The 72,089-nt window shown below is 41.8% G+C and overlaps 1 long non-coding RNA gene and 1 other non-coding gene across 2 annotated transcripts; both read right to left on the reverse strand.

The window, feature by feature from the left end:
- Positions 1 to 7,884: 7,884 nt before the first annotated feature.
- Positions 7,885 to 7,993, reverse strand: LOC113604261 (U6 spliceosomal RNA). The gene has a single exon (XR_003426139.1). It is a non-coding gene; the product is annotated as a U6 spliceosomal RNA (small nuclear RNA).
- Positions 7,994 to 15,890: 7,897 nt separating this feature from the next.
- Positions 15,891 to 47,944, reverse strand: LOC113604063 (uncharacterized). Its single transcript, XR_003425869.2, has 5 exons — positions 47,845 to 47,944; positions 46,160 to 46,289; positions 32,707 to 32,857; positions 31,957 to 32,122; positions 15,891 to 19,666 (listed from the first exon to the last, which is right to left on the reverse strand). It is a non-coding gene; the product is annotated as an uncharacterized LOC113604063 (long non-coding RNA).
- Between the last annotated feature and the right edge of the window lie 24,145 nt (positions 47,945 to 72,089).

Consider the following 72,089-nt stretch of genomic DNA (forward strand, 5'->3'; position numbering starts at 1 on the left):
TTCTCAACCATTAATAAAATTTCCAGAAATAAGGTCAAGAGACCCATTTATTTAGAATGTACTATGTTTTTTCATTGTACACAAGTTTTTACCACAATAACTTGAGAATTATCTCACTATAGGAAGACTAGAACGTGGGGTTTTGCTGTTCTCAACATCCTGAGGACTTGAAAACTTCAACTCCACTCAATGTGAAACCATATTCTTCTGAAAGAATTTTGAACATAAACTGGCATTTTCGGGTAATGAGGGGCTGGAGTTATTTCAATGATTTTTAACATGAAGAAACAGCACTGGTTTGTGATTGAAAGAAATATAAGCTATTGTCACTGCTTGGACTTCCAGAAAACCAAACCCCCGTAAACTAAAATTTGGCCTCCAGACTGGTCTGTGATCTCTTACAGAGTAGGCCCTTGCACCAGATAATCATATTCATTTCTTTGCAGAACCTTTCACGTGGAATCTTAGATTTGGAAAGAATCTTAATGATGATGTAGTCTTAACTTCACCTGTCCCAAATCTAATATTTATGTTTCTTGAAGGATTAATGTAGCTACAAATAAATCACTGTTTGTGATACATGAAAAAGGAATAGCACAGATATATGCAATGAGATTCATACAGAGAATCCATGGAGGAACAAAAAGATGCAAAAAGCAAACATTTCAAGTGGCCAGCTGCATATCAGTACCCCATAGTGTGGGAGGTACATACCCAAACTGGCTATTTATGGCTTCACCATGACAATTAGAAGAATGAACACACCTTCTTTTTAACAAGAAGTTCCCAGCCCAGCACATTGATGTTACTTGCCTCCATTTTTCTTTAATCTGTATTTCTTTAAAAAATTTTTTTTCTTAATGTTTATTTACTTTTGAGAAAGAGAGAGAGAGAGAGAGAGAGAGAGAGCAAGCAAGGGGTAGAGAGAGGGAGACACAGAATCTGAATGAGGCTCCAGGCTCTGAGCTGTCAGCACAGAGCCTGATGCAGGGGCTCAAACTCATTAACTGTGAGATCATGACCTGAGCTGAAGTCGGACGCTTAACCGACTGAGCCACCCAGGCACCCCATTTAACATATATATCTGAAAGGCATCTATACAGTTCATTGTTTCCGAAATCAATACTTCGGAGCCGTTATTTTGGAAGTATTTCCTTTTGTTTCCTTAGCATTTAACCAAACCTATAAGATACTTAGAAGCAATCAAAGTGAAATCTACAAAATGGCTTCCAGTCTGGTAAGGAATACAAGAATTTTTTTTGCCAATAGTTTCCAAAATTTGTAAAAATGTACATATCCTTTGACCCTGTGAATCTACTTCTAGGAATTTATCCTAACACTGCAGATTAAAATAATAAAAATGAGAAGTAATCCAAATGCCCACTACTAGGTATTAAAGGAATTAACACTAGCTTGCTCCAACAAATAATCCCAAATCTCAGTGGCTTTACGCAATCAAGGTTATTTTTTGCTCATGATACAGTTGATGGCCTTCCGTGTAGTGATTTAGGTATCCTGATTCTTTCTATCTTGTAGTTCTACCATCTTCCAGAACCTCAAAGTACTCATCTATACCCCTGCATTCATCCAACAGATAAATGAAGACAGAAAAGATAAGGAGGAATGCCTGGATTTGTTATGGGCTGGATATGGCTTACATCATTCTGACCACATTTTATTGGCCAGAAGCTGGTCATGTGGCCACAACTAACTGCAAGGGATTCTGGGAATCTTAATCTTCCCCTTCTTGGGCATCATAGATTGGTGAGTGTCTAGCTGATCTCTGGCATGTTAACAGATTGGCTTAATGAAGTATGGTACATCCATAAACGGGACACTTATGTAGCCATTAAAAATGAAGATTCAATGAAGTAGAAGAGATTTACATTATAGTGAATGAAAAAGGCAGGCAACAAAACATTTAGGTTATGACATTGACTTTGTCAAAAAATATATTTTACCAAAAAATATATATTTATAAATAAAAATCCTAGAACATATACATTAGCGTTTCTTCCTGAGTGGTGGGTTACCACCTTTTCCACCCTGTGCTTTTCTGCATTTCCTCAGCTTCATACCATGAATATGAACTACATCTTCTAGTCAGATCAGTTGTTAAAAATAACTGTACTTTAGAATAGTGCTCTCCAAAGCAATATAATGGAAATCATACATGCAATTTTAATTACAAAGAAAAAGGATCAGGTGAGATTAATTTCAATAATACGTTTTATTTAACCTAATCTGTTCAACATTATCATTTCAACATATAGTCAATAAAATTAAAATACTAAAAATTAAAATACCAATGAAACTTTTAATACTTCTTTTACTTATACAGAGTTTTGGGATATGGGTATATCATACACTTACAGCAGATCTTACTTTGGATCAGCCTCATTTCAAGTACAGTAGCCACATGTGGCCGGCAGCTACTGTATGGGTCAGCATAGCCTGAGAGTGTGCTGAGTGGCAGGTAGGGCAACAGACAGGTAGTTCAGAAGAGGACAACACCCCATGTGAGGGCTGGAAAATGTCTCATGAAAGAGGCGAGTTTGGAATTGGGCCTTGAGGGATATTATTAATAGTACCATCAATTACCATAATACTGGTAACGCCTAACATTTATTACATGCTTGCCATATGCCCATCACTGTGCTAACCACTAGGGTTTGGTAGAGAGGAGGAACAGACTTGCTGAAGAGGGAGAAAACCAGAAGCAGCAAAAGCAGAGATCTAGGGGGGAAGGTCAATACACCTGCAAGTATGGGGGGCGGGGTGGGGTTGGAGAGGGATTGGAACGATTCGGCATTGGGCTCTTTGGAAAGTAGTAGAAGAAAAAACAGGAAATCCAGTTGGAACCAAGTTTAGAAGCACTTTGAATGCTAAGGGGGGGATCTTCATGCCTACTCAGTGAGAAAATGTGGTGACAATAACACAAAACCCTCACTAAGCACCCATTTTACTGATAAGGAAACAGGCATAGAGAGGTTAGAAAATTTCCAAAGGTCACACAGTGTGTAACCATGTTTGGCAGAGCCTGGACTCCAACCCAAGCATTTCTGGCTCCAAAGTAGACACCTTAACTGCTCACAAATACCACGAATTTTGGAACCAGAGACCTGGATTTGCATCCCAGGCTCTTCGCTGTCTCACTGGGACTTGAATCAGTTCCCTGAACCCCCAAGAGCTTCAGACTCCCCCCCCACCCCAGGTGCCACCCTCATGAAAATGGGCATGTCCCACCAATCTGAAGTATCATTGCATGGATGTGATGACACTGGCGGGAAAGCACCAATTATACTGTCTGGCACAGAATAGATGCCGATTAAGGCTGGTTGCCCTGCAAAATGCCATGGGGAGCCATTTCAGGCCTTTAGGCAGGGGAATGGGATGACTGGACTTACACTTTAGGGAGATTTATGCTGGAAATACCCATCTTCCTTGATTACTCTGCCGGATGGATTGGAGCTAGGAGAGATGTGTTAGGAAGATATTGCATTAGTCCAGATAAGAGGTAATGACGATCTATGCTGGGACAGAGACAGGGAAATTGCAATCATATTATCTAACTGTAGGATATCAGAGCCAGAACAGGCCCTATGGAGTAGAGAGTCCAGACGTAAATGACTTATCAAAGGATAGATCATGTGACTAGTAAAGTTCATCTCGTTCTTTGGTGCACTGTTCTTACCTTCACTCAGGCAGTGCTGGTATTAGACATCAACGCCAACATTTTTAAACTCTTAATACAAATAACAAAGTATCTCAGTTTTGTCTGAATCATATACTTTCTACTTTTAACTAGCATCTAGGGACAATCTCATGTAATCCTATCACTGTCAACTCTCCCTCACTCCTAAAGGAAGGTAGGGAGACTGGAATCAGAACAATTTCCCCACTACAGACGGGTAAACCAAGGCACAGAGGAAGATGAACCTTATTTCTGGGATCAAACTCTCTCACATTTACTTATAAATTATTATTATTTTTTAAATCAAAGTTTGTTTTGGCTTTGAAATGTTACTAAAATGTTGGTACAGGGATGGTGTTTGTAAAATTTCACGCTGAACAATATGTCATGGGAATAGAAGGGCTGACATCTTTTAAGATTATTCAGATTTTAAAGGTTAATGAGTACAGTTCTCTTGAAATCATGTCTATAGGAAGACTTGTGTGATCAACCAGAAATTGGATCTCTGTAGTTGTTTTGTCTTAAATATAGTGAATGAAGGTACATCTTGCTAAGAATATGTATTGAAATGCAATCTCTTTCTGTCTCCCATCCAGAGCGGAGGAAAGAAACCAAAGGATGTGTTTCAAGAATTAGTTTTCCTGCCAATGACAAATGGTGAATTCTACCACTGGAGGGCGCAGGAAAGAGCAGATGCTTTTCAGGTTATCGACACTAGGTGGCGCCGCTCTGCTAGTTTTCTTTATGTCTGTTTTTAATTTCTTATTTCTTAAAATTCCTTTGTTTAGCAGCGTTGTTAATGGAGTAGCTTAAGTCATGTAAAGAAGCTTTTTTATTTTTCTTTTCTCTTCTTAATATGTCTGTCTGTCATATATAAGTATATGCTTATATAATATACTGATACAAGTATGCTAGGGGAAGTAGAGCTAGCAACTCCTTACAGCATACAGTTTAGTTCTATTTCGCTCTTGAATTAATTTTGAGGACATTCAAGTATGGCTCCAAATTGAGTTTTCCTTTTGGACTGTCACTGTCTCAGATTCTTTAGAATTTTGTTAGAGATTTCACTTCAGTTTGATTTTAAAAGCGACAAAATTGTGAATCACATCAGAGCTACCAAAATGTGACATAACTCAAATACTGGAATTAAAAGTAGGTATCAGTACAAGAATTGAAAATGAACTCTCTCATTTGGGTTTATGTAGAGAGGAATTCTCTAGCATCATTTAGTTTATCAGTTGTGTTTCTGAGTTGTACCTGTCTTTGGAGTTCAAATTCCTAACTATAAAAATAAGGAAGTTCCTCTAAATGCCCTCAAAGATCTCTTTCAATTTGGAACAAATATGACCTTGTGAGTTCGTACACATAGTTGTGGCCCCTGCCTGCCCCAAACATGATTCTTGAAGCTATCTGCATAAGCTACGATTTTTAAAATCTGGGTGATTCTCTGTGGCACCACAATGTATGTAGTTATGAGCCCCAGCTATCTTTCAATCAATGTTGAATCACAGTGAGAATGAAGTGGGCCCGTGGAGGAGCAAGCTGAGTGCTCTGGAGAATCACACTCATGGGACAGAACTGGTTCAGAGTGACAGATCTGCCCATTAAGAGACTCTGAGTCCAAGCAGAACTAAAAGGCAACCAACAGAATGGGAGAAGATATTTGCAAATGGCATATCAGATAAAGGGTTAGTATCCAAAATCTATAAAGAACGTATCAAACTCAACACCCAAAAAACAAATAATCCAGCGAAGAAATGGGCAAAAGACATGAATAGACACTTCTCCAAAGAAGACATCCAGATGACCAACCATCACATGAAAAAATGCTCCACATCACTCATCATCAGGAAAATACAAATAAAAACCCCAATGAGACACCATCTTACACCTGTCAGAATGGCTAACATTAACAACTCAGGCAACAACAGATGTTGGTGAAGATGCGGAGAAAGAGGATCTCTTTTGCCTTGTTGATGGGAACGCAAGCTGGTGCAGCCACTCTGGAAAACAGTATGGAGGTTCCTCAAAAAACTAAAAATAGAACTACCCTAGGACCCAGTAATTGCACTACTAGGTATTTATCCAAGGGATGCAGGTGTGCTGTTTCGAAGGGACACGTGCACCCCCATGTTTATAGCAGCACTATTGACAATAGCCAAAGGATGGAAAGAGCCCAAATGTCCATCGATGGATGAATGGATAAAGAAGATGTGGTATATATATGTGTGTGTGTGTGTGTGTGTGTGTGTGTGTGTGTGTATGCATACACACACACACACACACACACACACACACACATATACATACACACACACAATGGAGTATTACTCGGCAATCAAAAAGAATGAAATCTTGCCATTTGCAACTACGTGAATGGAACTGGAGGGTATTATGCTAAGTGAAATGAGTCAGTCAGAGAAAGACAAAAATCATATGACTTCACTCATATGAGGACTGTAAGAGACAAACCAGATGAACATAAGGGAAGGGAAATAAAAATATAAAAATAGGGAGGGGGACAAAACATAAGAGACTCATAAATATAGAGAACAAACAGAGAGTTATTAGAGGGGTTGTGGGAGGGGGATGAGCTAAATGGGTAAGGGGCACTAAGGAATCTACTCCTGAAATCACTGTTGCATTATAAGCTAACTAACTTGGATGTAAATTTAAAAAAAAAAAGAGAGAGAGACTTTGAGTCCAACTCTGGCTCCATCCCTTATGGGTTGGGAGATGCTAAACCAGTAGTCAGTAAGTAGGCATTGAGCTTGGTGCTGGGTACCATGGTGGATATGTGGAGAAGTGAAAAGCCAGGCACTGTGTGGCTCACAATCTAGCAGGGCATAAGTTGTCTGTTACTGGGAAGTTGGTAATTATGGGGAGTAAGTACCAAATAAGATCAGGTCTCTGCTCTGATCCCTGCCCAAACTCAGGTCCCTGCCCAAACTTTTGCCCACAGTTGTCACCCTGAGAAGTGATATGGAGTCACCACTGGGTGGTGGGTGTGGGGCACTCAGCCAAGTTGGGATAGGCAAGAGCAGGGAAGGGCTAGAGAGAGATAATAACGAAGTTGCTTAACATTCTCTGCCACCTAGTAGCAAATGTTAGACATCATGAACAAAGGGGTATATTTTCTATGAAATAAAGGAAAGTGACATAGACATAAATATATTAGGTCCCCATAGACATTTACTAGCCTGGAAATGAGTGATATCTGGAGACCTGCAAGGAAGTGGGCAGAAATAAAGTAAAAATCCTTGAGTCACACCATCCTTGATGATGTCCACTGTAGTTGGTAAAACCTCCAGTGTGAGCTCATTAAATCAAATGCTGCATATGGAACCCCTTCAAATGCCATTATTGGCGATATGGGGCCATTTTCTAAGCCCTTATAAACATAGACAGAGACACTTGTGCATCATTAGGCATGCTATGCCAACCACTCATCAAGACAGAATGACTAAATGGGTTGCTAAACACCATGAAACATATTAATGTTACAAAAAATTTGGAATCATCTTATACTTGATGTCATATAGGCTTTGGAGCACACTGAACAAATTTTCTCACTTGTGCAGAGCTAACTTACTCAATTGAGGAAATGCCTGAACATAGCAAAAACAGAGTAGGCATGGGCCTCCCTGAATCCTGCTACACCTAAGAGTGAGGAGCCTGGCATTTCTCCTGGGGCAGGGTTGAGGGGGCGGTAGGGAGACTGGAAATTGGGAGTGAATGGGATAGAACCTGAGTCTGGAGGCTGAGGCAGTAAAATAGGGAAAGGAAGAGGAATGAAGCCACAAACATTTAGGTGAAAAAAGTTCATGAACCAACCTTTGTAAATCAGGAATGGCTCCTTTAGGTTCAACATGGCGGCCACACTGGCAGTCAACAAAGGTGTAGGACTTCCTAGGAATGAGCTGGCCTTCCCTCTTCCAGCACTGTCTTAAAGCAGAAATTCCCAAACGGTGTTCCTTAGCACATTAGCACCCAGAGATATTAATGGTTGGGGAAAACAAACACTTCTGCACCACTTTGGTTTAGAAAATGCTGGATTAAACAAAGTCAAGCAAATTTATTTCATGCTTGGATCCTTTAATATACTACCATATATTGTAATGCTTTCAAAGTAGGACTTACCATGTAGGGTTTCCCAGACCTTTTGAGTTTACAATCTATTTTATTTATATAAAAATATGGAACACTTCACGAATTTGCATGTTGTCCTAGCACAAGGTCCATGCTAATCTTCTCTGCATCGTTTCAATTGTATTATATGTGCGGCCAAAGGAGGAGCACTGGACCTGTTCTGGTTTTTTTTTTTTTTTTAATTATAGATTATCTCAAGACACATGTTCTGAGAAACACCTCTTGGGAAGCAATATCTTAATTTATTTCAGATTAAATTCTCCTCTAGCAATTTCAGTGTGAAATTTCCAGATAAAAGAAAATTGCCAGAGAAGTGAAAGATTCATCAAACCAATGTTTTGGTGACATGCAAGGAAATCCAAGTGTTCTTTTGATTCACTTATTTAAATTGTTTGTGTGGGTAGATCCACATTTGAAAGGTACAGTGACCCCATGTTTAGATTATTTTTCTCTCAGGCAACTACACTAAATTAGCTTTGCACCCCAACAATTAGGCCTTGCCTAAATGGTGCCACCACCTTGGAACCTGATGTCAATGTGGCTGTCAGTCTAAGCATGGCTATGCTATGAGAATAAGAAGAATAAATACAGTTCCTAATTTCCAAGTCAAAGACAGTGTGAATTGATATTACACAGTAAAATGCAATGAGATTAAATCAATAACATCTGCAATAAGGCATAATGAAGGTAAAATTATATCTCTGGCTTCCTGAACAGCTGTGAATCTATTTTTAATGATCCTCATTTTTGGCAGTCAGCTAACAACTTCTAAAATGTCCTAGAAATTGGATTGTTAAGCAGATGAGCACTGCAGTGGCTCAGAATGTCATTAATTTCAGCTGCCTTATCCATCTGCATGGGCGCAATGGAGGCATCGTGAATTCAGCCCCCACCCACCCCACTGAGCACCCCACTAATCGGGCTTGGGTGGCCCCAGTGAATGCCTGGAAATAGTAAGGCAGGAGAGCTGGGGGGAGAGGGGCTCCTGGAAGGATCACGGGCTGTTGAAATATGGACAAAAAGGAAAAGTCCTTGCTTCTGTAATGCCAATTGTAGTACATAATTGACTTTCAAGCCCACATTGTGCTATTGGAAACTTATAACCGCCACAGGAACAAGATATTCTAATGGTTCCCTGTTTACCAATGGGGCACTTGGCTTCCATGAGATTACTCTGCCCAGGACTTGGTCAAGATCATGCCACCAGCAAATGCAGGAGCCAGCACTCGACCCCGGTCTTCTCATTCCAAAGCCAGGACCCTTTCCAAGTCCTCTGCTTGTTGGAATAGCAGCCGTGGGAAAGACACCATGAAAATTTTGAAATTCGGGAAATGTGAACATTTGGGATGATCCATGTTTTTCTTAGCTGCCTGGCACCTTAGTATTTTACTGCAGCTTTTGCCAGAAGCCATGTCTGGGAAACAGTTGATCGCTTTGGCTGATTGTTTTGAGCTCACGTTCCTTCTCCTGCTGGCAGGGGCAGGGAAGTGGGGAGGTGGGGGTGGGTGGTGGGGGTGGCACCCCACGCTTTGCACACAATTGTATTTCCTCCACCCTACCAGCAGATCTCAGATTCCCAGGTAAGGTTTACTAGTTACAAGGCTCAGGAGGCCCCAGGCTAAACTGTGTTCCAGAAGATTAAAGCTAAGAGTAGAAATCCACTGCTCAGATCCCCTCTTGGCCTGGGTGAGAGGTGACAGGAGGCTGGATTCCTGACTCTCTTCCCTGCCCTGGGAAGCCTACAACATTGAGAGAGAAGGTTTTTGTGTCGACGATGAGGCTGCAGCTAAGTTAAGCCATTAGTTTATGGGACTGACCTCACTGCCTAGCTTGCTTGCAGCAGTTGGGGCTATCCTTTGCTCCCTGAGATATCGGACAATCAAGAAGCTTATGGTGCAGGGGTGGGGGCTGTGCTGTGGCATGGTTTTAGGCTGCAGAGAAGAGCTTGGCTCCAGGAGAGACATCTATGACACAGAGGGTTATTCGGTATAAAAGTATAAAATGAGTACCTCTGTTAAGCAAGGGGATTATCTCTATGAAGCCAGGGAACACTGTCCAATGGCCGACATGATGGTCAGGAAAGCTGTGAGGAGAGAAGCAAACAGTGGAGGGAAGGGAGATTTTGTAATGATGAAACATCATACACCACTGATTATTAAAACAATGCCTGGCGTGCTAGAAAACACTTGCTCTCAAAAATAGTGGGGAGATGGGAGGGATCACGGTTCATGTGAAGGTGGGAAAATGATGTTCAGAGGAGAAGGCAGGGGAGGTCTAGGGAAAATGGAAGAGCTGGCACCCCTAGACCGATGGGGCTGGGCTGGGCCAACACCACGGGCCAGGAGGCAGTGCACTGAATGACAGGGACAGAGGGGCTGTTCTGTGCCAGGACCTGCTTGACATGCCAGGGGAACAGTGTACATGCCATGCAAAGGGGATTGACACATCTCATCTCCCAGCAAGCCTCTCCCATTAGGCTCTCCCACATAGATTAGTGGACAAGGTGGCTATTTTGTTGTGGTTTAAAAGAAGCTCTCAAACACGAGCACCTAACTTGCTTAAGAAACACACACATTGTCTTTAAATCCTTAGCTGGGGGTCACGGTCTTTCACTGCACAGAGACCTAGTTATCAGTTATGCAAACCTCATGCCTTCACTGTCATTGATGCGGGTCAATGTAAGGTTGGTGAGATTTCCCCTTGTGTGTCGACTTCTGTCGTTGGCTCACTGTGCTCAGATATACTCTGAGGCCATACCCTTGTGTGTCGACTTCTGTCGTTGGCTCACTGTGCTCAGATATACTCTGAGGCCAGACTCAGGTTCACAGGAAATAGTATCGTGTTCCATTAGTGATGTCTGCCCTGGATGAGAGAGAAAGGAGGGAAGCTCCTGTATCTCCACCCTCCTACTGCATCCCAGAAGGTGTTCTCACTTTACGTGAAGCTGGTTGAAGGGTCAAAAATCAAAGGAACCTCAGACTCACAAGTGAGGGAGATGAATGGATGGAGGAGAGCTTTCCTGCTAATCTCAAAACACACTAACAGTTCAGGCTTTGGAAGCATCAGGAGTCAAATTCACCGCTAATAAGTTTATTTGGAAGGATAGAATCTCTGAAGAATTGTTGAGTAGACGCTGGAGGGCCAAACTAAGTCGTCCAGTCAACCTGATTAAAGTTAAGGGGCAGGGAATTGAGATGACTACTCACCAGCTGGCTGGATGTTCTTTTGTTTCTCATCCTGAACAATGAGGGGAAAGCAGTTCCAAAGAGAGAAGGACAATGGAGATCTGTATGTACACACACACACAAATATATATATATATATATATATATATATATATACACACACACACACAAATCAAACACATCACATTTGCATACATACACATGCATCATGTATACCTCATCTGTGTGGTATACCGAGGAGAACTTAGAGAATCAAGTTCCAGAAGCCATGTTTCCTTGCAGGCCTCAGTTGAGTAGTTGGTATCTTCACTAACTAAAGGAATAGAACCAAAGGCAGTGGACCAACACCCGAGATGAGAGGGTGGCCTCCTGTCGGTCAGATACCCAGAAACCTACCGCATGATAAGTTGTGACTCAGCTGGGAGGGGAAGTCACAGGGCTGGGGAGACACTTGACTTTGGGGCTCTGCAGATCCAAACCTTGGCTGTTGGTGGTGCCTGGAAGCTTCCCTGTGAGTTTCACTTCATTCTGCGAGGACCTACCTGCAGGGCTTGAGTAAATTAAAAAGCAGAGCTTAACAGTATTTTAAACAGGAAGTATCATGTTTCCGAAGTAACTCGACATGTTAATATTGTTCTCCAAATGATAGCTTCTTAATAAGCTTCATTTCACTGGTAGCATATTGTCATGCTAATAAACAATGGGATTTGTTTTTAAAAAGAAAAGCCACCCCGAATGTCTGCATGGCTAATTTCCCTGATGTGTTAACATCACACATTTGGTGTAGAATTGCTAAGGACTGAATTGCTAAAGCCAAGGCTCCTGGTGGCACAAAAGGCATGAAGAGAGAGGCTGCAGGTTTAGGAAGAAGGTGCTCAGCATTGAGGGCTGGGAGTTAATAGGATCAGGGGGTCCCCTCTCCTTCTGGACATGGAACAGACATTAAGCAATCGCACTGATCTATAGCAGAAGTTACCAATAGCCCCAGCAGGAAACAGAACTTCAGAATCCTTCTCCAGACGGCACACTAGCATTCCCTACAACCTGGTAGTTGACACAAACACAATGAAGCCTATTTGCATTTAGGGGGCTTATCTGCCTACTACATCAGGTAGTTTATTATGCACTCTTCAAAGAATGGCAGGAAGTGTCCTCAGATGCTGCTTTTGCTATTTGCTAGCTATTGAGATGGGAAACCATCCTCCCTAAGTAATTAAATGACAGTGGCTTATTAAACATTTTGAGTCCTTTGCACTTCTTCCTAGATACCATCCAAAGTGGTGCAATGTTGGGATTCTAAACTTGGGGTCTATGAACCCCCAAGTGGCCCATAATATAATTTGAGGGTCGATGATCTCGGATGTGAAAAAAATACAGGTATTTCTTTTTTCACTACTGTCTAACTGAAATTCAGCATTTCATTCAATTATGAGTGTGAGCAACAAACCGGCATTAGTATCTGTGATCTTCTCATCGACAGAAATCACAGATTTCCCCGCCCACTGAGGTTGTTGCAGGGATCGTGTGATATCACGTGCGTTCACCACAACTTTGAAATGACAATAGTTGTCAGACCTGCTGCCAGTAACTATTCTTTAGTGTGCCATTCTAGAAGCACATGCATTACTAGTTCACAAATCTGTGTTTTGAAGAATATTTTGATAACTTCATTTTGATATAATTTATGGTTTTCTTTGTTGTTTCATATATGATATTTTATACCCTGAAAGCACGATTCCAGAAGAGGGTCTATGAACAGAAAGGACCCTCCCTTCAGATGAGGAGGCCAGGGTTCCTGTCTTTGTTAAACATCCTTGTCAAGTCCCCTCCTCCTCTTTTCTTTTTGCCTTTTTTTCTCAATTTAAAAAATTGAGATAAAAGTCACATAACATACAAGTCACTCTATTCAAGTGTACAATTCAGTGGATTTTTAAAAAATATTTTTATTTATTTATTTATTTATTTATTTATTTATTTAGAATCCCAAGCAGGCTCTGCACTGTCAGTGGGGAGCCTGATGTGGGGCTTGAATAAACCTGAGCCAAAACCAAGATTCAGATGCTTAACTGAGTGGGCCACCGAGGTGCCCCACAATTCAGTGGATTTTTAACATATTAACAAGTTTATGCGACCACTACCACTATATAATTCCAGAACATTTACATCACCCCAAACAGCAGCCCCATCTCTGTTAGTGGTCAACCTCTGTGTTCTCTCCCTCCAGCCGCTGGCAATCACCAATCTGCTTTCTGTCTCTATGGATTTTTCTAGTCTGGTCATTGCTTAGAGATTGAGCCATAAAATATGAGGCCTTTTATGTCTGCTTTATTTGCCTAGCAGGATGTTGGGGGAGTTCATTGTGCTGTGGCACATGTCAGGGCCTCATTCCTTTCTGTGACTGAATAATATTCCATTGTATGGATGTACCACACACTGTTTATCCATTGGGCTACGTTCTTTATCAGTCTTCACATCTACACTTTCAAAATGAAGAGCTGAGGGCAGATCATGGCTAAAGATTCTTCCAGCTCCCAAACCTTGACTCTGTCTACCTCCACGTAGCCTCTGCTGTGTTGTTTTGCATGAAGCTCTGTTAGATTGGCTCTAGGTCTCCTGTCCTCAGACATTGGCCTATCAAATTCCTGAGAGCACATTTTTAAATTCCATCTGTTCACATCCACCAAAAAAAAAAAAAAAATTATTTCAATTGGTCTAGAAATCTTCCTGAAATTAAGGCTTGTTGGTAGACAATCCCAAATGGACGACTACTCTCTCTCCTCCAACTATGTGTGCAACACCGTGGCAATTGACAAACTGTAATGGGCTGGGCCCATGAGTGGGGGACTAAATGCTCTGAAGCACAATCAACAGAAAACTCCTTCGAAAAAATCCATGGCATGTTGTACGCCCTAGGGAACAATTCAAGGTCTTATCCTAAGGGTCTCACTCTGCCACTCTCAATGCTTAATTCTGGAAAAAAGAAATTTCACCTGTCACTTGAAAATTTCAGCAGATGTCTGCAGCTTATTTCCACAAGCTTGTAAAGGATCAGAAAGATAAAGGAGGGAAGGGCTCACGGAGATAAGGGACTAGCAATAAATCCTCAAATTGTGTAAGTATAGAGTACTGTTAACAGAGTTTATTTGAGGATCTGAGACACCTTCCTAACTCATTGACTTTCACTCTTTACTAGATTATAAAACAGCGTATACTAACTACAGTCAGAAATAACACAAAGGCTTCTCATGCAGCACAACAAATACATATTTAATGTGAGAAAAGATTATAAATTACATATTATTCAATTTTGTGCTACCTCCCATCCCCCACATGCATAATAGAAAAGGAACCAGCTATGTTTTATCCCCCTACCTTTCTTGACATCAGCCAAGCCCTGTTTTGCTTTCAGCCTGTTCCTTTGTTACATAACCACACTCTCAATCCATTCTTTTATTTCCTTCCAAGTGCTTTCCATCACGCCCGTGGTGTCTGAACCTCATTACACCTACTGGCGCGTGATGCTGAAGCATTTACTGTTCTCAGCCCAGCACATTCTTTGCTTGCAAATGCTTTAGATTCTTTTCCTTCAGAGATAAACCAAGAAATCTGCAAATTCATACCTAATCTGTCATAGCCCTGTCACCCAATTCAATCCTCTCCAAACAAAATCCTTTTGGTGAGAGGAAGACAATACCCCGGTTTCATAAATAATTTTTTCCACCAACCTTAATCTGCTGTCTATGAATATTAATGAGTCCCATCGATTCATGTCTCCATTTTATGTCCAATATTAGACACCTTGCCAGAAAGCTAGCTGTCAAGGTTGCAAAGGACCCTATTTCACTTTCACGTTAAATTAGCAAAATAAAAAAGGGCAACCTCTTTGGCTTGTGGATTTCAAGAGGTACCCCCTCTTTATCCCTGCACTCGAATTGCTTTTACATCGTTCCCAAATTATAGGTCAGTCCTGGCAGGAAGGAGAGCTGGGTTGTGTCACTTCTTTTTCGTCTATTCCAAGCAAGGGTTGACCTGCTACCATGGACACATTTCAGAGACGCAGTAAATGTGTCTCTTTTACCAATCTCAATTCCTTTGCTTGCTTGTTCTTTTTTCTTTTCTTTTTTTTTAATGACTTCCTTGTTGGGTCTAGGTCTGAATTTTTGTGACATTCTGCTTCCTCTGGCTATTCTTGCTTTAAAAAATTTTTTTTATGTTTTATTTATTTTTGAGAGAAAGAGAGAGAGAGAGCACGAGAGGGACAGAGAGAGAGGGAGACACAGAATCTGAAGACAGGCTCCAAGCTAGCTGTCAGCACAGAGCCCAACGCGGGGCTCAAACTCACAATCCGGGAGATCATGACATGAGCCGAAGTCGGACGCTTAACTGACTGAGCCACCCAGGTGCCTTGGCTATTCTTGCTTTTAAATTTTCTGCATACAGACCACAGAATAAGTGGGTTTGGTTCCAGGGTTGCCCCTGGCCTGTGAGAAATCTTTGCGAAAATTAGGACATTTTAGAAAAAGGAGCTCCCTTTGGGCGAACATGACTGTGTACTGGGATCCAGGGTCTGCTGAGGGCAGTGTGGGCTGCATTTCAACACCTACTTCCTCTCCTCAGGGCACCTTGGCTGGTTTCTCTATTAAATCTTTCACTTATCCCCCTTCGCCGGTTTCTTGGACCCCAACTGTTTTTTGGGGGATGCCAGAGATTTGCCTTTTATGCTTAGATCCTTCTTAACTGCAATTCACCTTTTTCTTCTTTACTCATTTTCAGGGCGTTACTGTTAAACTCCTTGTTTATCTGCCAGGTTTTACAGAAGCACCTTTAATTCATCTTTCTATCTTTGAGCAATTTGAGTAGGAATTCAAGTTATATCCTTGGGTTTTACATTTATTTGGTCGGTTGATTTTTTAATACATGCTTTCATATGTTCAAAGACTTGCTTGCTGATAGCATTATTTGTTGCTTAAATGACAAACATATGGCCAACTGCCAGAGGAGCTGTGTTATTTGAGGAGGTCCAGGAAGCCTGCTCTAGGTCTAACTAGACCCCTCCTTGATTGCCATTCGTGCCTCAAATTCTATCTTAAAGCCACATTCTTTTGGACTAAGCAAATGCAGCCTTGTTGCAATATACTACACTTGGAAAGAACTAAGGAGACTGCACCAGTCATTGACACTTTAGTGAGAATTAGTTTATCAAATCCTGTTCCAAGGGCAGCTATGTGACAGAAGAAAGGTGGTTTGGGTCATGGAATATACTAATCCCCTAGTGGGCAGGCCTGATTAGGCTGGCAGAAATACCCTTGAACATATTGGTCATTTTGAGGGATTCTGAAGAGAACAAGGGACTGAAGAGAACAAAGAGAACAAACCCTCTTTGAGGGTTCTGAAGAGAACAAAGGCAAATTGACCTTTGTCATGTTTTGCCCAGAGCAATCCCAGGGCAGCTCTAAGAGATCTAACTTGGTATAAACTATTCAACAGTATTGATGTTTCCCGATGTGACTAAGGGTGAGACTCTTCTGTTAACTTGCTGGAGCAGCTGAGAATTCAGATTCCTTCCCTGGGCCTACACCAATCACTCCCTGTTTTGACCTTGATCTTTAGTCATTGAACTTCCTTGAAGGCCCAGGGTTGGTGATGTTAGCAGGGCAGGACACATACATCTAAGGAATTCATTTCTCACATGAATATGGCCACCTGTGGAGAGATCTGCGCAAGACAGGCCACAGGCCCAAAGAATATTGAAGCAATAAAGGTCCTTAAAGACCATAACCAGTCTAGTCCTAGGCCTGTCAAAGTGGGCTGCACACACATCTGAGGGTGCAAAGCCATGACTTATACACAAATTAAATATGGTGCATCTTCCTGCAGTGTCCTTTTACTAGATAGTAATAAATTTAAAATGTTAGCTTTAAATTAAAACAAGCATACCCGTATTACAGAATGGAATATAGCAGTCACAGGAATTCAAACAGATACCAAGGAAAATGAATACACGAGCACAGAAAACAGAGCTTAGATTACCCAGGATTATGTTTTCAAAAACAATTTTGCATCAGAATCACCTGCAGAATTTCAAAAAAAACTTCAGAACAATTCTGCTGCCAGTGCCCTTTCCAAATGGATTCTAGTACATTGATATTCCTCCAGAGCTCCTCTGGTGATTCAGAGGTACGGCCAGAGTTGAGAGCCTCCAAATTTGAGCCCAGCTGAGGCTCGGCAGGGTGAAGTGACTGACCCAAGATCACACAACTCATTTCTATTTGGTGTTTTTAGCCATTGTTCTATCTATGATCTGCTTCTCAATAGGATCAGCTGCCTAATTATGGGTCCTAGTGCTAAACGGAGAGTGCAGATCCCTTGTTGTATATAAATCGTTAAGAATTTTAAGACAGCAACAGCACAGCATTGGCAAGTGCAGAGTCCTACCGCATGTGCTGGCCCATGTACACACCCATGGAGTCAGCCCTGCGCCTCCAAAGCCTGAAGAGTGTATTCAGCCCTGCAGCCAACTTAGAGCAGTGAAAGCACATCTACAGGACGGGGAGGAACAGTGCCCTCGTCTACATTCCCTAGTTTATGCGGTGAGATGACACATGCATGCAAGCATACCCACACGCACCCCTGCTCAGGTATTTCAGAGACACCTTCTGGCAGAAGTGGTTAGCAAAGATTAAATGAGATTGTTCTGCTGTAAAAGCATGTTTGCTTCTTCATCTAAACTGAGAATGAAACTGTCAGCTCTTGGCTCTAACCTGTGCTGGGTGGCTTATAAATTCCAGTTTACACTTTCGCCCCAAACCACAACCCCCCCCCCCCCATCCCTGTACAAGTTTTCATACTCCTAAATCTTCATCTGGAATTATAGGCTCAGATTACGGAAAGGCGTTTTGTTGTATTTTGAACACAACTGAGTTAGGTCCCTCTCTGAAATAAATGAGGGCGTCTGTTGTGTTGGGTTGAGGGGGAGAACCATGGACTGTGCGCATGCACACGCGCGCGCTCACACACACACACACACACACACACACACCAATATCAGAGACGGGAAGCCCAGCAGAGCCTGATAGGATTGCAGAACTTAGGAGAAGCCCTCACTCTAAGGAGGCTGTCTTCTCCTGGAGAGCGAGAATAACACACTCCGTGCCTGGATAAAGACCTCTGTTAGGGGCGGGAGCAGATGTATGTGTGAGGGCCTGGGGGAAATGCAGGGAGGAGAGGACCAGGCAAACTGCTGGAGGAAACGAGAGTGCATCCATTCTTTTGAGATTCAGCAGCCGGGCAAGGTACGGAGAGTTAATGAACCAAGGGGAGGATGGGGGAACACCAGGGAATTCAAAGTAAGTGAATGAAATTCTCATTACGTCGCCACTGGAATTAATATGCAAGCTTTCCTCTCTCTCAGGGCTTCTTTTTGGCATTGCTGCTATGAAATATTTGGAGCCAGGGATGGAGCAAAACCCTAGAGAAAAGCAGGTGATTCATGTTCCTGGGAATTTGCATCCAACTCAGTAGATGGGGCAGACAGAGCCTGCACAGCTGGGGAAGCTTTCTCAAAACCTTCGAAATCAGCAGCCATCCAGTCCTGAGAGCAAGGGTGATTTAGTCAGATAGGTCTGGGAGAGACCCAGTGTGGCCCGTTCTGTGAGGACCATTGCTTTCTTGATGGCCAGTCCCTGTCTGTATCTGACTGACTCAGGCTTACCCCTGAACGATGTCTGGAGACATGTATAAAAATGACAAAGGATTCACTGAAACTTAGAAAGGCCCTATGAGGGAATGCGCTATAATCAGCGTATTAAATCTATAACTTTGGGCCATGCACACGTGTGGTAGACAATCACACAAAGCAAGCACAAATACTCTAGGGAAGCTCTTGCTGCAGCAGCTAGAGTGGGCTCCCAGGTCAGGCAAGTGAGTTCTGCTCCCACCTCAGTGTAATCAGAGGCCAAGAACTTAACCTCTCTTAGTCTTGTCTTCTCCAGCTAAAAATGAGCTACATCGGACAGCTATTTTATAAACTTGTCTTGAGGCTTGCATAACGTGGTGTAATTGTGAAGGTTTTCACCTGGAGCATAGTAGGTATTCAGCATACATACATACATAGTACACAGCGAGCACATAGTAGGTATTCAGTAATAACTATTATCAACCATCAATCCTTTCTTTCTCTCTGCCCCCAGGCTGGGGATTAATGAAAACCTTCAGCCAAGAGTAACTTAAGAAGGAGATGCTTTTGGCCAGGTTCTGTTCCACCCTTTTGACGCACTCTTGTGTGCTTGGCTGGCCTTCTATGCACAACCAGCCCTTGTCCACAAGAAGCCCAACAGAATGGGCATCTCTCCATAATAGGAATGATACATTAACTGAGAAGACAGACGTCTTAGACTCTGTCTCGTGCTGTTTTCAAACATCACCTCATGAGTTGACAAAGCAGTCCCGATTTGCTTCCTGATGAATCTGGACAATGCTGGAAAGTGAGGCTGTCCCTTTCCTTTCTTCCAACATGTGTCCAGTGAAGTGACCTCAGAACCGCCTCTCTGAGTTATCTTCTAGCAGCGGGAGAGAGGGTTCACACAGGTCAGAACTTCTCCGGGGCTCCATGCCCTTCAAAGATGCATCTTTGAGCATTCTGTTACAAAATGAGAAAAGTAAGGACAATGAAGAAAGCTTTCTTCAGTAAAGCTTTCAATCAAAAGGACTGTCCTCTATGTGGAGATTGTGGTTTGCTGGTGTTTTGTGTATCAAGATGTGTTTTGTGTGTGTGTGAAACAATAGAGAAAGGAGATGAAAGCAGTTATATTTTATACCCTGACTTGGCAAAATGAAAAGGAGGCAAACCCATGTTTCCCTCCGTTACCACCCAATTAAAAAAAAATAATTTTACTGGCTCATGAAATAAGAAAGCTGGAAACCACTGATATGGACCACCCTGGTGGTTTAGGGAAAGAAAATAACTTCCAGATTAGCAGCTACCCAGAACATTTTCCCCAGACTGTAGACCCCTGGGCTTTTGCTGCATGAATTATTTCATGTCTCCTATCTATGACGAATATGGCAAATGAGGGTGAAAGGGGCTGTATGAGAGGTCATGGGTTTCCCCCAATAAACCAACCACATAGTAGTAAGGAGGGATGCAAAGTCAACGTGCCATCCCCATTCCTACCACAGATACAACTCTTCCCTCGTGTAAATGGGTCTGAGAACATTTGGTGTTGATGCTGATCCAGTACTTCCAAAATACTATGTTTGTATTTAAAACATTTCTAAGTGAAACATCTTCTGTTAGAGATTCAACTACAACCTGGTTTTGTTTGGGCTTGAAAAGACCACTTTTTTGGGTGAGAGTCCAATATTGTAAAATTACTCTTTTCATTATGATAACTAGCAGGTACCAAACACCTAACCATGAGGTCACATTTCCAATAACATATCTCAAATTATGTGATGTTTTGTCCTATTGTTTTGTGTTTGCTAATGCTGCTTCAGCAAGTATTTCTAGACCTCTCTGAGAAGAACTCGAATGGTCCCCCAAAGCTTCCTTGGGGGTTACCTGATACTCTAGCCAGCCATTGGACTTCAGGCTGCTGGCCTTCACACCATCCCAGGCTCCAGGTCATTCCACCCTTCCAGGCCTCTCCTGTCAGGCCTTGATCTCCTCCATCCTTTCTTCCCCTACCAGGCCTTTGTGATTAATTTCTGCTGTCCCCTCCTGGAATGACTACTTGTTCAAGTCCTTGCCCTTGGCCAAGGTTCAGTTCAAGACATTTCCTCTAGAAATTCTAAGATCCCTAGTGTATAAATAGCCTCTTTTGTCATTCTCCTGCTGCACTTTGTACCCCAATAATCCAAGGTATGTGTAGTGAGTGCTGAAATGATTATTTGTATGTCTGTGTTCCTACCACTTTCAGCCACCCTGTGAGCTCCAGGATGCAAGGACTAGATCATAATCATTTTTTTTAACTCACCAAAGCATTGGCACAATATATTGAACATAGTAAGTCTGGTAAATACTGTTTAAGACTGAATTGCCTTAAATTCTCACTAAGGTGTAAAGGACTGATTGTCATACCTCCCAGGATGCATAAGAAAAAACTTTCTTTCCCCCAGTAGGAACATTGGCTCTCACTGGTCCATGGAGGGAAAAGACAATTCTTGAACCTTCCAGAAAATCCTACAGGATGGATAGCCTGAACAGCATTCAGGTAGGTGAAATGTCAAAGAAGCACATAAATTCATGACAAGAATCCCCACCGTGTCCCCTACCAATCACTCCAAACAACAACACTGACAGATTTTGTACACTATCAGCCTTATTTAACCAGCCATCATTTCCTTTTAAAAAAAAAAATAAGAAGAAGAGTTAAGGTCAAGTAGAAAAAAAAATGCCTTTGAATTAAAATCTTAGCTTTTCTTTGAACATCCAGATGATTAAATGAGATCCAGACGAAAGCAGGCAATTTCCAAAAAATAAAACCCAGCCGGGGGTACTGCATTCCCTCATGCTTCTACCAGAAACCCCATGGTAAAGTAAAGTAATGATTGATTCGGAGAGAATTATGGCTATTATAAACTGTAATCAGTGGTGGATGAGAATAATTACACAGGGAAAGGAGGGAAAAGCTGAAACATGGCTGAGCAGTGTTCTGATGGATGGGGAAGTCATTTCCTGGCCGTTAATGACTGATTTTTCAACAGTCAGCACACAAGCTTTAATCCCAGAGGGGAGAAGGAGAAAGAAATGGCCACATTATAAAGGATGCTACTGACTTAACCTTACCACTTTTAATCTGAATATAGCTGATGCCTGTCCCCCTATCTGTCCTTGCTTTTTTGTTCTTGCTTTTGCAGATATACCCTCTGGTGGGGTGAGGTTAGGTCTGGCCTTTATCTGAGAGACACCAGAAAGAGTTATGGTTATATAGAACTCCCGTAAATCACGGTGGTGGGAAATGGCATTGGGGCGTCAGAACTGCGAGGGCCACAGAAATCACCTGGTCTAGTCTGCTCGTTTCACAGGGGATCCCAAAGAGGTGAAGTGATTTGTTCAAGTCACACAGGTAATGGACTTTCAACCTGAGGGGAGCCTGCCCACCCAGGACCACAAGGGAGACTGGCCTTGTCACAGAGGCACGATCAGAGCCCTGAGGGAGACAGCTTTGCTAAACTCTTTTCGATATTGTTACCAGCTCAGTGTCTTGCCCTCTGAGACAGGCTCCGGGGTCCCCTGTTCTGCCTGCAGAAATTGTTACTGGGTGAGGTCACAAGAAGTCTGAGAGAGCATAGGCCTGTGGAATGATCCATTTTCATTTATAGATGAGCAGTGAGTCTTTTAATCTGTGACCCTAATGGCGGGAGGGAGGGACAGAATGATAGAGACTGAGACAGGGAGAGGGAGAGAACCGAATGTATCTTATTTGCATCCATACAACAGGATAACTGATGGAAACAGACTAGAAGTCATAAAACTGTGTAAAGCAGGACAACCAGAATTGTTGGTGACACTTTTCTTTGGAGCCCTATGAATTTGAAGAGCCTTTCTAATACCTTCATGAAGTACTAGGTTTCTCTCTCACCTCCTCCTTACCTCTCTCAGAGCCCCTAAAGCAGAGAAGATGTGTGATGGTGGATAATGTGGGACAAATTCCAGCAACCCCTCTCCTCTCTGCCTCCAGGACAAAGCCCATCAGAAGGAAAGGAAGGATCATCTTCTAAGAAAATATGACTGCCTCTGAAGCCAAATTATGTCAAGATATAAGATCAGGAATGTCCAGATGCTGTTTATCCCATCTTAATTAAATTTGGACTTCTTTGGGGGAAAAAAGTACCTCAGTTCCAGGAAAAGTTGTTTGGACTCTGAGGCTGTTTGGATTCTGTTTTATGAAAATAAACATTTTAATCAAGATACCATCATTCCTAGATTTTCACTGCGAAGGTATTTTCTGAAGCAAACCCTCTTGAGCCAATATATGTTCTTAATAATATTCTATTCAATGCTGCCCAATGGTCTTTGTTTTTTCTCTGTTCTCATTTTCAGTTTCTTAAAAGTATTTCAAACAGGATCAATGCATTTTCAAAGGCACATTTTACAGTGATGCCGGGAGAAATCATTTGTCCATCTGGTATTCCTTTCCCCTCCTTCAGGTAAGCACACCTCAGATTTCCTTTAGGGAACCATGCTTCCCCTAGTCCCTGGAATCCTGATAGATCTACAAATCCCAGAGTCATGTCCCACCACATAGCACCCTTACCCCACTGGCACTCCATGTGCCCCCAGATGCAGAAGGGGGCATGCAGTTTTGATGGGCCAGTCTAAGTCCTCTCTTCCCAAGCCAGAGTGATTGGCTTTAAATGGCCATCTTTCTTGAGACTTTCTACACAGATGCTGAAAGAGTGTATATACCTTGTCGATTTGGAATAATAGCTGTAGGATATGGTCTTTGAGCTGCCTGGACTAATTTTCCATCTGTAGAGAAAGAGCCACAGGTGGGGGGGGGGGGAGAGAAAGAGAGAGAGAGAGAGAGGCTAACCTTATATATCATCCAAGCCCATGAATCCAGCAGAACCTGACTTTTAAATCCCATAACCCTGAACTCCACAACTATGGGAAATAATGTACTCCCTTGCTGTAAGCTACATGAAATTGGGTTACTCTCTCTTATTACCCAGAGTCCTGACAAGATTAAGACTTTTCATTGGGCCTGCTTTGATTTAACCTTGGCTAGAGGGTCCAGTACGTTCTTTCTTTTCCTTCCTTCCTTCCTTCCTTCCTTCCTTCCTTCCTTCCTTCCTCTTTCTTTCTTTCTTTCTTTCTTTCTTTCTTTCAGAAAGTACAAGCAGGGAAGAGGGACAAAGGAAGAGAGAGACTCTTAAGCAGGCTCCACACTCAGCACAGAGTCTGACAAGGGGCTCAGTCCCACACCCCTGGGATCATGACCTGAGTCGAAATCCAGAGTTTGATGCTCAACCGACTGAGCCACTCAGGCACCCCCAGTACTTATTTTTTTAATTGAAATATTTATAATGAATTATTGTGCTAGTAATGAAGGGCTATAGTACTTTATATAGCAAAAAATAAACTTATCTTTTGACTATAACTTGGATTACCAGGCTCACTATGTATCTAGTTACAACCAATCTTTGAATCACATGTTTTGAATAAATGAACAAACAACTGAACAGACAGATGGGCTAAAAGTCTTCCAGAAATCACCCAGCACCTGCTGGAAGCCTCCATTCTGCCAATGAGCTGTTGGAATGAACAACTCTTTTAACCGTGTACACACACACACACACACACACGCACACATGCACAACTAAAATTATCCTACAAGGACTAACAAGAAAAATGCAAAAGATCTCTAAAGAAAATATTTGCAATTATTGTTTACCATGTGATTTAGGGAAGTGTGCCATTCTCCCCACAGGTAATACCAAAGGTGAGAGCACATTTTAAGGACTCCAAAGGGATGCAGAAACTCCAGAGAGAAAATTCAGACATCTAGAATTTTCCTTTCCCTCTGGGACCCAACCTCCGTGTTTCTGAGGACTAGGTCATGCGCAATGAAGCCCTTCATCTCTTATAGGCTCTGCCCTGCTCTACACAAAGCCATCAGTGCGAGAGCAGGACATGCCTTGAGTGTCAGTCCTGAGAACTCTCAGGTGCAGAGGACTAGCGGTCAAGCCTGCCAGCCAAGGCATTCCAAAGACTCGTCCCCATGGAGGACCCTCGGGGGCCACACAACTTGAGGGGTGCTGTCAGAGGTAACACTGGCCAGTGCCTGGCAGAATAGAGAGAGGAAGTCAACCACCCCAGCAGGGCACACACGGTCTCTTGTATCTGGCCTGGGCTTGCCCTGTCCCAAGAGGAAACTTTCTACCCTGCCCTGTTCCGTTCCTGTGAAGTGCAGTCTCTCACTTGGGAGGGGAAAGAGAGAAGCTCCCTCTGGGCACAAATATCAATTAAGGTCCCTGTCACCATAGAGGCACACAGTTTCTGCTCCAGGCAGCGCCTTCCCCATTTTATCCTGTCAAGGTGGCCACCTTCATGAAGAATAAATGGATTATTTCGCTATAGTCACTTAACCCCAGAAAATGAAAACAAATCCTATTATGGCTAGTGGGTGTCTCTTTGTCTTATTTTTGTTGACCTCCAGGTATGTCATATTTCTGTGGGTTTCCCAATAGGTCAATTGTCTGTATTCGTGGGTCTTTGACATTAACAGTGGTATGTTACGTTTTCTAAGTATGTTAAAACACAATATTTCATATGTATACACACACAGGGTCACAGATATACATGGGCATATACATTTATTCACATTTATTTATATATGTGCATGTTGTGTATATGTATATAACCACACACATGCACATACCTGTCCTATCCATAATTGTCACTCTGTTAAGAGGTATTTGCCAGATTTTTGAACAAATGGCTTAGGGCCATTTTCTGTTGTTAAAAGTGAGAATGCTCATTGTAGAAAAATTAGAAGATGGGGAAACGTGTGAAGGGAAAAAGAAATACCGCTGATAATCCCACTAAACAGAGGAAACCATTTTATGCTTTATCCATTCCTGCCCTTTCGCATGCATATTGGAGGGGTATCCTTTTTATACAGTCAAAATTGTGCTATGGACAATTCTGTAAACTGGTCTTCTGCTCAGTCCTATGAGAGGCATTTTCCCTACGTTTGTCAGGATAATTTTAAGCCTACCTCATGCATTTCATTCCAGGAGTAAATATGAGTGTGTGATGTCCAGGCGGGACCAGGAACGGACTGTACCCTATGCCCTCTGTCTTTTCAATCGTTGCCCAGTCTACCTGAAGGAGGTGAGAAGCAGACATGGCATTGCTCGCTGGCATGCGCCCCCTCCGACCGCCCCCTCCCCTGGCTCCCTGGCTCACCACCTGCCCTGACCCAGAAGGGGCCTCTTGCCCAGCACTGGGAAAGTGCAGATCCCTTACCTAAGAGGCAGGCGGGCAGGCTCGGTTCCAGACTGCCGCTGGCACTTTCCCTGCAGAGAAAGCACCTGTGAGGTTAGGCTTGGAACCTGAGCATGCACCCCCCTTCCTCCCTCTCTAGGGCATCTGACTCCTACTGACTGAACCGCAGTCTGAAGGTGCTCAGGGCTCTTTATGTAAGTGGTGGCTCCCTGCCTGGTGTGTGTATTATTCAGAGAGGCCGGGGATGGGCTGCCTGGGGGAAGAGTCTTGCTGAGTGGCTGAGAGAGTAATAGACCTTAGCAAGGGGTAGTAGTCTTGGCGCAGTCACCCCAGGGCCTGGCTGTCCCCACCCCACCTGCACTCCAGGCTCTACCAGATCTACTTCCGTTTAGTTGGGCCCAGAAGCACTGAATTGAGAAAGGGGGCGCGGGGGACAAAAAAACCCAGGATAGAGAACAAACATTGTAAAGAAGCCTGTTAAAGAAAGATTTAGGCACAAAGACATTTTTATATTTTTTTAAAGCACCAATAAATTCCTTCTCATAAAAATGACAGGAAACCAATTTGGAATGAAAGGAAGAAACTTACAGAGTCACCAGATATACTTGAAAGCAAAGGAACAAAAGAAAGAGCCTGGCCCCACAGCAGTGATGGAAGTGAGAAGATGGGTTTGGCCTTTGCCGGCCCAGCTTGAACTCAGTGCCCTGGATGGAGTAGGCCGGGCCCTAGGCCAGCAGAAGCCACCCTCCTGGAGGCCGTGCGGGTTGAAGTGAAGAAAGGGTCGGGGTATGCTGGGGTCTCAATAACAACCGAGCTCTTTCTTGAAGATCTGCCCAGTGAGGTGTCTGCTGAGACTCGGCCCTCCCCTCCCCAGGTCCACAAGCCAACAGGAGGGGCTTCCTGAGCAGGAGGGCCCGGGTAGGTTCACATGCGTCTGTGGTGTCTCTGAGCAAAAGCCTCTGAGGCCACTGTTTTGGGATTGTCAGTGACTCCTCAGTCATTTACTAGACCCTTCTGTCTTTCTGTTAGTTCATAAGGCATAGGCAATTTCTCCTCCTAAAACTGTGAAGCACACACACACACACAAACGAAAAACAACTTCTGATTCATTTTCTGCTCTCAAGTCTTAGCTAAGTCTTAAATTTGACTAAATCGTTTTAAGACAAATGTTATCTGTTCTTTAATTATGAAATTAACACACTTTTGCACATTTAGGAAAATTGAGAAAAGTACAGAATATTTACCCATACTATTATCTGGAGGTTGTATGTTCTTTTCTCTGTCTTCCTTCTCTTCCTTTCCCCCCAGTTGAACGGGAATGGTAAATGCTAGATCCTTGGACTTTCCTTAAATTGGGGCATTTTCGGGGCGCTTGGGTGACTCAGTTGGTTGAGAGTCCGACTTTGGCTCCAGTCATGATCTTGCAGTCCGTGAGTTTGAGCCCTGCATCAGGCTCTGTACTGACAGCTTGGAGCCTGGAGCCTGCTTCAGATTCTGTGTCCCTCTCTCTCTGCCCCCCCCCCCCCACTCGCACTCTGTCTCTGTCTCTGTCTCAAAAATAAATAAACATTAAAAAAAATTTTTAAATAAAAATAAAAATTGGGGCATTTTTGAAAAGTCTCAAGAGATGACCTGAAAAATAGGATGTTAGGGTTAAAAATGTTGGGCAAACCCTACTATCCCCTTCTCAGAGATGCCCAGAGAAGCCTTGCAGAAAATACCATCGTTGGGCTTGGTTTACAAAAATCTCATGATCCTATTTGATTCCAGAACAGTTCATTCCATGTAACATACATTGCCGTGCTATGGAACCATTCTGAATACGTGGTTTTGAGATTGCTGTTCAATCATGAGATATTTGAACAGCCTGCTGTCTTTTCTTGCTGCTGGCTCATATACTGTAAAGAGCAGCTGGTTGGCACCCCCAAGCCCTCACGTGATGCTTTCGATTTGGGGCTGGCTTTTGAAATACCATTGATTGCAATTCCAGTCTGATACATCAGATAGTTTTATTTTTCGGCCTCCTCTTACTGTTCCGTTAAAGACATTTGGTGTCTTGTTTCCTAATGATTATCATCATCGTTATCACTAACGACATTTATTGAACATTTACTGCTTCCAGGCACTGTGCTGAGCCCTTTTTGTAATTATCCTATTTAACCTCATACCAGCTTTATCAGGGAAACAATATTCTTCTTCTCATTTACTAGATAAGGAAACTGAGGTTCAAATTGGTTAAGTAATGTGCTTTTAAGTGGTTCCACTGGGATTGAAATACACATGGCCTATCTGTTGTTAACCATCTGATGCTATTTGCTTCAAATATGTCAGCTCCAAGGTTTGCAAACATCCACAGACAGAGGCTTAGTGTGCACAATCTTAAGATCTTAGGTACTTTTCTCTCAACATATGTATAGCCTTAATCAATCTAATTACCCACCTGACTTCCCTCTATCCCCTGTTCCTCTCCTCTTGCAATTATTTATTAAATTTCTACTAGATGTGAAACACTGAGTCAAATGTTAAAGTGAATACTCAGTCTAAGACATGGGCTATTTCTTAGGAGGTTAACAGTGTAATATAAGATCCCAATGAGTAAACCACTGGCTCAAACAAAACTAATGTTGCTCTAAGAACTCAGAGGAATAGCACCTAGATCACTGGGAGCCAGTGAGAACTTTCCAGAGAAGGTGGCAAGAGAGGTGAGTTTTCAAGAGTAGGTGCCCATTAAGTAGGCCAAGGATTGACATTCCAAGAACACAGATGGGCATGTTCAAGGCAAGGAGGCAAGAGGCAGCCCAGGAGTCCGGAAAGCCACTAGTGCTAGAGTTGGGTTGGGCTGGAATGAAGGGCAATGGGCCCCTGAAGGAGGAAGGCTAGAGAGACAGGCAGGGTCAGGTCCAGAAGGGGCGTTGTGTGCTAAGCTGGGGGTTTTAGACATATGGAGAATGGGATGATTAGGTTTGTGTTTTAGAAAAGCCCCTCCAGCAGCAGTGGGGAGGCTGCCTGAGGAGGAGGGATGAGGTGTAGGGAGTTAAATACAGCACTGCCCTGAGGCAATCAGAATGTGGATGGACCAGAAGAGAGAGATCAGAAAGATGCAGGAGGAGAAACTGAGAGGATCTGATTGACTTTTGGATGTGGGAGGTGAGGGAGGAATAACAAGGACTCCTGGATATTTGTGGTGACAGTGGTGGCGGGAATGGAAAGCAGGGAGGACAGCTCTAGGGGACAGTCAGTGCTGGTGACTGGGAGCCCAGGGCGAGACACAGCTGGTGGCAAGGAGTCCACTTGGCTTCGGCAGCTCTGTGGGTGACCGTGCCATTGACACAATTTGGGCCTTCCTCTCAAGAACCCTTCCTTCTCTGACTTGTCCATTCTCCTAAGCTGTGAGACGTTAATTTTTAAAGAAGCCCCATTCATATCTGTTTTCTAGTCTCAAATCTTAGCTGCATTTTAAAGTTGACAAAGTTGTTTTGAGATAAACTTTAACTATTTTTATTACAGAAATAATACATCTATATTTTATGCATTCAGGAAAACTGAGAAAAGTATCAAATGGTCACCCGTACTATTACGTTAGAGAGATGTATTTGGAGGTTGTGTATTCTCTCTTTCTCTGCACTCTCCCATAGCTTCCTGTACTTTCTTTCCTATGTATTCATTTGATTTATTTATTCATTCATTCATCCGTGTATTCAACTGATATTTACTGAACATCAGCTATATGCTAGGCATAATTGTGGGCATTGAGGATACAGCAATAAACAAAACAGGACCTTAAGGAGTGTAAGTTTTAATGGTAGAAACTTTTGATAAGAAATAAGCAAATAAAGGTGTGTTGTGTGCTATACATGCTGTGGACAAAAATAAAGAAACCTGGGCAAGAGAGCTATGGAGTACTGGACAGAGATTTGCCATGTTATGCAAAGTGGCCTGGAGAGACTTCTCTGATGACTTGAGGCCTTCAATGGAGCCTTGAAAGAAAATCCAGAGGAAGAATGTTCTGGACACAGGGAGCATGAATTGTCAAGACCCTGAAGGTGAGGGAATGTTTCAGGACTAGCTCATGGCTGGATGGGTGAAGCGGAGAACAGTAGGTGAAGTCACGGAGATAGTGGGAAGCCAGATCAGACTTAATAGGGAAGAAATCCTCAGAAAGCAACAGAGAGACCAGTTTAGGAGGCTATTTAGATATTCTGCAGAGGAGATGATAGTGGCTTGGACTGGTAGGGTAACAGCGAGGTGGTGAGAGGCAACTGGAACTGGATCCATTTTTTAAGTTTATTTATTTTGAGACAGACAGAGACACAAGAGGAAGGGGCAGAGAAAGAGGGCAAGAGAGAATCTCACGCAGGCTCTGTACTATCAGCACAGAGCCCGACACATGGGGCTCGAACTCATGAACCATGAGATCGTGACCTGAGCTGCAATCAAGAGTCAGACACTTAACCGACTGAGCCACCCAGGCAGCCCGAATCTGGATCCATTTTGAAAGCAGTCTAGGGGGATGTGTGACCCAGGGGTCAAAGATAATGCCAAGGGTTTTGACCTGCACTGGAAGAATGGAGCTTTTGTTCATTGACAGGTATCGTCTTTGTTTATTTATATACGTGCATATGTTTTTATATGGTTGAAACATAATTTTGCAATCTGCTCTGCCCTCCTCTCCCACTTATTTCCTCTAAAAGCAGAAAATTAAAGGAAACCAAACAGAAGACATTCTTCCTGTTCATCTGCTTACTTTTTCTATCCTTATCCCCTCTCTTCTCTGTTTTCTTGTCAGGAAAACAAAAATATACGTGAATTTAACCATGCATTCTGAATTTTGCTTGTGAAGGAACTTGGCTAGAGGCTGCACTTTATTTGAACTGTGTGGCCCGTGGCCAAAGGAAATAAAGTTTAATTAATGCTAATTTTTCTAACCCCTTTCTTTGCCTTTTCAGCAAAATAAAACTACCTTTGGGAGAACTGGCAAAAAAAAGTTAAAGCAGACACCACACTACTAACTCTAGCCATCGATATAGCAAAAATATTTTCCTACATGGTTGTGTTTAGTCAGAAGGAACAAAATATTTTATCTTGCTCTTTCTCCTACTTACTGCTTTTTTTTTTTTCAGTTTGAACATCAGTTTACGTTCATTCCTCTTTATTTCTTTAGAATGTTTTGACAGTCTGTGAGCTTTGGGCTGCGACCTGAGTGCCAAGCTTGGTTGGCCATTGTTACAGCTGCTGGATTGTAGGGTGCAGCTGACAGGGTGGGCCACCTGCTGATGTACTCAATTAGGGATCGATTTGTTGGCTTTTTTGGTCTGTGAAGTTACATTAGACCAGCTACTGGGGCTCCAGTTATTAGGAAGAAATAAGTGCTCATGTCTATAGGTAACAGGTTTTGTTAACTATGCTTAGAACCAAAGCATGCCCTCATTGGTCCACTGGTGAAGATCATCAGCGGTTGGAGTTTAAGGAGTTGCTTTCTTCCCTTGGGCCTATTTGCTGCACATGTTTCAGGTTATGTTTACAAATCAGTTGAAGTATAGATTATACAGTGGTCTCTGGGTCTTACAGCATTCCCATGAGAAAAATGCTGTGATGTAAGGCCTTAGAATCCTGTGGCTGGATAATCAGTTGAGGAAATCTGATCTGGTCCCATCCTCCCCCCAGGCCCAGATCAAAAAACAAGGCAAACAAAACAAACACGTGAAAAGAAAAAAAATCCTCCATTCCCCCTCCCCCCCATTATTACCTCCATCCTATTTTTAAAATGAGGAGGCCCAGGCCAAGTTTGTGAGGGGGCTTACCCAGGGTTACCCAGTATGTGAATGGCAGAGCTCGAGGCTTGACTTGGGAGATTGGTGCAAAGGACCCTCCAATGGCTGTTGTGAAGCTTTGTTTGGCCTGTTGTGAACCTGTTTGGTTCCTCTTTGGCTATGGCCTTGGATGAGGTCATGAATGAGGGCAGTGCCATATCATACCTGGACCACTGCAGTAACTTTCAAAGTAAGATCCTTTTACAGTCCTTTTCTTCTCCAGCTCCCACAGGAAAGACTTGGCGCATCAAGAGCTGGGGGAGATTGGGCCAAAAGACCAGAAGCTCAGTGTATCTCAGAGATAAGACCAAGAGTTGTGACATGGAGGTACCTTCAATGGAGAGACATATTTGCTTATGAGGCTCCATTCCTGCTGGTGGTGGAAAATATTCAATCTTCTCAATTCAATCTATATCATTCTCTTCTGATAATAATCATGGCCTCTTTGGGATGCCTTCTCTCCTCTCAAGGGCTTTCCTTACCTTTCCTCACACTAAGAGTGATCTTGGAGAGTTACAGGGGAAACCCATGCATCCTCCTGGCATTGGGGTATTCTCTTGGACTTGCTGAATCTGTCACTGATGACTGAGACTGGTGCGTCTACCTGTGACCAGGTGTCCTTCAGAGCCTGATGGTTCCCTCATCTACCTCTCCTCGTTCCCTGAGACCTGCTGGTGATTCCTACTTAGAATCCAGCTGGCAAGGTCTATTCTGGAAGAAAAGTAAGAAAATAGCTTCCTACTCTAGAAGGACCTTAAGCCTACCCTAGTGTCTGTCCCCTGCTGAAGTTCTGGTCCTCCAGGCACGGGAAGAGAGAAGGGAGGACACCAATCTGACCTCCTGGCTGTCTTCTTTTCTCAGAGGCTGCCCTTCCCCGACTCTGGCAATGCTATGACCCCTTCCCTTTCTCCTTACCTGACAGGTATGATTCTCCTTTCACAGTCCATGATTTAGATAAGCAAACTTGATGATCAGATGCCACCATGCTTGGCCCCTGATATGCAAAGACCCAGCTTTGGGAGTTAGGACAACATTCTTTGCTCCTTCTCATGACAAAGTCTGGCTCCTGAAAAAAAATAAAAGGGGCATCCATTGACTTTTCTTTTCTTTTTTTTTTTTTTTTTTTTTTGCCTTGCTGCTTAGCATCAGTGTCTCCTTCCCCTTTCTTGACAGGGGCTCTGTGCGACCAGACACAAGGTTCTGCCATGGTGTGAGTTTGATGACAGATGAAAGATCAGATATCCAATTTGATCTTACAGACTCTTGTCTCCCAGATCATGGAAAAATGTGAAGCTCCTGGCAAACTCTGATTCTTGCCTAATTTATGAATCTGTTATGAGCTCCCAAATATCCCTCCTCTAAGTATTTTTTACTTAGTTAGATTCAGTTTCTGTTGTCTGCAACAACATGCCATTTTAGCACATGCTTTCAGATTATCAGGTGACTATAAACTAAAAAAAATTGTTTTTGAAAATTCCAAATACAGCAATAACTTGCCTACTTCTTACTGATTCTACTTTTTCCATGAAGTGATTAATTCTTCTGTTTTAACTGGAGTGGGAGGAGGTATTGGGGCCGCTAGGAATTAGGGATTATCAGGAGTCATATACATTAGTTTAATATGGCAGAAATATTATTCTCGCCACACATTTTGGGAAGTTTCTGGATGGCCTGGAGCAGCATTATTCATCAGAAGCATAGGAACACACAGGGCTATAGCTTGAGCTATAATAATTGTTACTTATGATACTGACCAATTTCTCTACCAAAAAGTGTTGCCCGTTTCAATTGATCTGTTCAGCATATGTGTTATTTGCTGTAGACGCTAAAAAAAGTAAAGCAAATATATTAGTTATCTATTGCTGTGTAACAAATTACTCCTAAAATTACTGGCCTTAACATACAATAAACGTTTATTACACACATAGTCTTTCTGGGTCAAGAATTTGGTAGGAGTTTAGCTGGGAGGGTTTGGCTTGGAGACTCTCATGAGAGACATGAGATGGTGAAGATGTCAGCTGGGGCTACAGCCATCTGAAGGCTTGACTGGGACTGGATGATCTGTTTCTTTAGTGGCTCATTCACATTACTAGTAAATTGGTGCTGGCTGTTAGCAGGAGATCTCGCTTCCTCCTCACATGGGTGTCTCCATAGAGCTGCCCGACTTGGGCAGGTGGCTCCCTTCAGTGTGAGTGATCCAAAAGACCAAAGCAAACACTGCAATGCCTTTATGAACTAGCCTTGGAAGTCATCCAGCCTCACTTCTGCTATATTCCACTGGTCACACAGTTAAACCCTGATGCATTGTGGGAGGGGCTTACATAACAGTGCAAATGTGAGGAGGCAAGGATCACTGGGAGCCACCTGGCTTCCTAACAACTGAGGTTTGCTTTAAGATGGTACGAACAGATGACCCAGTAGATGATTTACAGTGACCCATGCACCATCATCAAATTCACTGCTCTGGCAGTGAAATTTGCTATAATATATACTCTGTGGAGAAACCTTAAGACGAGGAGGAACTCAAATGTTTCACAACTGGAAACACTCTTATTCACAGCCTATTCACCTTTCCTTAATCTTGGAAAAGTAAGGCCCCCTCTGTCACTTTGTTAGATCAGGTGTAAATATTTAGAAATCCATTCTTGGTAAGCATCTGAGAGGGTGATGTGTCTTAGCTGTCACTACCACCTCAGCCAAGATATCCTCTAGATATTATCTTGTTAGTTTTGTTTAGTTAGTAGATAGTTTGTCATTTTGACTTACTGAGAGAAGAAAAGGAAGATTCAGGAGGAGCCACAAAGCCCTTCCAAAGTCTTTATTTTAGATAAAGACAGTCCTAGTTTTTGTTCACAAAAATCATGCACGTAATCATGTCCATGTAATCATCCCATGTTATAACTGGAAAAGATCTTAGCGGTAATGCATTCTAGCTCCATTCTCTTATGGAGGAGGAAGCCGATATCCTAAGCAATGAGGAGATTTGTCCATTCATCCATCAGACAGCTCATTAAGTGCAAACCTAGAATCCAAAGTCTTGATTCCTGGTCCATTGTATTTCATAGCATTCCATGCTGTTTCTAAATCTTCTTTTCAGCAATTTTCTGAGGTAAAATATTCTGCCTGTATTGCAAGTTTACTTTTTCTTTAAAAAACTTTTTTGATGTTTTTGTTTATTTTTGAGCGAGAGAGACAGAGTGTGAGTGGAGGAGGGGCAGAGAGAGAGGGAGACACAGAATCTGAAGCAGGTTCCAGGCTCTGAGCTGTCAGTGCAGAGCCTCATGCGGGGCTCAAACTCATAAACCACAAGTTCATGACCTGAGCCGAGGTCAGACAGTTAACCCACTGAGCCATGCAGGCGCCCCTCAAGTTTTCTGATGTAGATCAGTGTCTTTTTTTAGGAAGTCATTAGTAATTATTTTGGAATCAGAATCTATTTTGAGAATTCGGTGACAGTTACTGGTTCACTTCCAGAAACATGCATGTACTCATACACACACAACATTTGGTGTATAAATTCAGGGAGTATGTACCACCTGAATGACATCCTATGGGAGTGTGCAAGTCAGGTCAAAAAACTCTGTTTAAAAGTTTATTTATAAATGTTGCTTTAAATATTAATGCCCTCTGCACTTCCAAAATTATACTGTAAAAATATTCTTGATGGGCTTTGTCTCCCAGCATTTAAACAATGTTCTGATTTAGATTATGCTTCTTCCTTTGGAAAATTTGTTATCTTTTGGCTTCTCAACTTGCAATGATTTTTCCTCAAGCCCTTGAAATTTTTTTTTAATCCATATCCCAAAGAGTTCTATTTCAGGTCTATCTTTGTCTAGGGAAACTGTCTTTATTTTATTGGATTGAGAATATTTTTGTTTTATAGATTATGTAATATTTGAAAGATTGTAAGGTTAAATCCACCACCTGTTGCCCTCTCCCCACTGTGCGTCAGGCATTATATCATCACCACATGACAATCAAATCAGAACTCAAAGTCTGCACTGACAGCCTCAGTTGTGGGGTCATATTTAAGTTTACCACTTAATCCAGAAATAGACTTCTTCAGGTTGTTCATCTAGGTCATTCATTCTGACATTCAACTAGATGACTATTTCATATTTTGTCCTCCTTCCTCAAATTCTAATATCCCTCCTCCCGTCCTCATCTTGGCTGAATACCTTATTTTCTATTTCACCAATAAATTGAAGTAATCTGAAGAGAACATTCACTAGTTACTATCACCACGGTTAGGATGAGCGAACTGCCAAGGTCAATCTCTTCGCTTGTGCACTCTTAATCCTTCTCTCTACTTAAGGATGCAGCCCAGCAAACTCCAGCTTTTCTTTTCATACTGGATTGTTCCCATCAGCATACAACTCTACGGCAATCTCATTCACTGTAAAACAAAGAACTCTCTTGATCTCATATACCCTTTAGCTACGGTCAGATTACTCTCCACCCAGTTACAGGAAAAGTCCTTGAAAGAGATGTCTCTACTCTCAGTGTTCATTCCAGCTCCTCTCATTGTCTTTTGAATCCACTCCAACCAGGATCTCACCCCCACCATCCTGTGGAAAAGGCTCTCATCAAGGTCACCAGTGAATGTCATGTTGGTTACAACAAAGACTTGCCCAGCCTCAGGTGTGCTATCTTTTGCCCTTCTGAGACCTATCTCCGCACTGCATATTTGTAAACACCCAGGTTATCACAAAGGGAAAGAAAGAGATTTTACCTAAGTGGTCCCCAAATTTGATAATGCTGCATGTCTAGCTCTCTAGCCCCTATTTTATACAATGCAATTATATGAGATAATTGAGTCCATTTGATTGAAAATGTAAACTTGTCTGGGTCAACCCATACAAAGTGGTGTATTGACAATTATCCAGTAACTTTGGATTGCTTAGGCAAAGAGGTAGAATAACTGAGACATTCTGCACCTCCCCCTCATCCCTCCCCATCCTTTCTGCCTCAGTTGGAGCTATTTGGCCTTGAAGGATTTGAGTGATTATCTCTGCGTTTGCTTTCCATTTTCCTGGGGAGAGGAGCTCAAAGTCTAGAATGTCACATATTTTACTTCAAAGGAAAACCCTCAGCATGAGAATGGAGTCTTAGGAGCAGAGCAAGCTGCACCCTGTCTCAACAGACAGCAACCGCAATGGTGTCTCCATGGGCCCTGGGAGAGATAACTGCTCATTAGCCTCCCAGAGGAGGCTCAGAATGGACAAGACAGTGGTGGTGGGCTCTGGGGGATGGAGGAGAGGCATTCCTAATAGATCTACATTACAAGTGACTGCTTTATAAGTGACTCACGATTTATTGCAGTGGGATATGTATGTCTTCCTCACCAACCAGGAGGAGAGAAAAGGATCTCAATCCATCTTTTAAGAACTCAGACTATTTCTTCTTTGTCTCCTCATGGGGCATTCTCCATTCTATCTCCTTCCAGAATGAAAGGTTCATTTATTTCCCTAGATAAGGTCTGAATAAGGGCAAGATATAATTTAAATGCAGTCAGGCTTAAGATAAATCAGTCATAAAGAGGCAATTATTTTATATTAAATCTGTGTCTTTTCTAAAAAGGAATTTGTATTTATCAATTAACTCATTTTCACCATTTAATTTTTCTAAAGGAGATCATGAACTTAAAAAAAAGTCACTGGTTTTTTTTTTTTTATGTTTGTAGCAAGATTTAGATAGCTTGGGGGTTCATATCATATTATAGTCATGTTTTTCATCAACATTTTCCAAATGATATTAAGAAATACTGTAGATCTAATTTTTTTCTTTAAACATTCAAAGGCTCATGCTACATTTTTGTCATACATTTCAGCTATTAGATTAGTAATAGGAATGCAGAGCAGGCAACTGAGCACAGCAAATAATCAAACGTCATTTGTAATCAGACAACTTTGAATTTCAAGCCTACCACTGAATGATCTAAGACTTGCGACTTAATCTCGTAAAGTCTCAATGTCCTCAACCATAAAATAGGGATGCAAAATACATCTAATTGTAGCAAGTCTCAGTTTCTTCAACCAGAAAATGGGGATACAGGTGGCAAATAATTATAGTGAATATCTATTGCTTTTGCCTACCACGCATTTCTTTTTTTCTCAGCAACTGTTCTTAGTCTGTTCTTGGCCAGTGAGGTCCGGGTAGAACTTGCCTCCCTCTAGGCTTGGGGTTGGGCATGAGACTCACAACTGCCAATCAGAGCACCATATTTCCATGGCCACAGATGGGTGATATGTATGTGTCCTAAGCTGGACCAGTGACTCCTGCCAATGCTACTGGAAAATCAGTGCACATTCTCCAAGAAGACTGCTCAACTGATAAGATGTAAGTCTACGGCTGTGGTTGTCTATTTTTGCCACCCTATAAAAAAATCCTTCTTGAGAATGAAATCAACATAAAGAAAACCAAAGCCAAAAAAAAAATTTTTTTTTAATGGAGAAAGACAGCATCCTAGAGATATCATTTGAACTTCTGGCTCCAGCTATGTCCAAAGTGCAATACAACTTTACATTTCTTAATAGTGTACACAAAAAAATCCCATATTTTCAAAAGCCAACTTGCAGTACTTTTCTGTTACTGGCAACCAAAATAATCCTGAATACAGCAGATATTGGCACCTAGAGGTGGGGAGTCACAAGGGATTAAACCTAAAATGTGAAGCTGGCTATGTCAGGATGGAAGATGGAGTGCGAGTCTTCCTAATCTCCTGTCCAGAATGTTGGTAATCCCTGCCATGTGGTGACAAAGTTTAGTCTTGTAGACATTGGTACCTCACCCAAAATTTGCAGCCCTTTGCCTTCCAGACATATGTTAGAATTGAATTTTATGGCCCCTGTGATTGGGTGGAGCCATGTGACCTGCCTGTTCTGGCCAATAAATTTTGAGTGGTATTGAGCACTTAATGCTGGTGTGAGATTTTCCAGAACACTCCTGTACTCACATGGCAACCAACAATGTTCAAGATGCTGGCTTCTTTTCAGCCTGGATTCCTGAGCATGGATGATGTATGGACCCTCCACCCACCATTGGTGACCACCAAAGACCATGAAACATGAGGAAGAAATAAACCTTAGCAGTTATCAACCACAGAGATTTTAGAGGTGTTGGTTAATGCAGTGTAATTTAGTTGTTCACGGCTGATGTGCCTACTATATCTTAGGATTTAAACCATATTCCTATCAAAGCTCAAGCCTTAAGTGACTTGGTAGAAAATATCAGGATTATATCTTGCAGGTTTCAGTATGGCCCTACAAGAAAGAAAAAGCTTTCTACAAGGTGACCCATCTGAAAGCATGATGGGGAAAACACAACTTTGTGAGAGACCTTGTTAGCCTGTGGTCAGCAGTGCTAGATAGCAGCCAGTCAGGTATTCATCAGTTTTGAAGGCTTGACAAAATTAAATTCTCTTTCTGAAGTTGCAGTCAATGCAAGCAAAGGTAGGGAAAAAGCTAGCAACTCAGGGGGAGACAAGATTAGGATCTTGGAAAAGCCTGATCCCTGGTTGGTTGAGAGCTCCCACCTAACAGAGAGTGACTATCAGATTTCACTGTGCTGAGTAATCCACTGGACCAGCTTCTGGGAACAAGGGGCAAACTGGCTGTGCCTACTCACCTAGTCTATTATTTAGCTTTACCCAGGACAAAGACCAAAATGAGAAAAGAGAGCTGCTGCTAAGGAATAGAAGCTTGGAAGCCTGGTCTGTATTGAAGGTACCATAACTCCACCAAGGTTTGTTCAAACAACATGACATGGATGTTAAAAAGCTTGGGTTCTATGATTGGATAAAGAAGATGCAATATATACATACATATGTGAGGGAATACTCCTTGGCCATAAAAAAGAATGAAATCCTGCCATTTGAGACAATGTGGATAAATCTAAAGGCTATTGTACCAAGTGAAATAAGTCAGACAAATAAGGACAAACACCATATGATTTCACTCACATGTGGAATTTAAAAAACATTAAAAAAAAATGTTTAATGTTTATTTTTGAGAGAGAGAGAGAGAGAGAGAGAGAGAGAGGGATGGAGCATGAGCAGGGAAGGGGCAGAGAGAGAAGGAGACACAGAATCCGAATCAGGCTCCAGGCTCTGAGATGTCAGCACAGAGCCCGACGCGGAGCTTGAACTCACGAACCTTGAGATCATGACTTGAGCCAAAGTCAGACACTTAACTGACTGAGCCACCCAGGTGCCCCTAAAAAACATTTAAATGAACAAACAAACAAAAAGCATAAACAGACCCATAAATACAGAGAACAAACTGGTGGTTGCCAAAGCAGGTGGGTAGAGGGATGGGCAAAATGGGTGAAGGGGAGTGGGAGACACAGCCTTCCATGAATGAATGAGTCACGGGGATGAAAGGTACATCATGGGAATACAATCAGCAGTATTGTGATAGCATTGTATGGTGACAGACGGTAGCTACACTTGTGAGCAGAGCATAACATGTAGACTTGTCCAGTCACCTCATCGTACACCTGAAACTAATGTAGCATTGTGTGTTACCTATACTCAATTTAAAACACACACACACACACACACACACACACACACACACACACATACACACACACACATCTACATTCTGGAATCAGTTTGGCTGAATTCGATCATGTCACTAGCTGTGTGACTTTGGGCAAGCTATTTAACTTCTTTCTGCCTCTATCTCCTTCCCTACAACAGAAGGATGATAACAGTATTTACTTCATGTGGTTCTTTTGAAGATTTAGTTAAAATAACATACATAAAGAGCTCAGAAGAGTGCCTGAACATGAGAGGCACTCAGCAACCATGTTAGGTGCTCTAATTACTATTAGCCAAGATAATGGACAAATAACTTGAAGCAACTGGAATTGCCAAAGGAACATAAGCTGGGCCTTCAAATGCTTTGTAATTGGCCTTGCAATTGCTCAAGCCCTAAGATGAGAGGTCCCAAACACACACGAACAGGAGGTGGGCTGCCATAGGAATGAATGCAGCCTCTGGAGGGGAACCTCTTCCCTAAGATCATCTCACATGGGGCCACAATGGACAGTGTACAGAAGAGGGCCTTTTAGAGAACAGAACTGGGGCAGCCAAACCGACTGATCATACAGCTCACTCCACTGGCGGGGCAGCTAGGACAGGCTATTCTTGTCCAGCATGAAATATCGCTGGTTTTAAATAGTGGCCACTGTATGTTGTTTTGTTTTTTCCTTTCCTAGATGAAATATTTTTATTGCAGTTACCCTGTTTTTCTTCCACCATTGAATATTGGATGTGATTTGGATTCGCCAAGGTGAGGACCAGAGCTGAGTTTGGTGATAAGGGTCAAAGTGAATGGAACTGCTTTGATTAATAGAGGGAGAGAAAAATAGGTAGGTTTCCTGGGCATGGAAAGGCACGGAGAGGCTGGCAAGATAATGTGAGGGTGTGGGCAGTGTATGGAATAAAGAAGTCCTGAAAAAGTGCGTAGGGGTGGGTGGAAGACAAGGAGCGGGGAAGAGGGCGAAAATGGAAAGAATGAGACTGCCTAAAAATCCATTGAAATGGTTACCTCCTCCAAGGAAACCCCCCTTCTATCTCCCCAACACTTTTGGTGTGTCTGCTGCTCCCAAATGCCTTGTGAGTAGATTTTTGTGGAGATCAAGGAAAGGCTCGGTGGTACCTCTGGGTCAACATGGTCACAACATACGGATGTGCATAACTGAACAATTAGGTGCAGAAGCCCTCAAATCCAAAACAACTATCTCCTAACTCTTAAGAGTTCATAGAAACATAAGAGGAGCTGCTCAACCGGCCACGGAGTGTGGAATGGGGTTTCTAGCCCATCTTCTCCGGATATTAAGGGGCAAGGAGGCCTCAGCTGACAATGAGTTTCATGTTTTGTCAGGTGTCGAAAGCCTTGTTGAGATGGGAATGAACATTTCCAGGACACGCATTTTCAGAGTGCCAAACAGTGAAATCGGGAGTGAAAAGCACTTGTGTTTGTATAGCACCTCAAAGTTGATAAAAGCTTCAGAGCCCTTCAGACTGCCTGCAAGTTGGTCGACTCATGTCTGGTTTGGGTGGGCAATGCAGCCTGGGATCATTTCCTTGTCTTTTCTCCTTTCTAGTATTTCCATTTGTCTTCGGGTTTCATCTCCGGCCCCAGAGGAGTCTTTCAAGCTTTCCTATACAAACAGCTGAGTGATCATTTCCATCAGGGTTGACAAGTTCTTAGACTTAAAGGTGAGTGGGGTGCAAGTTGCCCTGGCTGAGCCGACAGTCCTCTCAGCATGGGACACACAATCATCTGGTCTGACTCTGCCAAACCGCTGTGTGCAAGAGGAGGAGTGGGCTGTATCACTGGGGGCCAAGAGCTGGCGGCGCTCTGCCTCCACTGCCATCCTGGGTCTCTCTAGCGTCTGGCCGAGAGCACAGTGCTTCTATTTGGATTGGCTTCCACTACCCTGAGAGAGGCGTAAGAAATCCATCTCATACCCTGTTATCTGGGACCACTGGGGGATCTGGCGCAGGGATTAAGAACAATTACCAGGGAGCCTTGTTCAAGAGGAAATCCAAGCCTGCCTTCAACCCCTACACGGGCAGAGCTCCTTATACAATTACAAAGCATTTCCATGAACACTGGAAACTCTAACCAGCTTCCACTTAATTGGCTTGCCAGGCCCGCTGACCCTCTCCATCCCCTCCATAAAACACCCTGGCTAAGAACAATAGCATACCCAACACTCTTGACTGAAAACTGACTCTCTTGTACAGGGTCTTTGAAACTCTAGGCTGAGCTCCACGAGCGTGCTATCAAAATGACTGTGTAGTTTGCACCCAGAGTTTAAAAACAACAGAAGAGTAAAATAGATTAAAAAAACAAAACAAAACATCAAAGTGCATGACACATTGTAAGGGTTAGCTGTGTTTTCTGAAATTTTAGTTAGACAGGTATGCATGTGTTTATATTTGTATGAGGTGGTGTGTGTGCAAGTGTGTGTGCATGTGTGTGTTTGCATGTGTGTACTGGGCTGCACTAGCAAACGCCTTTCTCTCTGAGTGTACATTCACAGAATTTGAAAGCTGCTGCTCTAACAGGCCCATGAGCATCTGTTCCTACCAGTTGTGTGGCATACTTTCCAAGAGTTGTAGTTATTTCTAGATTTATTTTTACTGTTGTACTTGATAAATTTATATTAGTACTTACACTAATTTAAATTAATTAATTTAAAGCAGATGAGCTATGAATGTAAAAAGGCAGAGAGCTGTTTCCATAAAAATAAAGCTGAATGATAAGGCGCCTGGTTGGCTCAGCCGGTTAAGCTTCTGACTCTTGATTTTGGCTCAGGTCATGATCTCACGGTTCGTGAGTTCGAGCCCAGCCTCAGGCTCTGCTCTGACAAGCCGGAGCCTGCTTGAGATTCACAATCTCCCTCTCTCTCTGTCCCTTCCCTGCTCATGATCTCTCTCTCAATCTCTCTCTCTCTCTCTCAAAATAAATAAATAAACTTTAAAAGAATTAGAGGGGTACCTGGGTGGCTCAGTTGGTTGAATATCCAACTTTGGCTCAGGTCATGATCTCACAGTTCATGGGTTCCAGCCCCATGTTGGATTTTGTGCTGACAGTGCGGAGCTTGTTTTGGATTCTCTGTCTCCCTCTCTCTCTGACCCTCCCCTGCTTGTGCTCTCTCTCTTTCTTTCTCTCTCAAAAATAAACATTTAAAAAAATGAAAAAAAATGAAAAAATTAAAAAAATTAGAGCTGAATGATTTGGAAATATGTCATAAAATGAGTTGCTAAAAATAATTGTGCTATCAAATTAAGTTTGGGTAAGACCAGTGTAAAAAAAAAAATCAGTGACAATGTTTTAAAAATGCAGGAATCGCAATTCATATAGTTTTACAAGGGTCTTTTAAGTTGTAGCTTCTCTCAAGAAATGGATTTGGGCAAGAAAGGCCGTGGGGGAAAATCCCAGCAGCAAATCCACACTGAAAGAAGAGGCCTATGTCCTAGAACAAAGCTTGGTCAGTAAATGTACAGGTCTATGTGTTAGACCAAAAAAAAAATCTATAGTATATATTTATCTATTTCTATGATTCTTTGATATAACAGAACTTTTTAGTTAACACATCATCCCTTCAGGTGCAACCACGCTGGATAAAACATGGCTTCTAATAAACATTTGTCTCATTTGATCCAGAAAGGCAGGCAATGCAAATATCAGTATCCCCATTCTGCAGATGAGGAAATTGAGGCCAGGGAGTGAGTATCGGCAAAGTTAGGCTAACGGGGGAAAGTGCGGCAAGCCTTAGAAGTTTAGTGATTTTTTCAACTGCACAATGATCTATTCTATGCTATATACATTTTAAAAAGATGTTCATTTTCTTATTTCTGTAATGTCAAAAATGTAAATAAATTAACAAAAGTCTTCTCCTCCAGTTAATGATGTCCCTGGTGAGGGAGGACTTATCAGCATTATGGCTCCATTTTTATTATTATATTATCTATGTCCGTATCTTATTTTTCTTATTTTTCTACTACAAACTACTTGGCTATGTGACAATGAGCTTTAAATATGACTAGTGTCATTGATAGATATCAAAGCACAACAAACCAACAAACAATTACACTGCACAGAGATTAATCCCATAGCAAGTGATACTAGTTCATTGATTCATTCAATGACTATCTATTAGCTGTCTACTATGTTCCAGGTACTGTTCTAGTTACACTGGGGAAGCAGGGAAGAGTAGAATGAACGTGAACTTGGACTTGGAACACCTAGGTTCAGGTCCTGGCTCTTTCACATACATAACTACTTGTCTACCACAACAATAATTAACGATTATCTACTACTTAGATGTCAGAATGTCAGATTTGTTGTTTGATTAAGTTTGTAAAATATTGAGGGGGAGAGGTTACAAATCCAAGCAACTAAATTCATACAATTTTACAAGTGCCCTTAAGTTGTAAAGTTTCTTTAAAGAAATGGATTGTTCAAGAGAGTTAATTGGCACCTCCGTGAGCAAATCTACCAACTACATGTCTAGACATTGAGAATTCCATGATACACAGGACTCACTAGGAAGATGACTGTGAATGAGATGCCCGGTCTGCCCCCATGGAGCTACAATCTAGGAGGGAAGACAGATTTTAGGTAAATAATCACACAAGTAATTATAACTGTGATAGATCTAGGAAGGGCAAGGTCAGGACTGGGGAAGCACATAGGAAACTAGAGTGCTCAAAGTCACTTTCTTGAGACTATCTTTAATCTCCTTCCTCATCCATAAAATGGAGATGGATGTAATTGTCCTTCTTATTGTCTTTTAAGGGCTTTCATGAGGATCAAATTAGAAACTGAATATGAAAGTGCCCTACACGTGTACAAATATTATTAGAAATAGTCTATTGCACAGCCCATGTTCTAATGGTACTTAGTAAACATAAGACAATAGAAAGGAGGGATAGAGTAAGAAATATTTATGGGAGATGAAGTCAATTACTTGGAAGAAAATGCATCATATACTTGAATAGCTAGAAAGTTTAGAAACTTACCTTTTGTTTGTTTTTGCTTTTGACCAGAGCTATCACTTGTTGAAATTTTTTTTCCAAATCCGCTAAGGATGTTCCTTCCCCCTCACGCCCTTCACACCTGCTTGCTTCTATACTCAGTAAGGGTTGAGTTTTATTCTCAATTTACAACACTGCTCAAGATATCTCCAGATATTTGTACTGAGACCCTCTCCTAAGAGCTCTGTGTCAATGTAACAGATGCCATCTTGGCTTTTCCCCATTTCCCCCCAGTGTTAGTCTTATCTTTCCTCCCTTATTCTTGGCAGGTGACCTCCCACTTCACACACACGCAATCCTATTTTTCCTAAAAAGAATGATGCTGCATGGACTGCAGGAGTTCCTTCCTCCTCAAAATAACAGCTCAGGGTCCTCTTTTATTAAACCTGTCTCCGAAGTGCCTTATTTCATTTCTGAGGCCCATCCAAGGCTCAACTCCAGCCTTCATTCTTCATTTGTCTTCTAGAGTTTTCCCTTGAGTCCGTGCACAGCTGGTCTCCTCTATTTTGGAGGAAGACTAGCTCCTGACCCCACTGCCTCTTCAAACCACCATACAATTTCTCTCCCTCCCATCTCTGCCATTTTCTTGGTGAGTCCTCCACACTAACCACCTCCTCACCACTTGTTCCTTCTCAGCCTTGTTCCCGCCTCTCCTGCTCCTGCAATTGCTCTCAGGAAAGGCTCCATGACTCTAACAACAAACCTAATGGTGTTTTCGTCAGTCCCCCATACCCCTCCATGAGAAGAGCAAGATTGTAGGAAGGGGGAACCAGAGATTCAAGAAACGCAAAGGGTCAGAAAGGAACTGACCGGATTAAGAGTGCAGGTTCATTCACCCTGTGTTCCTTTCTCTCTCTCTCTTCCTTGGAGCTGTCATCAGTGGTTCCTCCTGTGCATGATCCTGTGTTCTCCATCTTCAGTCCTGGCCTTTCTTTAGTCCCTAGGACCCATTAGAACTCTGAAGTTACAACATAATGTAGTTTCTGAATAGACTGAACAACTTATATGGCTTTCAAATGTTCTCTCTATTATGTCGTCAAAACTTTGGGACTTAAATAAGGCACACCACCCAAGGCTTATGAGGCTCCTCATCCCGTGAAAGCCTATTGAGTGCCTGCTTCCAGAAGGTAAAGAGCTTTACTTAGGAATGCATGGGGGGAAAAATGGAACTTGTCTGAATGGAGTAAGTGCTCAAAACACAGGAGGTATTATGAGTATTAATGAGCACACAGCTTAGTGGAGAAACTTCCCCCTCTTGGCTTCGTTAGCCAATCTGCCTGTTTTCTCCATTTTTTAGTAAGCAGGACAAAAATTGGTTTTCGGTGATGATTGTCAAAAGAATCCAATAAAAGAGCAAATTACTTTCTCTTCTTACATGCCAGAAATGAGAAAAACCTTGCCCTTGCCTGGCCTCTATGGGGCCATTATGTGGTCTATTTCTTTTTCTCAACCATCATAATAATGGTGTGACAAGACTGACCATGCTGTGTCCCATCGCCACCCCTTGGATTGGCCTAAAACCATGTAATCAACCAGTTCTTGAATCAAATGTTTTAGCATTATGGACATGTTCTGAGCCTCAAAATATGGTCTTTGCAAATCGTGTGGACTGAAATTTCTGTATATAGAGAAACACAAGAAGATCTTAATATCCGGTTTCAATGTTCCCACCATGGGCAAACCAGTAAAACTTTGCATATCTCCCTGCAATTACAAAACACCTCTGGTTTAGTTACAAAATGCATTAACGTTTCTTTTGATCAGTTCAAGATTCCAACTTATTTTCTCAGCCAGCTGGAGAATCCCCTAAGGTCTTTCTTTTTTTAATCTTTTGATACTATAAAGCATTGAGCTGTCCGTATTTCCTTTTTTGCAATGGCCACAAGGAAATTCAAGCTCAAATTTGTAGCCTGATGCTGGTAGCAAAGCATATAACCTACATTCACTAGCAAAATGTAAGGTCTACATTTTATACCTAATTTTATCCTTGGTGTTTTTAATTTCATGTGATTTTGTTTTTACTGTTTATAGCATATGTAATTCCATAAGCTACCACAAATCATACTAAAATAAAATCCAAACTCTTTCTTATGGCCAAAAAAAGGCAACCTCTCTCTCATTTTGCCCCTGATCATTACTCTAAACACATCTGCCATCACTCTTCTCCCTGTTCACACTGGCCTATCTGCTGTTCCTTGCACCCACCAAGCACTTTCCTATCTCACCTTCTGTTCCCTCTTCCTGCCATGCTCTTCCCCTCCAAGCTTCACCCTTTCCTTTCCCTCTGCTCCAGTGTCACCTCTTCAGAAAGGCTGCTTCTGGCCACCATGTCTAGAGCAGCGTCCTCTATTCCCTTTGCCTCCTACCCTGCTTTACTTATTTTAGAACATTTATCATAACCTAACTTTATGGAACATTTTATACTGGCGGCCTGAGGGAGAGTGGTTATGAACACAGAACTCGGGAACCACACTGGGTTCATATTCCAACTTTACCGCTTTCCAGTTGTGTGGCCTTGGCCAAATTATTTCACCTCTCTGTGCTCCAGCCTCTTCACCTATAAATGAAAAACATACAAAATAGGGCATAGAGCAACTGTTAGGTATTTCATTTGTAAATAGACCAATTAAATAATTACTATTTATCATCTAAACTTCGCTTGATCTGTCTTATGCATCACTATGTTCTTAAATTAAAGAACAGTGCCTGACATATGGTTGGTGCTTAATCTGTTGAATAAATTCCCCGTTGGAATGAGGCAAGGGTGTTGAAAATTAAATAAATACATCTTAAACCTGGGGTTAAAGAGAAATAGCACTGGGGTAAGACTTGGAAGACAGAGATTTCACTTCTTGCTTTGCCACTTGGAAGCTAGTTGATTTTAGGCAAAGTACTTAAAAATGTGCCCAAGTCAACTAAACAAACTGGAATAAGAAAATTCTGTTCTGCTCCAGAGGTTTTGGGAAAGTAAACAGGGCTGCACTTGCTCCATAAATAAGGACTATCTAACGGTCCCAAAGGAGAAAGGGAGGCTGGGTTTATTAAGCACTTCTATGTGGTAGGCTCTGAAATAAGCTCGGGGAATATGCAGACTAAAGACTTCGTTCGCCCTGGGAATATGGACAAAAGACTTTAAGAAAAACTTTTTTTTTTTTTTAACATTTATTTATTTTAGAGAAAGAGAGGGCATGAGCAGGGGAGGGACAGAGAGAGAGAGAGAGAGGGAGGATCCAAGCAGGCTCTGAGCTGTCAGCACAAAGCCCGATGTGGAGCTCGAACCTACAAACCACAAAATCATGACCCAAGCTGAAGTCAGACGCTCCACCGACCGAGCCACCCAGGCGTCCCAGAGACGAAAGCCTTTTGAATTTATTCCTTATTTTTATTTTTTTTCGGTCAGCTCTAAGGGAACTGACAAAATCACAGGGAAAAAAGAAAAGTGGATGATTGCTATAGAGTGGTGAGCGCTCTGGTTGGGGTAAGTTTTGGAAGCACAGAAGAGAGGCACGCATAGGTGTGAGCTTCACAATCAAACTTGGAGGGTCAAGTGGAATTGTCTGGGTGAGGAGCGTTATTCCAGACAGGAGTGTGTGTGCAAAGATGGGGAGCTGTTTTCATGTCACATTTCAGGAACTGAAGGTAGTTCAGCATGCCAGGTGAAAGGTGGTTGTGAGAGGAAATGGCCAATGATGATGCTGACCCGGCAGGCAGGGCCCCATCTTATGGGGTGATGCTAAATTTCTCCTCCTCTTTCTCCCCCTCTTCTATAAAAGTGGGTGAGTATCCTCTGAAGCCCGGAGATTTCTCCTTGCCCTGGCAGCCATCTTTATTCTTTTTGGCCTCAAAGCTGCCTGTGGAGATATAAGCCCTGTGCCTGAGGAAAGCCAACAGCGCTCCTCAGAGAGGAGGTGGGTGATAACCCAGGTCACCAGACCTAGTCAAATCTTTCTTAGACCAACATGCATTAAGCCTCCCGTGGGCAAAAGGCTGGGGAAGAAGAGAAGGCTGAAGAGAGGGCATGGGCAGAGAAAGAAGGGCAGTCAGAGTTAGGCATAGGCCTATTCTTTTAGATACCTTTAATCTATTCATCATGTTACCTAAATTATTTCTTTTTTTTTTCAATGTTTATTTATTTTGAGAGAAATAGAGAGTGAGCAGGGGAGGGGCAGAGAGAGGGAGAGAGAGAATCCCAAGCAGGCTCCCTACTGTCAGCATGGAGCCCGATGTTGGGCTTGAACTCACAAACCATGATATGACCTGAGCTGAACTCAAGAGTCAGACGCTCAACCAACTGAGCCACCCAGACGCCCCTCCCCAAATTATTTCTTTCATTGCTCTCTCCCATCATGACAGATGGGTTCTACCGATGGCCCCAGTTCTCCACCCATCTCCGCATCTGTGCCCTTTGCCATATAAGCTGGGCAGCAAGAGGTGGAATCTGTTTTCCCCACGCCTTGAACATGCCCTGGCTTGCTTTGAGTAATAGAACGCCCTGGAGGGGCTGGTATGCAGGTTCCAAGCCTAGCCCTCAGTTCCCTGCTGGTCCCCAGCCTCTGCCACAAGGGCAAGTCTGGGCTGACTTCTGCAACACGAAAGGCGAAGAGGGAGGCTGCCGAGTCGTTCCCACCGAAGCCATTCTAGGCCAGTGACCCCAGCCCAGCCCCTGCAGAAGCAGGAACAAGTTCACCTGAGGCGGGGAGGGGGAAGGAACAGCACAATTCTAATCAAGGGCTGAAGATAATCTCACTGGCTCATGGTGGGCCTTGTTGGTTGGGCTGAGAGTGCAGCAACCCAAGTGGCTTCAGGGCCGATGTGTGGCCAGGTGGTCTTGATGAAAAGGCAGGGAGTGGGAAGGCCCGCTTGCCCTTTAATGGGTACTTTGTGCTTGTCTGGCTGCTGAGCCAGAGATCAGGGAAAATCTCTTAGTGGGATCCACACCATTCACTTCTCATGCCAGAGCCATTCGCGAGGAGTCTTGTACGTTCCCTTTCTGATCCTCTGATTGGAACTGCTGACTGACCTGTGTGTACCTGAGTGGCTTTGGATGGGGATGGTGAGCACTCCGGTACCGAAGCACTTTAAAGGGCTGCGGGAGATGTTACTCACGCTGTCCGCAAATCCCTTTGGAGGCACCTGCTTGGACGCCTGGAGCAGCTGGTCTGGAAGTCTCTACAAAGATGGCTGATCTGTGGTGACCCCTGGCTGCAAGTCCACCACTGAATTCTCACCCCAGTGAGCTGAGACTGACTGTGCTGGAAGTAAACTGGCAGAGAGGTAGGGCTTTTTTCTGAGCCTTCCCTCAGGGTGTCAGAAACCCAGGCAGGATGTCTCCTGACAGCGGCCTCCTTGGCTATAGTTTTCAATGGCAGGAGGCGGGGACTCCATCCAAAGTTAACATGGAAAACAGTTCAGATGTGGTTGGTTGGTTCCAGTTAATCACCCTCGTGGGTCTTCAGACGGCTGAAGGCGTTATGGGCCGTCCTTTTCATTAATAGTTTGCGCCCTCACAACTTGCTCCTATAGTTAGTCATTCCCTGGATGGCCAGGCCTGTGGCTGTTTGTGCTTGCTGAGTGTGGGTGGGGCTGGGAGGGGCTCCAGGGGAGGCCAGGCTTCTCCTCACACGCACTCCTTTGCATTTCACAGCATAGGCTTCTTCTAAAGAAGGCATTCAAGGCATCAAACTTTTATTGAGCACCTACCATGTGCCGGGACCGCTGGGCATGGGAATGCAAGGAAGAACACAGTACGATTCCTGCTCACATGTTGCTCAAGGGCACCAGGCCCTCCCCCAGAATGCTCTGTCCTTCCGATTCTCTGGGCATCCAGCACAGCAGTCCTTCTCCCTCTGTGCCCACCAGGCTTCGAAGGTCGGAGTGGGGTTTTTCTCCTTCCCCCCGAAATGGAATGGGAAAATTTTCTTTCTTACATATCCATGAAAATGAAACTTATGTATTTTGCTAATTTTTATCCCATCACATTCCAAAACGTGTGTGTGTATGTATATATATATATATATATATATATATACATATATATATATATGTATATATATATATATATATTATGGGTCGTAGGATAAAAGTGGAAAGGATATAAGGAAGACTACAAGTAGGAAGAAATATACAAAATATGTGCCATGAAATCCTGTCAATTTGATTAGGGTAGGTATGGGGAGCACAGATTTGGCTCTAAGCATCTTGATTTTCAGGAAAGAAGAAAACCTGTCTAGAATCTGTGGGCAGAAGAGCCAACAATGCAAGCATCCCATATTGTCTCAGTATCCTGCAGAGGCGGGCTGGGTGCACCAGGGGGCCGTGCTCCAGGAGAGAGACCTCCCACTCTGTGGTTTTTCTTTTTACTAAGGTGAATATGAGAGAGTCCTTACACAGGAAATTTTAGGCTCAGGTGCTGGTTGTGCTTACGTACTAGATTTTAGAGATCTTGGGCCCTCTTATTCTTTGATAGCTAAGTTGGAGAGGAGCATCTCCAGCTAGAGGGAAGGGGACTCACCGTCTCAGTTAGCTTGTTGCCATGCACCCTAGAAAATGTCTTGGGTCATTCTTTGAACAATCTTCTTGTTTCCAAAGCTCCATATTTGTACTTTAGAGCTTCCTGAAATTAAAGCCTTCATCTCTGGGAAAACCCCAAATAAGGAGACCATCAAGCAATAGTGGATGTCATAGTAGCAAGCATGTGGCCAAAGGATCTTGTGTTGACCCTCATATCACACTAGAGAAATGGCTGCCCACAATATACCACGTGAGGGGCTGCCTTTGGGTGCCTGCTCTCCCCCCAAGATAAGAAGCATTCCCATAATATCTATTACTGTGACAGAATCCTGGGAACTTGCTCCTGGAGGCTTCTCATCACTGTGTCCTGAGGATTGTTACTGCCTTTTATCCTCCTCCCTTCTTATCCCTTCTTATCTCCCCCAGATAAAGGAAGAATATAACTGAACATACCCCCACTGGATTTGTCACATAGCTGGCTAATGTGTTGGGTCAGTCACACATTCTTTCAGTCCACTCTACTATTGGGTACTGAGAGAATCAATTTCTTAGGTAATAAAATTAATCTCTTAGCAACCAGATGAGTCTGCATTATCTATAACACAACTGTGCCAAGGCATTTCAAAAAATCTACAAAGCGATGATGAAGTATCTACTCATTATAGGTTAATAAACTGATAGTATAAGACATTTATTCATTTTCATATGAATGTGGTAGCTACCCGTTATCATGATTTATTCCCCAAATTTAGTCTTGTGTGCTTAAATTGAGAAGTTACAACATAAAAGGTTTATCTTTATAGCTGTCACTGGTGTCATATTTATATACATGCTACATTCACCAACACTTTAACAACTGAGTAGCAATATAAATTGAATAACTTTAAAGACTATATATGTTTCCCTCTGGTACAAGTGTACATTCATTTATATTACAAAATCATTTCTTTAAAGGATTGGCTGCAGCAGAATGGAATCCAAATGGGTTCAACCATTGCTCCCTTTTTTTCTACTCAAAGCACACAAAATATCACTTTAGTTTCCTTTCTTATTACTGTAAAAAAAATATTAATTGGAAAGGAATGGCAGATGAAAGTATATGCATAATAAATTGATAGTTAGAGAGTCAGCTTTTTACTTACATTTGCCAGATTACTTTTCACATTGTAATATTTCTCTACATTTTTTGAAGACTAAGGCTCTAACATCCTATGTAATACTCATTGTTTAGTGAGTGCTCCAAAGTCAGATGGACTTAGATTTTAAACAGCTGTGTGTCTTCTGAAAGCCACTGAAACTTCTAAACCTCAGTTTTTTTCATCTAATAAGGGAGATTATATGATATGTTACATATTAGATACATGTATATTATATAATAAGGGAGATATGCATATAATATGCATATGTTGTAAAGATCCATGAAATAGTGTATGTAAAACATTAGCAATTAGAGTGCCAGCCAAATAACAAGTACTTAGTAAGTACTGGTCTGTATTATAATTGCTACTATTTAAAAAGTTGGGCACAAAATTCCAAATCAAGCTGTTCACATTTTCCCTATAAGTTCTTTTTTTTTAAAAAAAGAATCTTTGTGTAAGCTCAGCAGTTAGTTATATTCTTTTTCTAACCCTCAGATCAACTCAAAGAGAGTTGGAGTCCCTAGAAGTTGCTTCCGTGTAATTTCAGTTTATGTGAAGGTATAAACATTACCGTTAAAGATGGGAGGTCTGTATGGGCATTTTTGGTCACTATTTTTACAGGAAATTTAGGTTTCTTACCTAAGATCACAGAATGAGAGGCAGAGAAGAGATAGAATGGAGGTCCTTTGACTCCTGAGTTAATTTCTTTCATTATCAATTTTCAAATGGCTATTGAGTTAAACTCAGTTAATACGAAGCTCATTTAATAGAACACGGGGTCCTAATAACAAGATCTATTATTAGGATCCTAATAATAGATCTTATTATTAGGATCCTAATAATAAGATCTATTTTAATAATAGGGTCTATTATTAGGATCCTAATAATAGGATTTGGGTTCATGTATAGAGAAAACTCTCTTGAAGTTGTACATGTAGTCCTGCTACATTATGTATGTTAAAATACATTATATAGCATCAACACCCAACAGCTGAATTGCTATACACTGCAACATTTTATATCCTTTTTTAACTCCCTGTAACAAACTAAATATTCTATTTTCTGATAAGGTTAAGCCCCTCCTACTCTCCTCCTGCCAAAGGCAGGGGGAGAAAAGAGAGACAAAACAGATGGGTATGTTTTGATTCATTCAAGGAATTCAGATAAAAGTAGTTGTTAATTCCTAATAAATCAAGAATCCTGTCCTTTTATTTTCAAATCATTTTTAACCCCTCCAGTTGACATTGCATTTCCCTTGCAATGTTATTTATTGCCATCCATGTTGCTAGGCTACTTTGGAGAACAAAATGGAAAACTCTGTGAAGAGTGCTTGGAATACCAAGCAACATGTGACCAGTTCTTACAGAGTGCAGGATGTGTTCATGGTATGTTAGTGGCTCTCAGCATTAGGTCCCCTTTGTTCCTTGTGGTTGACGTAAGTCCGGAGAGTGTACTTGACGATGTTATTTGCATTAGACTTCTTTTTCTCTCTCATAGAATAATGAGATCTTAGAGAAGGCTGAGAAAAAAGAAAGGATTCTGAGGAAGAAGGATATCCTGACTCCTGAGAGTACCTCCTGTCTATTCGCAGAATGAAAACTGGACACACTACTTACAAGCAGCAAGTCTCAAGCAGCACACAGCCCCGGCAGAGCTTCAGAGAGACCTGGGCAAGTCATGCCACCTTCCCTGTCTTTCAGTGTTTGCATCTAAGGAATGAAACCAATGCTATCTGCCCTACCTTTCAGGACTGAAATGTGCACAGAAGAAAGCTATTATTCTCACCAGTGGTGGTGTTAGAACAATAAGCCACAGATTAAAAACCAGCATGTAAGGGACTGTTGTCAGAACAACAGAAGAAATGGGGATTTCAGAGGCCATCAAAGGTCAAGAGTAGTATGTGCTCAAAATATGGAGAAGAGAGGGGGGCAGTTTGAGAGGCCAGAGTGCTGTTGGCACTATCTTCATCAGCCCAAAGTCATTGTCAGGCAAACACTGGAGAGCTCTGGTTGAGAGAAGCCACGCACTATGTCTACAAGACTAGACTGTAATCGGAGAGCATGCCACATATTCTTGCAACAAAAATGGAACCTGCATCATTGTGTCTCCCTTTGCATCCATTGTGTAATATGGCAAAGGAGTGATTAAGCCCCAGTGTCTGCCTATGGCTCGAGGTCTATAGGGTCTCCATTTTAATGTGCGTGATCTCAAGTGTAACCCCAGGGGGATCATCTTAAAGGGGCAGGGTTCCCCTCTCCAAGAACATTTGGAGTCCAAACAAACAATTGTGAACCAGAGAAAAATGTTGGGCGAATCCAAAGGAGAGGAGAGGAGACTGTTTCTAAATCGTCTAGATACAAGTACGCACTATATTTTTAAGTACGTTTTATTAGGCTTCTCTCATAGCAATACCTCTGCTACAAGCAAAGACTTCACATCAACAAATCGTTTACACACAGGAAAAGAACCTGAAGTCAGGTTTACACTTCTAGCCCTAAAGCAAAAACTCTTAAAAAGCACACACACATTTATTCAACACTTGACAAAATCAGACTCACGATGTGCCAGGCATCGTGCAACCAGCACCCTCCTCTTTCCTGGATCTCAAATCTACCAGGACTGCTTCACAGGTAGTTACATCGACAAGATAGGAGAGAAGAGAGGAAAAGGAGATGGAGGGAGGTACACCCTGCCTGTCACAGACCAGAAAGCTTGAGCTAGGTGGAATTGGCATATTCGCAAAGAGACACGGTATTTTCTCGTGTACCTGCTGTTGTTGAGGCAGACCGGCACGGAGCTGAAAGTTTAAAATGTGAGCCCACGCCCATATCTCTCAGCACTTCATGCGCCACTTTGGTACAAAACGAGCTGAAGCCCACCGGTAAGTGAATGCAGTCGAACTTGGGTGGTGAGAGGCAGGGTCGCCCCCCACCCCGTCCCGAGCTTCCCCAGCAGCTTTTCACAGATCTGTAGTTTGGCAAATCTAAAACCTCTTACTTCCACTGAAGATGCTTCTTCCTTCCGTTTTAAAAATTGTGGTAGACTGTTACATAACCCAAAATTTACCATTTTAACCATTTTTAACTATACAGTTCAGTGGCATTAAGTACTTTCACACTGTTGTGCAACCATCACCACCATCTGTCTCTAGAACTTTTTATCAATATCAAACTGAAACTCTGTACCTGTTAGATAATAACTCCCTATCTCCCATCATTCTAAACTCTATTCAGGGGGCGCCTGGGTGGCTCAGTCAGTTAAGCTTCTGACATCTCTCTGCCCCTCCCCCACTTGTGCTCTGTCTCTCAAAATTAAATAAATGTAAAAAAAAATTTTTGTTTTAATTGAAAAAAATTTTTTAATGTTTATTCAATTTTTGAGAGAGAGAGAGCGTGCGAGAGAGCGGGGGAGGGGCAGAGAGAAAGGGAGACACAGAATCTGAAGCCGGCTCCAGGCCCAGAGCTGTAAGGACAGAGCCCAACGTGGGGCCGCAACCCACCAACCATGAGATCATGACCCTAGCTGAAGCCAGACGCCCAACTGACTGAGCACCCAGGCGTGCCCCCCCCCCCCATTAAAAAAAAAATTTATCCATATTGTAGGGGCGCCTGGGTGGCTCAGTAGGTTAAGCATCCAACTCTTGGTTTTGGCCCAGGTCATGATCTCACAGTTCATGAGTTTGAGCCCCACATAGCGGGTCTGCACTGGCAGCTTGGAGTGTGCTTGGGATTCTTTCCCCATCTCTGACTGCCCTTCCCCCACTTGCCCTGTCTCTCTCTCAAAATAAATAAATGAACTTAAAAAAGTCCATTCATATTGTAAATGATGTCTTTTGGTATTTTTTTTGTAAATGACACTTCATATTAGATATAGTTTTGATCCCCAATTGATCCCCTATATTATTGTCAAAAAAACCCCCACATTTTTCGATGCCCTTATGTGCTGGTGCATGAGATGCTGAAGAAGGCCTCTGGAATTTTTATTTTTCATTACAGAACTGAGTCTTCACCAGATACATTAAAACAGAAAACTAGAGTGCCACTAGAGTGGCAATACTTGAATTCTGCTTCCTGTCACTCCTAAGTGGCTTCTAAAAGGGACAGAGTGTAGCCAATTGTGACTATTGACCATGCCTGCATATATCATGTCATAGACTCTCCTGCCCAGCAGTGGGGCGCAGATCTCAGAGGCCTGGGCTGGAAAAGATGCCAAAAATATCTAGCGCCACTCCTGCTCTTAGACTTATTTTTCCACCCTTTATCCCTCCAAATTCCAACATGCCAGACAGACACCCCTACTTTCCTTAAGATCCATTCTCTGACAACCCATCCCTTACTAGAATTTTTTCCACTGTCACTGCATTATTTCCATACAGCCCAATATTCAAAATGACTGCCTTCTACATTCTCACTGTGCACTGAATTAGCCATGCCTTGATGCCCTTAAAAATTTTTTAAATATTACAACAGATTAAATGTACAATTTGAATCAGCATAACTTTAGGAACTGTCTCCTGTTCAAAATGAGATTGTCCATTTTAGTTCACAGTTAACTAACCATGTCTTCACTTGTTCCCTCATTAATACTTACAAGCATTTATTAGACACCATCTATGTGTCTGTTGCTTTGCCAGGCACAGGAGATCCAAAGATACTTAAGTTACAATCCAGTGGAAAGACAAACAGAAACATCTAGCCAAAGCCCAGCATAGCTCCGTGGAAGATGTGCTTTGTGGAAAACAAAATGCAGTGGGAGTCAGTAGAAGGCATCGTGATGTGCCATCGCAGGGTTCACAGAGGATGTGACCCTTGAACTGATCCCTGAACAAGGAAGAGAGAGTTGCTTAAGAGACAAGGGAGGGAAGGTGTTCTGTGCAGAACAGCCTGTTTACAGACACGGAGTCTTCCTGGTGGTCACAAGGGGATGGAGGAGGGTAAGAGTTAGGAGCAACTGAACCTGCCAGTTTGAGAGACTAGGTAGATGGTGACTATGTTCATTGTTACCTTACTGCAAATAACATCTTCAGTTTTAATAGTGGTTTAAAATTAGCTTTCACATAGACATAGCTTCTGTTATTTTTAATAAACTTCCATGAAATATTGTCTCGAGTCCAAGTTATAGAGGTATATGACTATAGCAACCGATACCTTCACTTCATAGAACCACTAATTTATGACTTTTACACTAACTTTTTATTTTGGAAAATTTCAAAGCTATAGCACTTTTGAAAGGATAGTACAATGAGCAACTGTATACCCTTTCTTTAGATTCAACTACTTTGTTTAGATTTGTCAACATTTTGCCACATTCTTTTTTTTCTCTGTCTCTGTCATTACTGAGCCATTTGAAAGTGAGTTGCACTTATTAATATACTTCAACCCTAAAGGCATCTTCTTAAAGCAAGGACTTCTCCCTATATAACCAGAGAATCATTATTGTTGGATTTTGTTTCTGTTTCTCATGATTATATTCAAGTTAAACATTTTTGGTAAGAATACTAAAAAAGTTATGTTCTGTACTTCCCCACCATATCATGAGGCATAATGACTGTTTTGCTTATTACCAATGATGCTAATTTGGACCACTTGGTTAGTTGATATCCTTCTATTCTCTCCATTGTAATTCATAAGTAATCTGTATGACAATGATTTGAGACCATGAAACATATTATTCAGTGGGTTAAGCATCTGTTGATAACTCTTGCCTATCAATAATTATATTAGTAGGCCTTAGTTTTAAATTAATTATAGCTCCTCCATTCCAGCATTTAAAGTCAGATATAATTTTTTGCTGTTGTTGTTTGTTTTCTAAAAATTTGAGACCAAAGAAGATCATCCAACTCTATGAAAATATTTCTCATGAAATAGAGCACATGTTAGGAAAATGGCCAAAAAAACATTGTACAGCTATATTTTATAAATCAACATGTATTTTTTAAAAAGCATAACTCTTGCACAAGATTTAATATTGTCCATGATGTTCGGCTTTTGTAGTTTGTGGAAAAAAACACTGTAATATGTCATTTAACATCATAAAGGAATCTCATATCTGTCCACTGATAACTCATTGGCAATACACAGCTGTTAAGAGGCAGCTCAGGAAAGAAAAAAAAAAAACTCACAAGCCAACCATCTGACTTTAATTAGGAAAGAGAATAGTCCCCAAATGTACAAGGATGAGGTCTTTTGCAGGTCAAAGTATTATAGTGGAACTTGAAAAGAGGTAATATAATGGCCCTGTATGTGAAAGTTAGCTCATGCTTTACAGGATTTATAATATGGAGACACAGTCCCCACCCTTTCCTGAAAACAAGTCAGCCTTTGCTATAGCTACAATAAACACTCATCTAGGCCCCAAAATCCATGTTTTCTAATTATTAAGGGCTTGTCTGATATCAGGGCAGAGACAACATTAATCTATATGAGGAAGGCTGTGGGTAGAATAGGTTCTGGGGGTGAAGAAGATCAGGATTTCAGTTTGGGGCAGTATACATTTGAGACATCCATTAGACATCCAAGTGGAGATACAGAGTGGAGAGTTAGGTATATGAGCTAATGCTTAATGGAATGGTCAAGGCTGGAGGCATACATTTCAGAATCATTTGAGGATGGATGTTACTTAAGCCCATGGAACTGGAATAGAACCAGAAAGGGGGTGAGTATAGAGAGAGGAGAAGGGATTAAGTGATCCGTGGACCAAGCCAGGGATATTTCAATGTTATGAAGTGAAGGTGCAAAAGAAGAACCAGGAGACTGAGCTGGAACAGCCATTAGAATTGAAGGAAAGTAAAGTGTGTAGTATCTTAGAGAACAAGGGAAGAAATCAGTTCCATGAGGAGGGAGCAATGAACTGTGATAAGTATTACTGATAGTCAAGTTCAATGTGGACCAAGATTTGGATTTAGCAACATGGAGGTCATTGCTGATACTGACAAGCACAGGTTTGGTGGGGTGGCAGAATTCAAATCCCAACGGATAGGTTTAAGTGAGAAGAGGAGAGGAAAAGGAAGCACTGGTATTGGATGTCTTTCAAGAGTTTTGCTGTAAGGTGTGTGTGTGTGTGAGGGGTAGGGAGAGGGGAAGCAGCAAAGAAAAGGAGTAGTGCTTACAGGAGAAAAATGCAAGATAATTTTGTTTGTGTGTTGTTTTTAAGCTGAGAGAGATAACAGTGTGGTTGTGTGCTGGTGGAAACGAATCATGGGAGGGGGGAAGCTGCTGATGTAGGAGAAAGCAGTGAGAATTGCTGAAGCAAAGCCTTTGAGTTAGAAGTGGAGGGGAGGGGCAGCAATGCATAAAGTCCAGACCCTTGTAGGTGGGAAGATGTTCTTGTGGGAGGGTGTGAAACTTATTTTCTGAATGTTTCCATTTTGTGCTCCGGTGAAGTGGAAAGCAAGGTCATCAGCTAAGAGTGAAGAGAGAGGAAAAGGTGTTAGAGATTGGAGGGGCTGTGAGTTTGTGAAGTGGTTATCTATGAGGAAAGGAAATGTCAATCAATTTCAAAAATCAGAAATAGTACAAACAATAGTCTCTGGTCATAATGCAATAAAACTGGAATTTAGCAGTAAAAACAAAAAGCTCCTATTCCCTGGATATTAATAGTCCTTTCTTAAGTCATTTGGGTGAAGGTGAAAAGCCAAACTAAAACTACTAAATTTTATGAAAGTAAAAATAATGAAAACACTATCTGCAAAGTCTCTGCCACAGTGATCAAGTGGGATTTATTCTAAAACTGGAAGGAGGGTTCAATTTTTGGGTATCTATTGACTTATTCACCATATTAATAGATCCCAGGAGGAAAACCATATGATCAATCCCATAGATGTTGAAAAAACTCTGATTTTATAAAATTAAACATCCATTCAAATTTCATTCTTAATAAATTCAATACAAGCATTTCAATTTTGCTACTGTTATGTAAGATTATTCTGGGAATACTAGCCTATGCAATTACATGAGAGAAAGAAATTGGAGATATAAAAGGAAAGTAAAATTATCATTATAATTACCATTATAGGATTACATATCTGGAAAAATTAAATGTACCCATTGAAAACCTATTGCAAACAATAAAAGAAACCATTAAAATGGCTAGGTACAGAGTTGACATGCAGAAATTTAAAAAACAAAACTTTAAAAACAAGCAACAGACAGCTAGGAGATGTAATAAAAGATCTCATGGATAGTAGTAACTAGTGTAAGATATTTAAAACAAACTTTAAAAGACACTTACAAGGATAACTTTAAAATGTTCCTGAGTGAGACAAAAGATTTCAATAAGTGGAAAGGCAACAAGGGTCTCAATATCATTAATATATTAATTTTCTTAAGTTGGTTCATAAATTTAATAGATTACAATAAAAATATTAATAATAGTTTTTGACAAGACAAGCTGATTCCAAAGTTTATAATATTTACACGTATTATTAAAAAATTTATGAGAAAAAAATAGTAACATAGTAGAGCCATACCATGAGACATTAAAAGATATTATAAAGCTACAATAATTAGATAATAAGAGAATACAGTGTAGTGTTGACATACAAATAGATAATTAATGTAAAAAAATAGAAAGCCTAACATAGTCTAAAATACATGTATAATAGGCTACATAGGCACCAATAGGAATTTATGATATGATTAGGGTGGCATTTGAAATCACTGAGAAACAGATAGACTGTATAATAAATAATGTTTGAATAACTGGGTAATACTATAGAAAAAAATTAAGGTCAATCCACATCTCACTTCTCACACCAGAATAAATTCCAAATGACAATGAGAGAGTTAAAGGTCAAAAAAGATGAACACATGAAAATCCTAAACATTTGCTTACATATACACTAAAAAAAACTTTGGAAAGATACTTAAAAAACCGATAGCATTCAATTATATAATACGGTGTTATCAACTATAGTCAAGATGTTTTACATCAGATCCTCAGAACGTGTTCATTTTATAGCTGAAAGATTGTACTCTTTTACCAAGCTCTCCCTATTTCCCCCAATCCCTCGCCCCTCACAACTACTTTTCTACTCTGCTTCTATATGTTTGACTTTTTAATAGATTCCACATGTAAGTGATAACCATGTAGTACTTGTTTTTATCTGGCTTATTTCACTTAGCATTATACCGTCAAAGTCTAACCATGTTGCCACAAATGGCAGGATTTCCTTCTTTCTTGTGACTAAATAATATTTGTTATGTACATATGTACCAAGTTCTCTGTATCCATTCAACCACTGGAGAAACACTTAGGTTGTTTCCATATCTTGGATATTGTGATGTATGCTGCAGTGAACAGGGGAATGCACACATCTCTTCAATATCCTGTTTTTATTTCCTTGGCTATATACCTGGAAATGGGATTGCTGGCTCATATGGTAGTTCTATTTTTAATTTTTTAAGGTGCCTTCATATCGTTTTCCATAGTGGCTATGCCAGTTTACATTCCCACCCACAGTGTACAGGGCTCCCATTTCTCCACACCCATCCCAACACTTGTTCTCTCTTGTCTTTTTGATGATAGCCATTCAAACAGGTTTGAAGTGATACCTCATTGTAGTTCTGATTTGCATTTCACTGATTAGCGACACTGAGTACCTTTTAATATACCAGTGGTCATTTGTATGTCTTCTTGGGAAAAATGTTTATTCAGTTCCTCTGCCCCCCCTTTTTTTTATTTTAGAAAGAGAACACGATGGACAGTGGTGCAGGGGGAGAGAGAGAGAGAGAGAGAGAGAGAGAGAGAATCTTAAGCAGGATGGAGCCCAACGTGGGGCTTGATACCACAACCCTGGGATCATGATGTGAGTTGAAATCAAGAGTCAGATGCTCAACCAACTGAGCCACACAGGTGCCCCTGTTTTCCTTTTTGTTTTTAGTTTAGGGAAGAGTTTCATAAAGGAACCTATTTCCCTTAGTCACTTTATCTTTTTTAAACTTTTATATTTTTATTAAATTTTTTTAATTCCAGTGTAATTAACACACAGTATTATATTAGTGTTAGGTATACAATACAGTGATTCAACAATTCTATACATGACTCAGTGCTCATTGCCCTAAGTGAACTCTTTTTTTTTCTGTTTGTAAACTTTTATTTATTTAGATACATACACATGTATGTGCATTAGGTGACAGTGTAAAATGTATTTCTTTTTTTTAAATTTTGATTCAAGTTAGTTAACATATAGTGTAGTATTGGTTTCCTTCATTTTTTTAATATGAAATTTATTGTCAGATTGGTTTTAGAAGAGAATTTAGTGATTCATCACTTAGCTATAACACCCAGTGCTCATCCCAACAAGTACATTCTTTAATGCCCATCACCCATTTGACCCATCCTCCCATCCACCTCCCCTTCAGCAACCCTCAGTTTGTTCTCTATATTTAAGAGTCTCATATGGTTTGCCTCCCTATCTCCTTTTTCTTTTTTTATCTTATTTTTCCTTCCCTTCCCTTATGTTCATCTATTTTGTTTCTTAAATTCTACCTATGAGTGAAATCACATGATGTTTGTCTTTCTCCGACTGATTTATTTCGCTTAGCTTAATACCCTCTAGTTCCATCCATTGTTGCAAATGCAAGATTTCATTCTTTTTGATCACTGAGTAATATTCCATTGTATGTATGTATATATATATATATATATGTATATATATATATATATATATATATATATATATATACACCACATATTCTTTATCTATTCATCAGTCAGTGGACATTTGGGGTCTTTCCATGATTTGGCTATTGTTGATAATGCTGCTATAAACATTGGTGTGCATGTACCCCTTCAAGTCAGCCTTTTTGGATCTTTTGGATAAATACCTAGTGGTGCAATTGCTGGATCGTAGGGTAGTTTTATTTTTAATTTTTCAGGAACCTCTATAGTGTTTTTCAGAGTGGTCACACCAGTTTGCATTCCTACCAATGGTGCAAAAGTGTTCCCCTTTCTCTGCATCCTCACCAATATCTGCTGTTTCCTGAGTTGTTCACTTTAGCCGTTCTGACAGGTGTGAGGTGGTATCTCATTGTGGTTTTGATTTGTATTTCCCTGATGATGAGTGATGTTGAGCATCTTTTCATGTATCTGTTAGCCATCTGGATGTCTTCTTTGGAAAACTATTTATTCATGCCCTCTGCCCACTTATTCACTGGGTTATTTGGCTTTGGGGTGAGTATGATGAATTCTTATATATTTTGGATTTAACACTTTATCCAATATGTCATTTGCAAATATCTTCTCCCATTCCATCAGTTGCCTTTTAGTTTTGTTGTTTCCTTTATTGTGCAGAAGCTTTTTACCTTGATAAAGTCCTAGTAGTTCATTTTTGCTTTTGTTTCCCTTGCCTCTGGATACAAGTCTAGTAAGAAGCTGCTGTGGCCGAGGTCAAAGAGGTTGCTGCCTGTGTTCTCCTCTAGGATTTTGATGGTTTCCTGTTTTACATGTAGGTCTTTATTTTGAATTTCTTTTTGTGTATGGTGTAAGAAAGTGGTCCAGTTTCATTCTTCTGCATGTTGCTGTCCAGTTTTCTCAACACCACTCCCTGAAGAGACCGTCTTTTTTCCATTGGATATTCTTTCCTCCTTTGTTGAAGATTAATTGGCCATACATTTGTGGGTCCAGTTCTAGGTTCTCTAGTCTGTTCCATTGATCAGTGTGTCTGTTTTGTGGTCCTAAGTGTACTCTTAAGCCCCTTCACCTATTTTACCCATCCCCCTACCCACCTCCATTCTGACAACTGCCAGTTTGTTCTCTATATTTAACAGGCTGGTTTTTTTTCTTTTGCCTCTTTTTTCTTTGTTTATTTAATTCCTTAAACTCCACAAATAAGTGAAATCATATGGTATTTGTCTTTCTCTGACTGATGTATTTCAGTTAGCATTATATCCTCTAGATCCACCCATGTTGTTGCAAATGGCAAGATCTCATTCTTGTTTATTGGCTGAGTAATATTCCAGTCTGTGTATGTGTGTGTGTGTGTGTGTGTGTGTGTGTGTGTGTGTATGCCTCACATTTTTTATCTACTGATCTATGAATGGATACTTTGCTTCCATAGCTTGGCTATTGTAAATAATGCTGCAATAAACATATATTGCATATATTACTTTCATATTATTTTGTCCATATATTATTTTCAATTTCCTTGGGTAAATACCTAGTAGTGGAATTACTGAATCATATATTTCTATTTTTAAAGTTTACAGGAAACTCCATACTGTTTGCATCAGTTTGCATTCCCCCCATCAGTGCATGATGGTTCCCTTTTCTCCACATCCTCACCAACACTGGTTATTTCTTGTCTTTTCGATTCTAACCATTCTGACAGGTGTAAGATGATATCTTGTTGTCATTTTGATTTGCATTTCCCTAATGGTGAGTGATGTTGAGCTTTTTTTCATGTGTCTATTGGCCATCTGTCCATCTGTCCATATGTCTTCTTTGGAAAAATGTCTATTCAGGTCCTCTGCTCATTTCAAATCAGATTATTTGGGGGGTTTTGGTGTTCACTTATAAGAGTTCTTTATATATTTTGGATATTAACTTCTTATTGGATATATCACTTCGTCTTCCCAAATATCTTCTCCCATCCCATAGGCTGCCTTTTCATTTTGTTTGTGGTTTCCTTTGCTCACAGGCCCCATTCTGGACAGAGAACATACCTATGGCCTGTCTGTTCTCTTTCTAATTTTGTTTTTGCCTTGACTTTCTCTTGTCTCCTATGTGGACTGAAGCTCTCCTTCCCCCATGAGACTCAGACTGAGAACCTAGTACACATCAGGCTCTGTGCTCAGTCTTCGTGGATGCTCAAGAGGGACTGAGGAATGCCTTCAAGGATGGTTCTGAGTGGGGAGGAGTACAGGCCCTGGACTGGCAGGAGTTGGCTCTTACTTGTACTGACTTCAGGCACTTTGCTCTCAGATTTCTCATCTGCAAGTTGGAGATAGGCATAAAGGACAGGAAAGCAAACTGTCACGTGAATGGTAGTTACTGTTGTTCTATGTGAATCAAAAAGTAGTTTTCGCCCTGTTTTTATCTTTTAGTTTGTTTCTCTAACCTTACTCTCCTTTTACCTTTTCCATCTAACTTTATTATTTCCTTCTCAGACCTTCCCCTTCTCTTCTCAAAGTGGAGGAGAGCAGCTTGCCACTCTTCAGGCTGTGGACAATATGGTCCCAAGAGGCTATTACCTGTTAATTTGGCCACCTCTCCTGAAGCAGCTTTGATTATAGTCTTGAGCCTTTTAATGGGAAAGGGGTTTTCGTGCAAGTCATTTCTGGCTGCCTGGTGTGATTGCAGGCAGGAAATGTAGGTCTGCTGTGCACTGAAGGAAAAAGATCCATATGTGGCAACCAAGCCACATACATCATCTCAAAATTTAAGAACTGAGGCCCAAACATGCTCTGAATAAGTGATACCTCTCCGTCTTGGCAGATTTTTTAAAGTCTTTAAGTTTCACCCTTAATAGAAATAAACTTCACGGCCATGTGACCCAAAAGAATAATTTCCAGTCTTTGGAAAATTATTCTCTACTATTCGATAGCTGGTGTGGTGAAAGTGATATTACACCTACCCACTAATTCTAATACTCAGAGTATAGGAGGGCAATTTATTTTATATTTATGTTTTCTTTTATGAGTCTGATTGAAATAAAATGCTGGCTGGAGGTACATTAGAGTTCTCTGAACAGAGTCTCAACAGAATTGGGGGGAATATAAACTGGTTGTTCTGAGCAGAGACTCAGAGTATAACCGTTCTGTTTGCTCTTCCAGAGATGCTTTTTTGTGTGTGGTTTGTTTTTGGTTCTCTTCCAATTTACATCTTTACCAAAATCCCAAGGAAAGAAAAAAAACCATTAAGATTTTTTCTATAATCCATTTAAGTCAAAAATGGAGAAGAGAGAGAAAAATTTGTAGCTTTCAAACACCATTAGTTTGCTAATGATAGCTTTCATCCTATGACAGTTCTCAGACTGATAAGATGCTCTAAACATCCAGCACGAAGGAAGAGGGCCATTTATAGGCCCCCGCTCTGTCTCTGCAGCTTGCACATGTTTTCAAACATAATTTCATGCCTGCTTTCTGACAGCTCATTAAACAAAGGCCTCTTGGTGCCTATATTGCCCGTCTCCCTGCTGAGAGTGTAACATATTTACGGCCTTTGCAGATTGCTGGCTGCTGGCGCCTTCTCTTCCCCGTGGCCTGCCTGCCAACTGCTTATCAGTCTCCCCCAAAGGTGACATCCTCCTCGTTTGTTTAGGTAGCGATGGTCCCGTGTTTGACCCTCGGAGGCCAGCAGCAGCGTGATTAGGAGAGGCTCCTGCACCAGCTAGATAAAGGCAATCACGCTGGCGAAGACAGCGATGGGCTGCTCAGGGGAGCCTCGCCAGGCTGAGTGCTCCCATTCAGGAACACGCTGGCAGTTCGTTAGTTCGACAGCTGGCAATGTGCAGACCTTGTGGGATTTCTGCCTCAGAGAAAGCAAACAAGGGTTCGAGAGTGTTGAGGAGCTATCTGGGGCTGTGTACAAGGGTGATCAGAGGCGATTGCTCCTAATTACCTGCCTCTTGACTGCCATTAAACCATCATTACACATCCAAACCCATAAAAGCCCCTATGAATGCAGCACCTTATACTTAATTTTTATCCTTTTCTCCTGCTTTTGCCAAAAGCATTTTGCTGGGGTACTGGGAGGACAGATGAAGACATCTTGGATGAAACGAGAGGCTGCAGGCTGCATCCATCTGCCATTTCAGGATCTGACAAAACTGGTAACAGGTTTCTGCCACTGCTGTGTCCTGGGGGGTGATGCATCATTTCCAATGAATAGAAACGGAGAGGGAACCAGGAGGCGCAGAGGCAAAGGAGGGAAGGGGGGAAGGGGAGAGAGCAAGACTTCTTTCTTCCCAGCCAGGTGCCTGTGAATTCACCTCTTAGCTGTTGTGGGTTAATGGCCAGGCTCCAGGGGCAGGGATTTGTCAAAGCCTCGGATGACCTTGGCCCTAGAAATGGCTGTGTTGTGTGCCCCTGGGATCTGACTGGTGGCAAAGTAGGAACAAGATTTTGGTGTGACTGCATTCGCCTTCGTGGCAGATGACGACAATGGCCACCACGTTTCCAGCACCCCCTATGAATGAGGCAGCGCATTAAGCATTTTCTTACAGGATGTCATCTCATGCAATGCAACACCATTCAGGTAGGGAACGTTAGACCCATTGTGCCAACGATGAAATGGAGCCTCGGGGAGATCGGAAGCCTCCACCAATCCCCCAGCTAGTCAGCAACAGAATCCAGGTCTGTTGGTTCCAAAGTCCCCACTTAACCGCCCAGCTGCTGCTGATCCATAGCGACATTGGCACAGCATTTCAGAATGAGTTGTTGCTAAGCCTGTTTCCCCCATGGAAGTTCTCAAACCCCAGGTGACACCCATTGACCAGAGAGGTGGTGAATCGTGGAGACTCCAGCATTCTGCACAAGGAGAGCCTCCCGGGCAAGGGATAAGGGATCTTCCGGTTTTCATTTTTCAGAAGCACTGTAGCTGATTCTATACAGGATGGCTTCAGGATACTCTTTGAGAAAACAGTTCATGACCTAGGAGCTCCCTGGGGAGAGAGCAGTCTCATTTACCTGTTCCTCTATACCCCACAGAGTTATCCTCGCACATAGTAGGTGCTCAATAAATGCTGTAAAGTCAGAGGAAGGGTTCTGTTTGATTTTACTCCTCTGTATCTTGTTTTAAATTGTACTGAAACTTCCATATAGCTTCATCCTCTTGGGAGGAAGCAGACAATACATCCACAAGTAAAATGTATGTTTCCAATACGCCCTTAGCACTGATGAGGTGAGGTCTTTCATGGTCATTCATACCTCCTCCTGACACGCAGGCGACTGAGCTTCTGACCTCCAGCAGTTCAGCATGGAGATGGCTTTGCCAAACCTTACTGTTTTATGGAAGACTTACAATAGAATTATCATTGCTTAGAAAGCATCCCTGTGTGCACATTTGTTAGCTGATATATATAAGCATGGGTACCTATTACGTCTAAAAATTATTTGCTACGTTACTTATAAATAACTTGAACTGTAGCTTGTTTTCTGGGCATGGTCTTTAGCTTTGTGTGTACTACAGTTTCTATGAATTGATCTATGCGCATTGTGCATTTTGATTCTTTACGCATGGTATTTTTGATGAATCCTGACTTGGAAAATAGGTGCCACTATCTCCATCTCATGGATGAGGAAAGTGAGCCTCAGAGAAACTGAGTGACTCTCCCAAGACAGCATAGGTAGCAGAGGCAAGATTTTAAGAGGCTCTGGAGGAATCTAAAATAAAACACTATTTCTATTTTACTATATTGCATAAAGAACAAACTGATAATTTCAAAACTGAATTTTAAAAATGCTGGAAGGAAGTGATGGTAATTATTAATGGTGGTTGCCTGTGGGAGATGGGATTTTGATTCCTTATACTTTTCTTTATTTTCTAAATTGTAAAACTTATAATTGTGGGAAAGCTAAAACACACACACACACACCTCCAGGGAACACACTATCTGAATAAACTTAATTATTATTAATTTATCATGAGACTTTTGTTTTATTTCTTTGAATATATGTGTTTTTGATTATACAACAATAACAACAACAACAACAACAACAACAACATTGAACATAGTAAGGTACAGTAGGATTTTCTCCCTATTAAAAATATTCCCTGAGGGGTACCTGGGTGGCTCAGTCAGTTACGAATCTGACTTCAGCTCAGGTCATGATCTCACTCACGGCTGAAGGGTTCGAGCTCTGCATCAGGCTCTGTGCTGACAGCTCAGAGCCTGGAGCCTGCTTTGGATTCTGTATCTCCCTCTCTCTCCCTCTGCCCCTTCCCCAGTCACACTCTGTCTCTCTGTCTCTTAAAAAATAAATAAATGTTAAAAAAAATTTCCTGGGCACCTGGGTTGGTCAGTTGGTTAAGTGGCCAGCCGACTCTTGATTTCAGCTCAGGTCACAAGCTCATGGTTCATGGGATCGAGCGCTGTGTCGGGCTCTGCACTGACAGCATGAAACCTACTTGGGATTCTCTCTCTCCTCTCTCTGCCCTTCCCCTGCTTGTGCTTGCTCTCCCTCTGACTCTCAAAATAAATAAATAAGCTTAAGAAAAATACCACCACAATGAAACTAGATTATTGCCAACAGAAGAATTCCTGGTTTGCTTCCTAGCAACAGAAAACAGAACAACATTTGCAATGACTTGAAGGCTATCATTTTCAGTGGTTACAAGTGCCTGATGTTGACAACTGTGCTGAGGGTGGCATGAAGGGTCTTACATTTTTTTCGCCATTCTCTCTGCAAGTTCTCAAAGGACTTTCTCACCTGTCATTCCCTCTTGGTTTCAATAATCATCAGTTCAATACACCACCATGCACCAGGCACTATGCACAGTGATTTCCTGAATGTTAAGTACCAAATCTGAACCCGAGTCCTAGCAGCCTTATAAAGTGAGCTGGGTGTGCTCTATTACCTGTCTCCTCAGTGAGGACACTGAAGGGCAAAGACGTACTTAAGGGTAAGTGATGTGCTGAGGGGCTCGCAGCTGGCGGGTAATGCCACGGGAGCTCCAGTTTAAGCTACCCAGCTGGAAACTCAGTTTCCTTGAACTGCACCACCTCTTGGTGCTTCTTAGGGTCAGCTCTGTTCTTGAGCAAGACATAAGAAAGGTTATGCTGGACCTTTTGATATATTTTCCAATTTTGTATTTCAGAAACTATTTTGCACTCTCTCACTTGCCCAGGGCTTACTGTACCATCATGTGCATCATCCAACCATGCTACAAGTGATATCTTAGGACCCCAGCCTCTCCCCTCCTCCTCTCTCCCCCCCTCTGCCTCCCAGTCAAACCTACAGAACTTGTTTTCCATTTGCCCAGAAAACAAATGAGTTAGTCTGTGATAATGCATATGAGGACTCCAAGGCAGGATTCTTGCTTTCTTAAAAAGAAGACATGCATGAATGTTGTGCCTTTACCCAAAGGAGTTCCCCAGTGGTGAAATAATTAGATGATATAGGAGGTCAATGAAGAGAAAAAGGAAAAGGAGAAAATACCACAGATATGTACTGGGAGAAAAACATATGAAAGCATCATTTCATTTGAGAGAAATACTTTGTTAGTGGATGTCCAAATGTTACAACTCCTGGAGAGCCATTTGGCCAGGGATAACAAAAGTTTTAAAAAATTCATAACCTTTGACTTAGTAAATCCAGTTCTGAGAAGGCATCATAAGGAATAAGTCTAAATACAGAAAGAGCTTTGCACATGAAGAAATTCACCACAGTTACCTCTGATATAAAAAAAATGGCAAAAAGGATATTGATTATGTAAATTGTGATACAATGGAATACAGTCATTACAAATGATGTCTGCAAAATATTCTGAAATAAAATGAAAGCTTTTCTATATGATAAGATAAAATGAAGAGAGTAGAATATAATTTAAATAAGAATTATGATAATCTTGTCCAAAATATTTGGAACATAATTATCTAAAGTAATTATGTGTAGAAAGTGCTACTATAGGTAATGTTTTTTCTTCTTCCTACATTTTTTTTTATTTATCCAAGTTTTCTTAAATAAATACATCAGTGTTCCAAAGGAAAAAAATTAAACATATTTGGAAATATTATTTTACTCAATACTGGTTTTTACTTAATTCAGGTAATATACAAGTGTCTATATCCAAGAGTGATTTAAGAAACAAACATACTATGTAACTGTGCAGAAAAGTGTTAATACAGCAGGTCTCATTGTGATCCTTGTGATAGATCTGCTTAAAAGGTTGCCCTTTGGATGGTGTCTGGGAACTTAGATTCTAGAAAGGTCCCTGGGTATTTGAGCTGCTATAATAAAAGGCCAGAGACTGGGTGGCCTATAAACAAACATTTACTTATCACAGTTCTGGAGGCTGGAAGTCCAAGATCATGGAAGCAGGGGAGAGGGCGTCTGGTGAGAAACTGCTTCCTACATGGCCCTCTCTTCACTATAGCTCACATGGCCAAAGGGGCAAGGAATCTTTCTTGGGCCACTTTCATAAGAGGACTA

This window comes from Acinonyx jubatus, chromosome A2 (assembly GCF_027475565.1).
Source record: "Acinonyx jubatus isolate Ajub_Pintada_27869175 chromosome A2, VMU_Ajub_asm_v1.0, whole genome shotgun sequence".
Classification (NCBI taxonomy): Eukaryota; Metazoa; Chordata; class Mammalia; order Carnivora; family Felidae; genus Acinonyx; species Acinonyx jubatus.